The 72089-nt window shown below is 36.1% G+C and overlaps 2 protein-coding genes and 3 pseudogenes across 2 annotated transcripts; 2 read left to right on the forward strand and 3 right to left on the reverse strand.

Moving 5' to 3' along the window:
• Nucleotides 1–3994: 3994 nt before the first annotated feature.
• Nucleotides 3995–4423, forward strand: LOC138892009 (uncharacterized). Its single transcript, XM_070175700.1, has one exon. It carries the CDS (start codon nt 3995–3997, stop codon nt 4421–4423), a length of 429 nt encoding a protein of 142 aa, XP_070031801.1.
• Nucleotides 4424–4427: 4 nt separating this feature from the next.
• On the reverse strand, nt 4428–4539 carry LOC117275039 (small nucleolar RNA U3; annotated as a pseudogene).
• Nucleotides 4540–6316: 1777 nt separating this feature from the next.
• LOC117275038 (U1 spliceosomal RNA) lies at nt 6317–6452 on the reverse strand (annotated as a pseudogene).
• A 4340-nt stretch (nt 6453–10792) lies between these two features.
• Nucleotides 10793–10991, reverse strand: LOC117279214 (small nucleolar RNA U3; annotated as a pseudogene).
• Nucleotides 10992–16336: 5345 nt separating this feature from the next.
• On the forward strand, nt 16337–28967 carry LOC104087665 (uncharacterized). Its single transcript, XM_070202061.1, has 11 exons — nt 16337–16778; nt 17423–17487; nt 21963–22049; nt 23111–23530; nt 23619–23729; nt 24823–24970; nt 25200–25289; nt 26738–26792; nt 27507–27629; nt 28019–28075; nt 28417–28967. Exons 4-11 carry the CDS (start codon nt 23334–23336, stop codon nt 28539–28541), a joined length of 906 nt encoding a protein of 301 aa, XP_070058162.1. The 5' UTR covers nt 16337–16778; nt 17423–17487; nt 21963–22049; nt 23111–23333; the 3' UTR covers nt 28542–28967.
• The last annotated feature ends 43122 nt before the right edge of the window (nt 28968–72089 follow it).

Raw genomic sequence — 72089 nt, forward strand, 5'->3', positions numbered from 1 at the left:
TGAATTCTTTGAAAATATATACCCGTATAACTAGGAATGTGAGTCGATTGGTAAAGGATCCAAACGACCTCGGGAAGAAACAAAAGAAAGTATATTTAATCAGGAGGGTCCAAGACGTAGTAAACGTCAAAGAATGTCTACTTTATTTGGACCAGATTTTGTGACTTTCTTATTGGAAAATGAGCCTCGAACATTTAAAGAAGCTATATCTTCTTCGGAATCATTGTTTTGGAAAGAGGCAGTCAATAGTGAAATAGAATCCATATTGAATAACCATACATGGGAATTGGTTGATCTTACTCCTGGAAATAAACCTTTGGGTTCTGAATGAATTTTTAAGAGGAAAATGAAAGATGATGGCACTATTGATAAATATAAGGCAAGACTTGTAGTCAAAGGGTATAGACAGCGAGAAGGTCTTGATTATTTTGATACATACTCTCTGGTTACAAGAATTACGTCCATGCGAATGTTAGTAGCATTAGCTGCACTTTATGGTCTTGAAATTCATCAAATGGACGTTAAGACGGCCTTCTTAAATGGAGACTTGGAGGAAGAAATCTACATGGAACAACCTGAAGGGTTTGTGGTCCCTGGTAAAGAAAAGAAAGTATGTAGACTTGTTAAGTTTCTTTATGGACTAAAACAAGCACCAAACAATGGCATGCAAAATTTGACCAAACAATGTTGTCAAATGGTTTTAAGATAAATGAATGTGATAAATGTGTGTACATTAAAAATGTTCCAAATTACATAGTCATTGTTTGCTTATATGTGGATGATATGCTGATAATGAGTAATGACATTGCCAACATAAATGCGACTAAGCGTATGCTAACTAGCAAGTTTGATATGAAGGACTTGGGAGTTGCTGATTTAATTCGGGATTAAGATCAATAAGATTTCTCAAGGTCTAGCATTGTCACAATCTCATTATATTAAGACAGTACTTGAAAAATTCAAGCACTTAGGGTTTAAAGTTGCAAAGACTCCAATTGACGTGAATCTTGCATTAGCAAAGAACAAAGGCAAGCATATCACAATTGGATTATGCTCGTGTGTTGGGATGTTTAATGTATATCATGAATTGTACACGACCAGATATAGCTTGTGCTATAAGCAAATTGAGTCGATACACAAGCAATCCAGGTCAATCTCATTGGATGGCAATGAAACGAGTTTTGGGATATTTAGAACATACCCAGAACTTTGCTTTGCACTACAGTAAATATCCTGCGGTGATTGAGGGATATTGTGATGCAAATTGGATCACCGGTTCAACTGATTCTAAGTCCACAAGTGGATATGTATTCACTATTGGTGGAGGAGCGGTATCTTGGAAGTCGTCCAAGCAAACTTGTATTGCCCGCTCTACAATGGAAACTGAATTCATAGCCTTAGATAAAGCCGGTAAAGAAGCTGAATGGCTCCGGAATTTCTTGGAAGACATTCCATTTTGGCCAAAACCGTTGGCACCAATATGCATACATTGCGATAGTCAAGCTGCAATTCAAAGGGCTGGGAGCGTGATGTATAACGGTAAATCTCGTCATATACGACGAAGACATAAAACCGTTAGGCAATTACTCTCTAGAGGAATTTTCACAATTGACTATGTAAAGTCAAGCGATAATGTATCGGATCCACTTACAAAAGGCCTAACTAGAGAGGTAGTTGAGAAATCATCGAGGGGAATGGGACTATGGCAGAGAACAAGCCATTATGGCGGTAACTCTACCTAGAAGACTGGAGATCCCAAGATCTAGGTTCAAGGAGATTAAACAAAGTCATTAATGACGGTTCAACATTGTCAACTAAAAGTTTGGTCCATTCTCGTGATGAGATAATGTTCAGTACCAAGGATAAAGCATTAAGGCTTTTTAATGATTTCTAAATTTGATACGGGGTATATCAAATAGTGTATCTATGGGATGACACGTTTAGGAATCACCTATGCAAGTGTGAAGTGTTAGCTGCTTCAAGGAGAATTTTGTAAGGCCAATTCTCTATGCACTTATTAAACCAGGCGATGTTCTTGGCTGAAACGAACACAACAATGAGAGCCAAAGACGGTTAAGGGTTGGTTGTGTGACTTATGGTTGTCTAGGTATACACCAAAGATTGACGGTTCAAAGATATCAAATCTACTGATTGACCGAGTATATCCGACATAAGTTCACTACAGAAAGTTCAAAGGGAAACCTACTTATCCTGATACAATTAATCCTTGCTTGCGAATCACACAGTTTTTTCATGCATATTTCCATGATATAGCCATTCCCCATTCATGTGGGGGATTGTTGGATTTTTTAAGCTTAAATGTAGCTTAAAAGAGGGTGAATGGGAAATGGAGGAAAACTAAAAATATTTGAGTTTCCCTCCTTGACAAAGGGATATTATCCCATATTGGAAGAAGAAAAGATTTTGATGGGTATATATACAATTACACTTCTTCTAGCTCTTAAAGAGTTAAGAAGAAGGCAAGTCTCGCGTCGTCGTCGTCGCTCGCTTCCTCGCCTCGGCTTCGTCTTTGGATTCGGATTTGGTCAAATGATCGATTGATTGATTAATATTTTGGACCAAATTTATTTGTTAATAGTAAATATTAACAGAATTGTTATTAAATATTAATATTAAATCTAATCTATTTTTGTAAAAGACATTTACAAAACAGTTTGCACCTCTTCAGATTTGAAGAAACAGTTGGTACCTCTTCGGATTTGAAGAGTTGCACCTCTTCAGTTTGAGCTCAACATTGGCTATAAAAACCAGTCCATTCTCTCAGATTTTCCATACGAATTTCTGACTTCTCCTCCTTTCTTCTGTATTGTTTTAACTATAAACAAAGCATCAGTAAGTGTGATTTACTACCGATCTTTGTGTTCGCTGAAATATTGGTGTTTGAAGTATCGCTACACCAGTGTGTAATTCGTTCTATCCTGGGAGAAAATAATCTACAACCTTGGGTACTAGGAGGGGATTAAATTCCTTAAGGAAACACTGTGAATTCAGTGGGCTCGAATTAAATTCTGTTTCTTTTACATTTATGTTATTTTATCTTCTCCATAATTATTTTACAAATACAACTAAATAACAAGCTTAAGGAATTAAATATTTTCTGTATTTGTGTTATATTCACTGTTTCTGAGAGACTAAAACCTGTGTAGTTTTCTACTCCAGTGGAGATTAAAATCTACATGATTTTAATGTTTATTTGTGTCATTCTTTTACAGAAATGACGAATGACAACGGGAACCAGACTGTTCCTATGGTAACTGCCAACGCATCGACAAGCCGAACAACACCGGCATTGGCACCGGCAGAAAAACCCTGAAAATTTTCCGGGATTGACTTCAAGCGCTGGCAGCAGAAGATGTTCTTCTACTTGATGACTTTAAGTCTGCAGAAGTTCATTAAGGAAGATGTTCCTGTTCTGCCCGACGAAACTCCAAAAAATGAACGCTTTCTCGTGACTGAGTCGTGGAAGCATTCTAATTTTCTATACAAGAATTACATTCTTAGTGGACTAGAGGACAATCTGTATAACATCTATAGTAATATGGAGACGTCAAAACAACTGTGGATAGCGCTTGAAAGGAAATACAAAACGGAAGATGCCGGGTTAAAAAAATTCGTTGCCACTAAATTTTTGGACTATAAAATGGTAGACAGCAAGTATGTTATTACCCAAGTCCAAGAATTGCAAGTGATTATTCACGATCTCCTTGCTGAAGGTATAAGTCAAATTAATACTAATGTTGAAAATATTAATTATATTGTTTCTACTAGCAGAATTTTCACTAAAGGTCTTGTCATCAATGAAGCGTTCCAAGTTGCAGCAATGATTGAAAAGTTGCCTCCTTTGTGGAAGGACTTCAAAAACTATTTGAAACACAAATGAAAGGAGATGTCCCTTGAAGATCTCATTGTTCGGTTGAGAATCGAAGAGGACAATAAAGCTGCTGAAAAGAAAGGATGTGGAAACTCAACAATAATGGGAGCAAACATTGTTGAGGATAGAAAGAGGAAGAAGGCTTATGGACCAAAAAGCAACCCAAGCAAGAAGCGGTTCAACGGAAATTGCTACAACTGTGGAAAAGCTGGACACAGATCTGCAGATTGTCGTGCTCCAAAGAAAGACAAGAAGAAGGGTCAAGCAAACATGGTTGAAAAGCATGAAGATATCGATGACTTGTGTGCTATGCTTTCTGAATGCAACCTGGTAGGAAATTCTAAGGAGTGGTGGATTGATTCTGGAGCCACTCGCCATGTTTGTACTTTTAGAGAAGCATTTGCTACTTATGCTCTTGTTGGACCCGAAGAGACGCTTTCTATGGAAAATTCTGCAACGGCAAAAATTAAAGGATCTGGAAAGATATTTATGAAAATGGCTCCATTGCCCGAACGCCACAAGGGCTGTTAATCAAACTCTGGTCTAATGGACAGAATTCATCCACCAGACTTGGTTTTCTGTCTCTTTAGAACTCAAGGATAAGGTGGAACGAGCCTATAGAACAGATCCTGTTCAAGTAAGGTCGTGTCTGTTCGTGTTACTGCAACTTAATATAAAGACTTACCTAGCTTGTCGATGTGGGAGGCAAGGCCAAAAAAAGGAAGGAGTATTTAATTCTTCTAACGTCTTTATGAGTCAACAACTATGACCAAAATAAACTACAACTACCTTATTGTTTATTCTAACTATATTTTTAAGTTTCTTCTTAAAAGTTTTCATTGAGTAGACGAGTTTGATTAGAGTTGGACTAGATATAATGTATTTTCCACATGTATAAGCTTGTTTAATATATTTAAAAATATTTCCCCAAACAATCGTAATAACTCCAGGATTACAAAATTTAAGTTGGCATTTGAACATATGAATTGTGAAATTCCAGAAAAAAAGTGAAATCTTTTTTCAAGTGAAAATGGTATTTGAAAATTAAAGTTGTATTTAAACATGAATACAATTTAGAGGTGTTTTTGAATTTTTGTGAGTGATTTGAAGTGAAAATTTAGAAAAAATAGTTTTTGGAGTTTTTAAAATTTTCGTTCACTTCAAGTAAAATTTGAAATTTTAATGGCCAAAGTAAAAAAAAATTGAAAAAAAGTATAAAAAAAATTATGGCCAAACGGGCCCTAAGATTTTTCCAAACTATGTAAGAATTACAACTTATTTTATAGGATTTTTTATATAGGATAGGAGATTATAAGATAAGGAATCGAAACCTCACCGTCAAGGTTGTTATAGAGTTTTTTTTTTGACAGAGAGAGAAAAACACCTAGAGACAAATAGAGAAGAAATCCCTAAAGCACTTCCAAAAGTAAGAAAACAAGACATCACTGTGAGAGTGGAGTTGAGAACGTGTGCTCGAGCCAATTGATAGGTATGTTAATGACACACTTAAAAAACTAATTGGGCTTTGGATTGGTTAGGGGTTGGGCGAACGCAGGTCCCGCTATCATAAATTAGGAAAACTATCGGTTATGTTCATTTATAAGTCGTTTATTACAAAAATTGGTTAATTCATAAAATATTACTAATATTAGCCAATTAGTTATTTGTAGCAAAAAAAAAGTCAAATTTTTGCTTTCTTTAGAGTGGGTGTTATTAGAATAGATTGGGTACATCTTAAGGAGCTTGAATCTCAGTTTTGGGATGATTTGGTGGAGTTTTGAGATGATTTGAATTGAAAATTCGAGGTAGAAGATGAACATGAAAAAAAATGATATGTGTATCACATTGTGTATCATTTGTGTATCACATATGCATCATATGTGTCTCACATGTATATCCATGTATACATGTATGTGAGATACATGCCTCATACATGTTTGATACATGTGTTGGAGAAGAAGTTTTTTGAACTCGATTTTTACTACGAATTTTGATACCAAATCAATCCAAATTACCTCCAATTTTCCTCAAATTTTGTATATTGACTCATATATATGTTTCAATGAATTTCAACCATACTCATTGAAAAGGGTCCTTTTATGCTTAAATTTTTGGAATCTTGTATGTGTGTGTGTGTGTGTGTGTATATATATATATATATATATATATATATATATATATATATATATATATTTGTATTCCATCACCTTATTTGCAACCTCATCCATAAAATTTTCTTTCCGTCTTGCATCTAATGTTGCTAATCACGCTTTAAAATATGGAAGGAGATTTTTTTGTGTGGTTCTTGAAAGAACCTTATTTTTTTGGGTTTTTAATTTTTATATGTGCTTGGCTAGTTTTGGTAAGTCTATAATTAATGGCTAGAGGTTAGTAAGTTGAGACTTATTTGAGACATTTATGTAAGATTCCCCATAAATTATGACGTAGGATCGACCACTTGGGTCGATCTTAGGCGGACACCCCTCCCAAGTGCAATGGAGGTCACCAGCCTAGGCCATGGGCTTTCCTAATCACTCATTGACCCCGTCCAGGTAAGTATGTTTTTCTATGGTCCTTGGTCCTCTGTTATAGTATAGGAAAAATTACGTGATGCATCAAATATTTATACAATATTTATCATCTGTAGCTATACTTTCAGTAAATTTATCATTTGTAGCTATATTTGAATTTTATAGTAAATCTATAAAATAAGAGATTAATTGTTTTGAAATGAAACAAAAGAGCAACAAGCTCTCGTAGCTTAGTTGGTTAGAGGGCGTGCTTATTTACCGGAGGTCGATACAAGTTGTATCCTTTGTATGTGCCCTTGTATTTAGCTTTGGTTATAGTTGATACATGTTGTATTCATTGCGCAAACGAATACAGTTGATACAGGTTGTATTCGTTGCGCGAATGAATACAGTTGACATATGTTGTATTCGTTACGCGTTTGAATACAAGTGATACAAGTTAGTAACAATTGAACAGTAGCTACGAATAGTAATTAGACAAACTATAGTTATTAGACTCTAAACTAGAGTACTTTATGAAAATTCCTCTATTGTATATCCTCACTACTATTTTATCTTCTTCACTAAACGATGTGTGACAAAGTACTTTACTATTCATAACATTGTCACTTTAGTTGTTCCGAAACTTTCTGTAATTACTGTGTTATTCGCCGTTTTCACAAACATTATTCCATACTGTAGACGATGCATCTTCCTTGTGAAATCTTTTAGTCGTATTAAAAGAAGAAATTAATAACAAAATCATGAAGGGTAATATTTCTCTAAAATATTGAATCTTTCCATAGTCATTTTCAAGTTGTCCTAATTCAGTTCTGAACAACAAATGTACCAAGGGTTCATCTTCAATCAAGAAAAAAACATAGGTCAAAACTGTAACGACCCGACCGGTCGTTTTGAGTTCTAGCGTGTCGTTCGGCGGTTTGAGTCCTTGAGCAGTTTCACTTCAGGTATTATGACTTGTACGCATGGTCGAAATTTAATTTCGGGAAGTTCGGAGTTGATTTAGAAAGAAAATTCTAATTTCGGAAGCCTTAAGTTGGAGGAATTGACTAAAGTGTGATTTTTGAGTAAACGACTTCGGAATTGGGATTTGAAGGTTCCAATAGGTTCGTATGATGATTTTGGACTTGGGCGTATATCCGGATCGGATTTTGGATGACCCGGGAGTGTTTCAGCGCCTATTATGGAAGTTGGCATTTTGGAAGAATTTCATGAAAATTGGGTTGAGGTGCATTTCAATGTTATCGATGTCCGTTTAGGATTCCGAGCCTGGGAATAGCTCCGTATGGTGATTCTGGTATTGGGAGCATGTCCGAAAGTGAATTTGGAGGTCCGTAGGTCATTTCGGGGTCATTTGGGGAAAGTTAGAAATTTGAAGGTTTTAGAGAGTTTGACCTGGAGTGGACCTTTTGATATCGGGGTTGAATTTCGATTCCGGGAGTTGGAGTAGGTCTGTAATGTCAAATGTGACTTGTGTGCAAAATTTGAGGTCAATCGGACGTGATTTGATAGGTTTCGGCATCGATTGTAGAAGTTGAAGTTTCAAAGTTCACTAAGTTTGAATCGGAGGGTGATTCATGTTTTTAGCATTGTTTGATGTGATTTAAAGGCTCGACTAAGTTCGTGATGTGTTTTGGGACGTGTTGGTATATTTGGTTGAGGTCCCAAGGGCCTCGGGTGGATTCCGGATGGTTAACGGATCGAGTGTGGACTTGGATGAAATGCTGAGACAGCTGATATCTGGTGCAATCGCACCTGCGTGAAAAGGGCCGCAGGTGCGAGCCACGAGTTGCAGGTGCGAAGGAAAGGAGGCTGGTCAGTAACTGCAGGTGCGGAACATTTGGGCGCACCTGAGAAGGCGCAGGTACGAAGTGGGCAACGCAGGAACGGGCAATGGGCGTAGGTGCGGTGCATGGACCGCAGAAACGGCCGCGCAGATGCGCTACATGGAGCGCAGATGCGGGACCATTGGGCCGAGCTGGAGCCGCACCTGCGATGGAATTTCTGCAGGTGCGGAGCCGCAGAAGCATCTATTTGACCGCAGATGTAAGGATCGTTGGACAGTGAGGTTTTATAAAATGGGATTTTGGCTCATTTTCACTTCATTTCATCCATGAGAGCCGATTTTGGAGCAATTTTGGAGTGCCATCTTCATCAACTATAATGGGGTAAGTGATTCCTTCACATTGTGAGTTAAATACATGGTTTTTATATGGATTCAAGCATGAAAATTGGTAGAAATTGTGGGATTTTGATAGAAAACCTAAAAATTGGTATTTTTGGATTTTGACCACAAATTTGGACATGAAATTGGAAATAAATTATATATTTGAGTACGTGAGGTTATGGGTAATATTTATCTTCGAAACTTTTCGGAATCCGAACATGTGGGCCCGAGGGTGATTTTATATACTTTTCAAGCAGAGTTGGTAATTTGTCTAAATTGATTTGTCATGAGTGTTAAGAGTATATTCTTATTGGTTTGCATATTGTTTGACTAGTTTTGGAGCGACAGGCATCGGTTTGAGGTGTTAGAGAGGTTTTGGAGCCGGCTATGAAATTTCGGAGCGAGGTAAGTCTCATGTCTAATTTCGTGAGGGGAAAATTACCCCTAGGTGTTGTATATGGATGTGTGCTACTTGTGGTGGGGGCTACGTACGCGCGAGGTGACGAGAGCCCATACATAGCTACATTCATGTTATTGTTCGGGTAGGTTTAGATTCATATCATGCTATAGCTGTATTATTTGAGCAGTCTCTCACCTATTAAATTCCTTTATGTGTTACATTACTACTTGAAACTAGACTTGTTATTGTAGAGACTTCACGAGTTCACGATTAGTCACCGAATAACTTTACTCCTCCTACGGCATGTTTCTGTGATATATATATATATATATATATATATATATATATATATATATATATATATATATATATATATATATATATATATACACACACACACACACACATATATATATACTTCATTGAAAGGTTTTGTTAAAGAAATTACAACTCACACGTTTATTCGTGAGTGGGGTCAAGGACCTGTCAAAGCTTCTTACTCTTATGGGATCGGGTCGTTCGCCTCGGCAGAAGATTGTATTTCACTTCTAATGGGATCGGGCCGTTTGCCTCGGCAGGAAATTATATTTCACTTCTTATGGGATTGGGTCATTCGCTTCGGTAGGGTTTATGTACCACACTCTTATGGGAGCGGGCCGTTCGCCTCGGCAGGTTAATTGATTTATCATATAGTTCGGTTCGTTCGACCCTCGGCAGTGCACAATTTTATTATTATGTTGGCTCGGGTCGTACGTCTCGGTATTTCCTATATCACATTCCCATAAAACCGTGCGTAAAACTTGGCAAGAAGCCAGTGTATCTCTAAATTCCGGATTTGAATTATGGCAGCCACTTGATGAGTTTCACTATACCTATATATATGCTCCGGTTAATGAGAAAATTTCTAAAGAAGAGCTTGAGTTCCTCGTAAAGAGAGGGGATTTGTACCACGTGATCTATATTTGTCTATTTCACTTACTTACTCTGTCTCATATTTGCTATCTCTTTACTGTACCTTATGTTGTTGGACCACTAGTGAGTGTCGATGTCGACCCCTCGTCACTACTTCTCTGGGGTTAGGTTAGATACTTACTGGGTACACGTTGCTTACGTACTCATACTACACTTGCTGCACATTTTTTGTGGAGGTACATATATGTCTAGAGGCCATGTGAGAGCAGATGTGTGTATACATGCGGGACCTAGGTGAGCTGCATTCTATTTGTCGACCCGCAGCCAGCAGAGTCTCCTTCAGAGTATTTACATTTTTTTCCTGTCCAATTTGTATTCCGGACAACTGCTGTATTTTATTTTATATTCCTAGTTAATGCTCATGCACTTGTGACACCGGTTTCTGGGATGATTATGGGTTGTTCTGTATTGAATTTGTTAAAAGTATTATTATTTACTTTGTAAGTCCCCATTCTTCATTATTTAAATTGAAGGAAAATATGATTTCAAAAATAATAAAATGAGAACCCAATTAAGTAATTATTGTTGGCTTGCCTGACAGTGGTGTCCGGCGCCATCACGGCCTTTATGGATTTTGGGTCGTGACAAAAACTGATTCTGAGTGAAGTCTGTACCTACATTTTGATTCTCCATAACAAACAAAACTAAAAAAATCCGTTCGGTACATTAAGTTCTCGCTATGCGTGTACGGGGTATGGGAAAAGGGTCGAACCATAAGGTTTTATTGTACGTACTCTTACCCTGTATTTTTGCAAGAGGTTGTTTTCACGATTTGAATCCGTAACCTCCTAGTTACATGAGGACAACTTTATCGATTACGTTAAGGCTCTGTCAGACTCTGATTAAGCCATCTAGTATCATTATTGTTGAAGCTGAGAACGATCATCTACAGCACCACCATGACATGAGGGCCCTAGGGCTGTTAATTACGCTCTGGTCCATTAACTATGGCTCTCATCAACATCTCCTTAGAACTCAAGAATACAGTAGTACGAGCTTATAGAACAGATCCTGTTCAAGTAAGGCCGTCGCATCCGTCGAAGTTGCTTCACTGATATATATAAATTACTTCCTTACGTTAGTTGCTTGTCGATGTGGTGCGTTGGATCCAAAAAAGAAAAAGAAAGGACTAATTAATTATTATTTTGTTGTCTTTACAAGTTGATAATGCTGACAAAAAAGGACAACCACAAGCTATGTTTTTGTCTAACATCGAAAGATGTTTTAGTACTGACGTTTGTGGCTGCGCAGAATTCTACAACTTCCGGGTTTTTGGTTTCCAATTTCATGTGAATTCTTAGTTGAAAATTTAAGGGATTTATAAATAATCCCGAAGTTTCTTTTTAATATACTAATATCTATGAACATGTGTTGCACGTTAATAATGACACGTGATGATTTAAATATTTATTTATATGAAAGAACAATAAAATTTAATTAATAAGAGAGATTTTATGTATAATAATATAATAATCATCTAAATGCCTAAAAATATTAATACATGAATTTAAAATAAAAGGACATCATCAAAACTTACACAAATGATCAATTTGGTCATGTTAGTTAGATAATTATGTATTATAATTTAAAAGTATTTAATGTGGTGGTATCTTAACGAACACTTCTTTGTGGACAATATTTTTTTGTGTATGTTTCCTCCTAATGCTTTGGTTGCTCTGCCTTAACCAGAACTCTTGTTATCGATCTTGATATTCCCCTGAAAAGTGCAAAATACAGTTATTCGTGCAAGAAAACATATTGCGGTAAATATAATCTAATATTTAGGATGTTTATCCTTGTGTTTTATTTATTATATTTGCAAAACATAAACATACTAAAAAATATTTTCACGCAATTTTAAAAGGATATTCCTTAGTTTCGGAAGAAGAAAGTTGAATTCAAGGATAAGAATATACTTAAAAACACATTGATCAGTACCATAATTTTTGCATTTATGGCGTTATTGTCAAAATTTCTATATACCATTTGTGTGCTATTACATAAGCTATTCGGGATATTTAAGTTTTTCAGTAGCATGACGGACATATTTTTCTTCAAAATCAACCTATATGCAATGAAAGATCAACTTTGTCTATTATATATACGGTGACACTAATATAGAGAAGAAATAATAAACTTGACAATAAACATATACGGTAGAACGCCGTTTGGTATTAAAATATTTAAGTATTCTTCTTGATAATAACTATTGGTATTATATTTTGCTGAGTCAAAAATAGAAAAATATTTTGTTTTTACTATAAAATTTTGCAATCAACCTTTTATTGAATTGATCAACATATTCATTTCTGTTAGCTAAGATGGCTTTTTAATTCTATCATGTGATTTGCACAAATTACGTTTTAATCTAATGATAGAAATATTTCTCTTATTAAATGCACTATTATTACCATTGCAATTGATAATCAAGTGTTTAGGCAGAACCAAATCATCTTTTATTGAATGATCTTATTCGTTTCCGACGCGAAGCAAGAAGACACTGAATACTGGATCTGTTCTTACTTTATATTTATTGTCAGTTGAATCTTTTCATTTGAGGCCAGAAGTATAACTTTGGCAAGCTAGCTTTTACACTCTCTGCTTTTGTCGATTTTGGAACTATTGGTAGTACTTGACATAAATTACCTCTCAAACTATTAATTTTTCACCAAACGGTTAATTAGAATCCAATGTATCTCTAGAACTCCATTTGATACTTAGCCATAAGTGTTTCATCCCATATTATCAATTTTGCTTTCCTTATAAATTTAGCACCAATGCTCTGCTTTGATATATTTGTGATGATTATTTAAATTGTTTGAAGAGGTATATCAAATCTAAAGTGGGTGGCCTCACAATAAAATCGTTGTTGGTACACCGCTTGCTATTATTGCTAATAGTGACATGCCTCTTGATATGATATTTGCAAGTAATGCATGACATAGAAATATTATTTCGATTCCGCCGGAGGCATCTACAAAGAATAATCCCGTTATAACAGAGTCGACTCTTTATAATATAGTCTTGAAAGCTTGTTATTGTTTAAGATTTAATTTTGATTGTACTTTCTCAAACACTTGTATATCATTTTGATTCTTAATAATATACTAACCTTTTTACTTTGTGTTCTAATGCTCTTTTTATGAAATAAATTTATGCACCCTAAGATGTTTTTTTAACTTGAATAAGAATCTTACTCTTATGATGAATTTAAAAAATGATTCAATTAGATTCTCTAGCTAAATAAATAATTAAAAGATTTAATTATTTGATTTTAACATAAAAAATAATTTATTCTATGTTGATTCAAATCTTAATATTAGTCCATCTCTTGTTTTGAATATTTAATCTTAATTATAATTTTATCCACCATAAATTTTATTTTCAAAGAGTAAAAAACTGATATGACATTTCATTTTTAGGTCTTTATGTCTGTAGAATCATTAGTGGTATTGACTCTTACCAACTATTTTTTTTCTCTTTCTCACACATTTATATTCTTAAATATTTTATTAGTTATTGTTTAATAATTAGGTATTTTTTAATATTACACGAAAAATTAATAAAAAAATATTATTTGAGTAGGAGAATAGTTCAAATATAATATAAAAATATATTATTGTGGGAGTATTTTCCCCCCTCAATTTCAACTCTTTATGCAGTTCATTTAATATTATTTTTATTTTTTCTTGGTATTGGACATTATGGAGTGGTAATGTATTGCCAATATGGAGGGTTCTTGTGAAATTGATTTTATTAAACCTTCCTACATATTTTTAATAAGAATTTAATAGATAAAATTTTATTAATTTTAAAATCTTAAATATTAAAAATTAGCATAGAAGGTATTGTAGTCCAATACGTTATTGCAGTTATGTCCTTTCCCTATGAGTTCTTTCGTTTAATATTTTAGGGCTATTTTGGTATATTAGTATTGTATTTATACTTCTATAATAATATAGGCTCTCCTTTTTAAATGGATTTGGACAATATAATACATTCTCAAATTAAATTAGTAATAGAACATTATAATACATTTTCAAATTAAATTAGTAATAGAAATTTTTAAGAGGTATGTCCTAAAAGTAATGGGACTAAAAATATTTACTTGTTCAATTTTAAATGAATTAGACATCCTGAAAGTAATTATACTAATATGATTCCTAAAAGTAATCATGTAGGATTTCTAACGTGTAATATTATGTTCTAAAACTAATAGGATTATAAGGCTAATATCTAGAATTTCGATTATGTCCTTTTATTATGCTTAATATTATAAGGTTAATTTTGTAAAATGACATTGTATTTATAATAATATAAATATAGATATAGATAACTTCGCTTAATTAATACAATGATTGATTGCATCATAAAACTCAACGCTAATATAAACTACGGCAAAGGGCCAAATATACCCCTATACTTTTGAAAATGGTCTAAGAATACCCCTCGTTATACTATTGGGCTATATATACCCTTCTCGTCATACTTTGGAACAAATATACCCTTATTTTGGATGGAGTGCCACGTGTTAGCACCAGATGAAAACGACCCATTTCTTTTTTTTACCCGATCCGTTTTAAAAAATCCACCACCCGACCCATTTTAAAATTCAGTTTTTTTAAAGCATATATTTTGTAAAAACTAGATTTTTTTTTGTAAAAACGGAAAAGAAAAAAAAAAAAGAAATTTGCAAAATATATATTTTTAAGTCTTTTCAGTTTTTTTAAAGTATTATTTTTGTAAAAACTGATTTTTTTTAAAAAAAATGCTTTAAAAACTGAAAAAAATATATTCTGTAAAAACTGGAAAAAAAAAAAAAGAAATTTGCAAAATATATATTTTTCAGTTTTATAAAATATTTTTTTTGTAAAAACAAAAAAAAAAGATTTTGTAAAATATTTTTATTTTTTTAAAACTAATGCATATGTAGTCCACTTCTTTCGGAGAGTTTTTTTTTTCTTTAGTTTTTTTAAAAAAATATATATTTTTTCAGTTTTTACAAAAATAAATACTTTTAAAAAACTGGAAAAAACTTAAAAATATATATTTTTCAAATTCCTTTTTTTTTCAATTTTTAAAGAATATATATTTTTCAGTTTTTAAAGCATTTTTAATTAAATATTTTTTTTTAGTTTTTACAAAAATAATACTTTAAAAAAACTGAAAAGACTTAAAAATATATATTTTGCAAATTCTTTTCTTTTTTCTTCAGTTTTTACAAAAAAAAATTCCCGTTTTTACAAAATATATGTTTTAAAAAATTTGAATTTTAAAACGGGTCGGGTGGTGGGTTTTTTAAAACGGATCGGTAAAAAAAGAAAGAAATTGGTCGTTTTCATCTAGTGCTGACACGTGGCACTCTATCCAAAATAACGGTATATTTGTTCCAAAGTATGACGGGAAGGGTATATATAATCCAATAGTATAATGAAGGTCATTCTTAGACCATTTTTGAAAGTAAAAGGGTATATTTGGCGGACGTATAAAATATTCACGTATATTTATTAACTATATAATAAGTTTGTTTTTGTTGCGACAAAGGGTATTGCGGTAATTAAATCACAAATGAGAGGGCTAATAGCAGTTCTATCTTACACTATCCTGTTCACTGGGACCACTTATGGTTCCACGTGTTTTTGGCTTCTTCTTTGTAAAATTTGTTAGCAAGTTTTACTGCTCATCTTCATTTCTCTCTCTCTCTTTTAATGAGAGAGTAATTGCACGTATACCAAGTCTCTATGCCATTTTCTGGTGCAATTTGAACCATAATGAAAAAGAATTATACGAAAAAGCAGGACGAAGGGACAAACATTAAATACGAAATGTAACTATTAACGTATAAAACTGACAGGAGTACATTATATCTGTAACTAACCAAAAGATTTAAGGGAATACTTTTTTAATAATTTCACTATTTACTATATTGTTGGTAAATTGGTCAACATCTTATCATCTGCTTTCAGACTGCAACCTTAATATTTCAACAAAATGGATATATGGTATATCTGGTTAGAAAATCAGCCATGGCCAATGGAAAAGTAAACAATTAGAAAAGATTATAATACTATCGTCATTACATACCAACATGGAGCTTTTGTACGGTGCATAAGGAGGGCTGTTTTATCCAAATTGGTTTTCAGCACGTATACTTTTTGGACGACACGTGTTTTGAATCTTCTCTTCTTTCTTCGTATTCATATTTCTAGAATTGTAGTTTCCCATTGCACTCTTTCTCCCTCTCTTATATGCGGGAATTAAATTTTTAAGGCACTTCAAAACTTATATAACTTTGTAAGACAAAAGTATTAAGAATGGAGTAAAAGGTCTGTGATTAGGATTAATAATATTATTTTTAAAATTCTCAAAGTTTTCTTATTTATAAAAAAGTCTCATCCTCCTCCACTCTCTATTCCTCCTCCCACTCCTCCCCTCCTCCTCTTCCCGCCACTCCTCCTCCTCCCCTTGTTCATCCATCTCACAACGCTCCTCTCTATTTCCGTCACTCCTAATCCTCAAACATTGAGAAAAAATATTTTAATTATGTAGAGAAATATTTCAAATATCTATTCAAATGTTTCAAACATTTGCACATATCTGTGGGGACATTTGAAATATCTGTGAAAAAAAGATCAATAAGAACAACACTAGAAAAAAAAAAAAGCAGAAGAAATATTCCGATGGATGTTTCAAACAACCCGGGGATGTTTCAAACAATTTGGAGATGTTTCAAACATTACGGAAGATGTTTCAAATATCCCTGTGGATGTTTCAGCAGAATACTCATTCATGGAGATGTCTCAAAATATCTCGAGGGTATTTTACAAAATACTTACTTTATAAAATTTCATATTTTTTTTCTTTTTCTCGTATATTTTAAATCACTAGAAGAAAAGAAAAAAAATAGAAAAAGAAGAATAAGATGAAAATGAGATGAAGAGGAAAAAAATAAAATGAAGAAGAAGAAGATGGCATGGACGAACTAGCGACAACAACAATGAAAGTTGAAGAGAGAGAGAAAAAAGTAAGGAGAAGAATGAGAGAATGAGGAAGAGAAAGAAGAAAGAAGAAAGAAGGAGAAGAAGAAGTAAAGAAAGAAGAAAGAAGAAAGAAGGAGAAGAAGAAGAAGTAAATAGAAAAAGAAGAGTGAAAAGGAAATTTGAAATAATTTGAACGAGTATGATTTTTTAAAAAATTTAAAAATTTTAATATTTAACCAGAATTTTTGTTATTTTTAATGTGACCCCGAACCCCTTTAATTACCCTTTAACTCATTTTTCCATTACCCTCTTACATCCTCTTCTTCCTGGCTTCTGATTTTTTTTTTTTCCTGAAATTTTACCTCTGCCCTCTTCGAATGGTATAGAAATTTATGATGGCTATTCTAGAACTACCTGTTCTTTAGCTCTTTTCTTAATTGATTCTACTTATCCATGTTCGAATTTCTTGGTTCTCTTCAGATTGCTTCAAAGGAAATTCTTTGAGAGGTCGTGATGTTTTAGAGATCAGGGCGGTCTGCAATGAGGTATTGTTCTAGAGATTTTGCCTTTCTCCATCGTTCTCCATGACGACTGGCCCCAATAGAAAAAAATAAATTTTATTGAAGGCAAAACACAATCCATTCCTTATGAACAATGGAAAGGAAGGAAGCCCAACTTGAATTATTTTAAAGTGTGGGGGTGTTTGGCAAAAGTGCAAGTTCCTAAACCCAAAAGGGTAAAGATAGGACCGAAAACCGTTGATTGTGTTTTCATAGGATATGCGACAAATAGTAAAGCATATCGATTTCTGGTTCATAAATCAGAAAATCCCGACATTCATAATAATACGGTTATAGAATCAGATAATGCTGAGTTTTTTGAAAATATATATCCGTATAAAAAGGAATGTGAGTCGTTTGGTGAAGGATCTAAACGACCTCGGGAAGAAACAAAAGAAAGTACATGTAATCAGGAGAATCCAAGACGTAGTAAACGTCAAAGAACGTCTACTTCATTTGGACCAGATTTTGTGACTTTCTTATTGGAGAATGAGCCTCAAACATTTAAAGAAGCTATGACTTCTTCGGAATCATTGTTTTGGAAAGAGGCAGTCAATAGTGAAATAGAATCCATATTGAACAACCATACATGGGAATTGGTTGATCTTCCTCCTGGAAATAAACCTTTGGGTTCTAAATGGATTTTTAAGAGAAAAATCAAAGATGATGGCACTATTGATAAATTCAAGGCAAGACTCGTAGTCAAAGGGTATAGACAACGAGAAGGTCTAGACTACTTTGATACATACTCTCCAGTTACAAGAATTACGTCCATACGGATGTTAGTAGCATTAGCTGCAGTATATGGTCTTGAAATTCATCAAATGGATGTTAAGACGGCCTTCTTAAATGGAGAGTTGGAGGAAGAAATTTACATGGAACAACCTGAAGGGTTTGTGGTTCCAGGTAAAGAAAAGAAAGTATGTAGACTTGTTAAGTCTCTTTACGGACTAAAACAAGCACCCAAACAATGGCATGCGAAATTTGACCAAACAATGTTGTCAAATGATTTTAAGATAAATGAATATGATAAATGTGTGTACATTAAAAATATTCCAAATCACATAGTCATTGTTTGCCTATATGTGGATGATATGCTGATAATGAGTAATGACATTGCCAACATAAATGCTACTAAGCGTATGCTCAATAACAAGTTTGATATGAAAGACTTAGGAGTTGCTGATTTAATTCTGGGAATTAAGATCCATAAGATTCCTCAAGGTCTGGCATTGTCACAATCTCATTATATTAAGACAGTACTTGAAAAATTCAAACACTTGGGCTTTAAAGTTACAAAGACTCTAATTGACGTGAATCTTGCATTAGCAAAGAATAAAGGCCAAAGCATATCACAATTGGATTATACTCGTGTGTTGGGATGCTTAATGTATATCATGAATTGTACACGACCAGATATAGCTTGTGCTATAAGAAAACTGAGTCGATATACGAGCAATCCATTTATGGACTTAAACAAGCACCCAAACAATGGCATGCCAAATTCGACCAAACAATGTTGGCAAGTGGGTTTAAAATCAACGAGTGCGACAAATGTGTTTACATTAAAAACACTCCAGGTCACGAAGTCATTGTTTGTTTATATGTTGATAATGAGCAAAAACATGGCAGATATAAATGCTACTAAGCGCATGTTGGCTAGCAAATTCGATATGAAAGACTTAGGAGTTGCTGATGTGATCTTAGAAATCAGAATTCACAAGACTCCACAAGGTCTAGCATTATCACAGTCTCACTACATTGAAAAGGTACTTGACAAGTTCAAATATTTGGATTTCAAAATTGCCAAGACTCCAATTGACGTGAGTTATGCACTTCAAAAGAAGGAAGGTGAAAGTGACTCACAATTGGATTATGCAAGAGTATTGGAAAGTTTGATGTATATCATGAATTGTACACGACCAGATATAGTATGTGCTATTAATAAACTGAGTCGGTTTACAAGTAATCCCAATCACATACATTGGATGGCAATGAAACGAGTTTTGGGGTATCTCAAACATACCCAAAATTACGCTTTGCATTATAACAAATATCCTCTGTGATCGAGGGATATAGTGATGCAAATTGGATCACTGGATCATCTGAAGTTAAATCCACGAGTGGATATGTTTTCACAATTGGGGGTGGAGCAGTGTCTTGGAAATCATCCAAACAAACGTACATCGCCCGTTCTACAATGGAATCTGAATTCATAGCTTTAGATAAGGCCGGTGAAGAAGCTAAATGGCTCCGGAATTTCTTGGAAGATATTCCATTTTGGCCCAAACCTTTGGCACCTATTTGTATACATTGTGATAGTCAAGCGGCAATAGACAGGGCAGGGAGCGTTATGTATAACGAAAAATCTCGTAATATACGACGGAGACATAATACCGTTAGACAACTACTCTCTAGTGGTGTTATCACAATTGACTACATGAAGTCAAGAGATAACGTGTCGGATCCACTTACAAAAAGCCTATCTAGAGAGGCAGTTGAAAGATCATCAAAGGGAATAGGGTTAAGGTCTAGGACAAGTCATCATGACGGTAACTCTACCTAGCAGACTAGAGATCCCACGAGCTAGGTTCAAAGAGATCAAACAAAGTTATGAATGACGGTTCAACATTGTCAAATAACTCAACCCATTCTCGTGATGAAGACAATGTTCAGAAATCGAGGTAAAGTATTAAGGCTTTTTGATGAGTCAACAAAGCTTAAAGGTTTTTTAATGATTTGCTAAGTCTAGCAGGATATGATCAGATAGTGTGTCTATAGGATTACACGTTTAGAAATCACCTATGTGAGTGTGAAGTGTAAGCCGCTTCAAGGGGAATGAAAGTAAAGGCCCATTCTCTAAGCACTCATGAAATCAGGCGCTGTTCATGGCTGAAACGAACACAACCGTGAGAACCATATATGGTTAAGGATTGATTGTGTGACTTATGTTGTTTAGGTATACAACAAAGCTCGACGGTTCAAAGATATCAAATCTACCGATTGACCGAGTATATCCGATATAAGTTCACTACGGAAAGTTCAAAGGGAAACCTACTTATCCAGATGCAAATAATTCTTGCCTGTAAAACACACACGCGTCCGTGCATTCCTTTATTTTATAGCCATTCCCCATTCATGTGGGGGATTGTTGGGATTTTAAGCTTGTGTAGCTTAAAGAAGGTGAATGAGAAATTGAGGGAAAATGAAATATTTGAGTTTCCCTTGGGAAAGAGACATTGTCCCATATCGGAGAAAGAAAAGACTTTTGATGGGTATATATATAATTGCACTTCTTCTAGCTCTTAAAGAGTTAAGAAAAAGGCAAGCCTCGTGCCGTCGTCGTCGCTCGCACGGCTTCGGCTTCGGCTTCGGCTTCGGCTTCGGATTTGGTCAAAGATTGATTGATTAATCTTTTTGGACAAAATTTCTTTCAATTATTTATTTAATTAATTAAATAATTAATGAAAAATTCAATCCGGAACCCGCGACCCAGTTCGGTCAGGCCCGTTTTCTTTCCCGGATTATTTTAAATATATTTTTCCCGCAATATTTCAAACACCCCTTTTCCACCAGCCATGGCTGTTTCTGAAAGATTGCAAACCTTTTCAGAATCAATGCCAGCAACTCTATAAATAGAGTTTGAATCCCAAAATCTTTCCTTACGAAATTTTCTGAGCTTCTTCTTCTTCTTCTTCTGCACAATATTTTTCAGTGTGTTTTACAACCATTGAGTGGTTCGCAGCTCATCAGAGTTTTGATACCAATACACTGGTGAATTAAATCGTTCTATCCTGGGAGGATATATTCCAGCACCTTGAGGGGAATAATTTCCTTAAGGACACACTGTGTATTCAGTGGGCTCGATTTATTCCTATACTGTTTTTTGTTTTCCAGAATCTATTTCGTTAAACAAGTATTACTAACTTTCTGTTTTATTTTTTTTTCTTTCAGAAAATTTAATTGTTTATTACAGCAATACAGAATAATAACAGATGATGCATCGTGGTATCGAAGTGGAGAATTTTAAGGAAATTTATAAGGATATAGTCATTGCAAAAGAACATTCAATTCTACATGAACTTGGTGTTTAAAAAATTGGAAACTAAATATTTGGTAAACCTCATGTTCGTAGATATGCCGCACCAGTAGTAAAGTATAATAGCACGTCCTGTGATTTAAGATATAATTCAGTTCTCTTTCTAAATCTGTTTGTAAGAATAGGAATTACCATTGTTGATCATAAAGTATTTGACGGAGTCTTTACCTTAGTCTGCTTGAAATAATAGGGATTTATGGTCTCATAAAAAATCGTCTTATTATATCCTCCCCTCGATTAGTATTCCTTTATGTTGCTTTTACTGGGGTGTGAAATAAGGATTTAATATTTTAGCCAAGAAAGAAGGAGAACGTATGAGACTGCAACAACTTTATCTGATATTAATTCTTGTTGTTAGCAGGGAATGAAGGTACATCCATTTTACGTGATGTGCTCGTCTCTTACCAGAGTTTTTGCATCCTTCTTCCCACAACAAGACATAATGAAGGTAGAAAATATCCTGAATCAAACTACCACCATGTGTGAGCATGCCTAGGAATGGCTAAATCTTCTGTTGTCTGCCGAATGTTTTATTAAATTTGCCATTCCGAAGAGCAACATATGTAGGGGTAACACGAGAACCTACTTAAGTCTTTAAATCAATTTTTTCTTTTCTTTAACTGTATCTTTTTCTTTATAGCTCTAAAGTCGTGTAAATTATTTTCTGCCAAGCAACTAAATCATATGCATGCCTCCTGGGCCTTATTAAAAATATTTTTGGCATTTTTCTTTGCAGCAACATTTAGATAAAATGGAGGATTCATATTTTATTTATTTCAACTTACAAAACTCATATGTTTTTAGCTTTGTGATTTATGCATTCTCAGTTTGCTATTGTTATTCACCAAAAAAGAATATTCTACAATTATTGTTCTTAAGAAGAACTTATATTTGCATGAGCTTATTCAAAAGTAAAAATATTATGTAGAATGACAGATAAAAAACAGGATTATGATTGAGGCGCGAGATGCAAATAAAAGAAGAATTAATATGTATCAATATTTTGAATTAATTAGATATAGCGAAAAGTTTTAGACTATTGAGTTATTATGTCATCCTAACAGTAGTAATTCTTTTGCAAGGTAAAGTTGTAAAGTAGCTTTAGTTGATTATATGACGCAATTTTATAACTATTTGCTTATAAAGTATCATAAATACTTGGTGAACTGCTGCCTAAACCAAAACTTTGTGGGAATTGACTCATTTATTTATGAAACTGGAGATGAATGAGTGAAGCATAATTTTAATGGCAATTCTAATATGGTTTCGTGTCATTTAATATGCAAGGAACCTGCAGCGTATGAGCACGTATTATATGTTCTTATTTCTTGTTGTGAGTAATGATGTGTATTGTAGTCCTCGAAGAGATTGTCCACCCAAATCTACTACATGCTTTATAATATTAATTTATTCTATGGCTTTTAAAGGTGTTAGTGTTACAAAATCATGGAGCCTCTGCTTCTATTTTGATTTGGGGACTACATGTGTCAACTTTTTGTATACATGCAGGACCATATCTGTTAAGTGGTATATAGTAAGGACCAAAATAATCCATCCCTTATACATTAAGGACCATTTTGATCATTTTCTTGTTCTTTGAAATCACTGTTGCGTGTCTGAAAACTGTTGCGGGTCGGAAAAACGGTTAATAGAGGACCGCCATAAGAGAAATCACAGAGAGCTAATTAGAGCTTGACCCATTGACCCAATTGGCTCACCCAGCTTATTCCATATGTTCACTTCTCGACTGACTGCCTCCAGTTTGCGACTTGTACGTTGCCGCATCTTTTCTCTTCCTTCACCCCCTTTGACATCCTTTCTCTCTTCTTCTCTGCTCTGTGGTTTCCCTACTTTAACTTCTTCAATGGACAACACGGGTTTCCACAAACCTTCTTCATCCTCCTCTGCCTTTGCTCATTCCAATCGAAGGTAAAATGTTTTCTTCTTCTTTTGCTGAATAATTCTCTGTAGAGTTTCAATCTTGAATTAGAAAATTATGGTTCTGAATCAATGGCAGCGGTGGTAGAGGAAGAGGGAGAGGATGGGACAATAACGAAAGATCAGGAGCCCGTGGCGGTGCTGCTGCCAGCTCCGGCAAAGATAAAATTGATGCTCTTGGGAGACTCTTGTATGTATATCACTTTGTATTTCTTCTTTCGGGCTTTTGGTATTGATCTTTTTTATTACGTGACACCATGGTAGTCAATTAATTAACTAAGCCTTAATTCCAAATTAGTTGAGTGCGCTATATGAATCATCTGTTTACATTTCCTTCTATTGAGGTCAGATGCCAATGATTTCAGTAATTCATGTAGATACAGTATCCTTAGACAAGTTGGGTTCCTCTGATGGTAAGTGCCCTCCAATTCCAACCAAGAGGTTGTGAGTTCGAGTCACCCCAAGAGCAAGGTGGGGAGTTCTTGGAGGGAAGGATGCCGAGGGTCTATTGGAAACAGTAGGGGTAAGGTCTGCGTACACACTACCCTCCCCAGACCCCACTAGTGGGATTATACTGAGTTGTTGTTGTTGTTGTTGTTGTTGTATGTAGATACAATATTCTCCTTCTTGGGACACATGATAGTAAAATAAATTCAATCAGTCAATCAACAGAACGGTAATCCCGATTAGTTGGCTTTGTTTTCATGAATCCTCTCTACCCAATTTTGCTTTATTTGGGACCTTCATTTTTCGCCAAGGGGAGCCTTGGCGTAACTAATAAAGTTGCTTCCATGTGATTAGGAGGTCACGGGTTCGAGCCGTGGAAACAGCCTCTTGCAGAAATGCAGGGTAAGACTGCATACAATAGACCCTTGTGGTGCGGCCTTTCCCCGGACCCGCGCATAGCGGGGGTTTAGTGCACCGGGATTCCCTTATTATTCGAAGATTCATAATGATTCTTAGATAGACCATTTTACACTTCAACTTAAAGCGATCCTCTTCCTTTATCCTGGTTTGGGACCAGCAATGCTTTGCGAAACTCAGGGGGAGGGGGAGTTAATAAAAGAAAAAATAATACTTAGATAAATTTTGTCTACCCATGACGATCATTGGAAGTGATTAGTTCCAGGCTTCTAGGTATTATAATGGTATGTACATACTGTAGTGTTTGAAACTATAGTAAATACCAATTGTCACTTGCTTTAAACTTTCTAAGTTATCTTATAAAAAACAAAATTTTGTCTTAAATTAAATATGATATCTCGAATATTCTGTAATGTTAGGACACGCATTTTGCGGCACATGGCCTCTGAGCTAAACTTGAGTATGAGGAATGATGGGTATGTGAAGGTGCAGGATCTGTTAAAGCTCAACTTAAAAACATTTGCGAATGTCCCATTGAGGTCACACACAATTGATGATGTCAAAGAGGTTAGTTATGCGAAGCCTTGTGCACCTTAATTTGTTGCTTCCATTTCTTGTATGAGGTTGGCGAAAAGTCAGATTTGTCTATTCCTTGGATTGTAAATGGTTCTCGAGTCAATTTCGTTGAAAAAGATTGATACCTTCTGGTCCTAACTGGAAAACAGATGCTGGCTTTTCATTGAATGAACTTCCTTTCACTCAATTGAGTGAACTGGTTTCCATTGTTTTCTTATAGGCAGTGCGGAAGGATAATAAGCAAAGATTCGGCCTGTTGGAAGAGAATGGAGAACTTCTGATACGTGCTAACCAGGGCCACACAGTAAAGGTACGTACTCTTCTTAAAGTGGAATAATGTTATTTCTTTTTCTATTTCAAGCAGAATCATGTTGGATTAGTCTGTCAATAAATTTGGCCATTCAGAGGGTGTTCCAGTCTTCACGATAGCTGGACAAATTCGTGAACTTTTCATGAATGAAGAGGTAAAGTCTCAATATGTTTGGAGATGAGAAGAGAAAGAGAAGGAGAAAGAAAGACTGGAAAGTGAGAGATTCAAAGTGGATTTTCATTCAATTCATGCAGTTTAGAAAGTGTGTTAAGGAGTCCCTACAAGCATACTTCATTTAGTGCAAGCTATTACACCCTTATTGTTCCTAATAATAATGAAACACTATTATTAGATTCTCAGTGCATCCATATCTTACTCATAAACCACTACGCCTCAGTCCCAAAGAAGTTGGGGCCAGCTATATGATCCTCAATTACTGTGTTTCTTTATTTAATTTATCTCAGGCCAACATTATACAAAATAAAAATTAATTCTCTATATATTTTGTATTACAAATGAAACACTATCATGAAACTCTCAGTGCATCAGTATGTTACTCATGATTCTAGAAGTTCCAATTTCATCTTTTCGTTATTGAAAAGGTATCTCATGATATGCAGACCATTCCAATATGTGTTTTTCCCTTGTATGATAAACTAAAGTAATGCTGTAGCAGATATCCAATAGACTTCTGGGGCACACAAGTTAGCAGTATCATCGTTAGTAGCTGAAAATTATTTTGTTCCAATGGAGGGGACTCCAATGTTCTTTGTTGTTCGTCTTCTTTATTCTGAACATGGTTGACATCAAAATTACTCTTGTATAACTAGATCTAGCTTCTTCTCGTTTACTGAGTATGTCAAATATTTATTCTTTTTAAGTTTTGCACAACTATGTCCATGCCTTTTCTGTTCTTTTGAACATAGTTGATGCCCGGTATTTAGTTCTTTCTATTTTTATAGACTTCTGGGGCACACAAGTTAGCAGTATCATCGTTAGTAGCTGAAAATTATTTTGTTCCAATGGAGGGGACTCCAATGTTCTTTGTTGTTCTTCTTCTTTATTCTGAACAAGGTTGACATAAAAATTACTCTTGTATAACTAGATCTAGCTTCTTCTTCTCGTTTACTGTGTATGTCAAATATTTATTCTTTTTAAGTTTTGCACAACTATGTCCATGCTTTTTCTGTTCTTTTGAACATAGTTGATGTCCAGTATTTAGTTCTTTCTATTTTTTATGACTAGATCCAATCTGGCTGGCATTTATGTTTTATTCTTGTAGAAACTTCAAATGAACAACAGTTGTCTTCTTCAATGTCAACTATACTATATTCATTTACAAATTCCAACACTGCAAATGAAAATAACGTATATGTGCCCTTTACCCAATATCAATTCATAATCTTTTGAGTTGGCAATTTTTTCTAAGTTTTTATGTCTCTTAGCAGATAGTTGAAACTGAGAGCTTATTGAAACCGATCCTTTCAGCTGACGAAGTTTTAGGTATAGTGAATTTTGTGCATTTAATAACTTACAAAATACTACTAGTTGGAATATTTCTTTTTTCATAGGAAAAATCACTCTTATTTGGAGTCTGTCTGGGCTACTATTTGAACTGTTTTATACATTCTAAGCACCCTGTTCAACATCATGGGAGTGGGGGTTGATTGGTCATAGGGATAAAAGGAATAAATTTGGATCTTGCTCAATGTCAAACTGCGATGTATTCCTTCTATCACAACTTGACTCACTGTCAAATATTTAAATTGTTGATAATTTTCCTGGAAAGATCTTGCTTTTACCAATGTAGTAGCAGATACTAAAGTCTGAGTAATTTTCTTTTGTATAAAGTGCTAAAATCTGAGTATTAATGTTAATAAACGTATAATGTAAGAGTACAAAAATTCAGTGTTTCATTTTCAAATTCTCATTTTATATATTGTAATATCAACTAGAAAAGGGGTGATCCGGAACTCAATACATGTATAATGTAAGTTCAGAAAACTCTTCAAGTTTCATTTTTAGGTTCTTGTTTTCAAGATTGTAATACCAACACAAAAATGGGTGGACTTGACCTCAATTCATTAAGTGTGTCTACAAATTGAGAACACTTCCTCATCTCGTGCCGAACAACAATTTTTATATCAATGTCCCCTGGGTCTTACTTGAGAATTTTCTGTCTCTGATGTTTTGGTTTTCATTTGTGGGAATATGCAGTTTGTGTGCATGGCACTTACAAGAAGAATTTGGAATCAATTTTGGAGCATGGACTCAAACGGATGAAAAGGTTACATGTTCATTTCTCATGTGGCTTGCCAACAGATGGGGAGGTAATTAGTGGTAAGATATCTTTTAGAATCTTGTATCTGTTGCTATTTTCACAATTTAGAAATTCATTGTATTTCATGCTAATGTCATAAATCCACTTGCACTGATTACTTTCTCATGGCATGAGTAATCCCTGTAACATACAAATTTCTCAACTGTACCATCAAAGATACAGTAGTTGATCTAGTAGAATCCTGACATGGTGCATTTCCAAGAATCATTCCCTGCGATTTCTTACTTCTTGTGCTTTCGGATCCCATGTGCGAACTTATGCATCATTGTTTATCTTTGACCTTCTGTATCTTCCTTATCAGCAACGGACTCTTGCTTTTAGACAGTTCACATGAACTTCAATATACTTGGTTTTCTTGGGTAACTGAATAATCTTTTTCTCTGACCAGGAATGAGGCGAGATGTTAATGTCCTCATCTTTCTTGATGTGAGAAGAGCTCTGGAAGGTAATTGTTTTGATTATGTGACTCTAGTCAAGTTTTTCTAAAGTATTATCATAATTCCAATAAAATGGAATCAAATAAGGTATTAGGTAGAGACTGAACATATTAGAACTTATAATCGGTTCTCAAGAAATAAGTAATATCTGCAGTGAGATGACAGGAAACAATGTTCTAACTTTTTGTATACAGAGTGAAGTCTTAGCTTCTTTTATATATTCTTTCTAGATTCAAACACTAACCTCGAAATCACAAAGAGAACATATTCATAATTTGATAGTTGTGAAAGTGATGAAAATTCAAAAATCCTACTTTTCCCTGTTTCTCACTGTTATGCATTGTTTCAGATGGGATGAAGCTTTATATCTCAGACAACAGAGTTATCTTGACGGTGGGATTTGATGGTGCGGTGCCTGTGAAGTATTTTGAGAAAGTAGAATCATGGCCAGATAGAAAACCTTTGCCATTATAAATTGGAATATGTCACTTTTTTCCTTCATTCCCTTTTGCATCCTTCTTTCTTCTTACTCCCTTGCACTGCACCTACCCTTCCACTCCCTGGAGAAAAAAGAAGGAAAAGAAATTTGTAGCAGGTCATAATGCTCTTTGTTTTTTGCTGTTTTCCTTAGTATTACCCCCTTTTCCACCATGAGTTTTAATCTGACTATCATTGTGATTTGATTACTAATTTTATTGTATTTTTCCTCAAAAAGGAAAAGAATATTAGTGAAATGGAGGACTTGAGGTCTGAGCAAACGAAGGCTAACATCCCTTTTGAAAAATGAAATGAAAGATGATTTGTTGCACGTATATTCTTTTCAATGTATTTCTGGAAGAACAGACAAGTAGATCCTTTTGAATCAGATATGAGACTTAACTATGACTAGTTTGGTGAACAGACGCATCTGCACTGAAGCTTTGATATACAGTTAAACTTTTCTATAATAGTCTAGTTTGTTCCTGATATTTTTGGAATTATAATACAGCATGAAATTTGGTTCCGAAAAAAATTTGGTTTTTATATTGAAGTGTTGTTATATAATGACATGTTATAGAGAGGAGAGGTTTGACTTTATTGTTATCAAATTCTTTTGGTTAACAATGAACACCTGTTCAAATGGTTTCTCGAAAATTAAGTAATATCTGCAGTGCCTAACGTTCAAATGCATGTAAACATTGTGATAGAAGATTGCAGAAAAGAATAACTGGCAAAAGCATCCTAGAAGTTGGTTCATTTATTAATATTTTGGACAACGGAGATGTCCCTTGTTTAGAATTTCGAAAGTCGATGAACAATGGGCCTGTTTCTCTCTATTTAATAGGAGTACTCGAGTTTGATCATAATAAAATTCTAACACCAGAACTTGTTCAAAATAAATATTCTAACTCGCGATTTGCATCTACGACAAACCTTGTGTTGTATAACCTTTACTACTGCACCAAAGTCCAGGGACACAAAGTTGGTTTATTGTGCATTGAGGGCACAAAGGAAAGGGCTAATAGGAGTATAATAGAGCAGCCCGATATACAAAGCATTTCACATTCACGCAAGGTACTGAAAAGGGTCGCCGCACTCCAAGGAATATAATGTAGGCAACCTACCCAGATGCAAGCATCAATGACTGATTCCACAACTCGAACATGTAACCTATAAGTCACTCGCAAAGTGTCAACAAAATGTGGCTACCAAGACACTAAAGCAGGGTTACGAGGGAATAATTCCTAAAGGGAACTCCATCTGTCAAAGGGAGAAGGTGTTAGGAGTGTCAAGTTGCACCTAGTAGATAACACCGCAAAAAGAATTGTTACATATTGTCGGTTAACAATTTTGCAGCTATCTTACAAGCAACTCGAGAGTAAAAACAGGATCTACCATTTTATCATTTACTTTGAACTTACAAGGTTAGACTTAATACCAATCTACTAAACGAAATCTTACATCACATAGACATGATGTGTAAACTAAAAATAACAAGATCGATGACAATGTAAAAGATGGCCAAACTTTTAATTGCTACAGATGCCAAAAATGCTATTCCAAATGTCTGAAAATCAGTAGAAAGGGAATGAAATCCAAGGAAAGCTCTCGCTACAGACTCCAATAGAGTCCCAATTTTGTAAATGGTCAGAGAAGAATGAAATCTGGGGAGAGCTTTCACTATGGTACTCAAATTTATGGCACTGTGACAGCTTCTTGATCCAACTGTTACAGAGACCAAGGTTGCAACTTTTTTGTCTTCTTGATACTGTACTAACTAGTTTTCTGGTAGAGCGTTAGGGAGTTGCAACCTCAAAGGGAAGTTGAGCGCTAGGGAGTTGCATACTCAAATAGAAAGGAAAAACAGAAGCTGGATGTGGGAGTTCTCTTCTAGCTTCTTAACTGCATGACATATCATTCTTCGTCTTCTAATTTCCCTACTTCAGGGGCGGAGCTACAATAGTGGGTTTCGGGCGAACCCAGTCACTTTTTCCGGAACCCTGTATTTGTATTGAAATATTTACTAAATCTATATAAATATACACTGCCGAACCCAGTAACAAAAGGAGGCTTGGTTCAATAGTAAGAGTCGTGGGTTTGCTGGGAAAGATGGTGTTTTCATATCTTGGACCGAAATATACTACTTTTTAGTTTTAAATGGTGGTTCCTATTCCCTGCCCCCCTTTTTCCATAAAGAAACTCTCTAACCAACAGGGAAAAGAACAATGGAAATAATCTATTCTAATGAATCTAAATAATCAGCTTCCAATAATAAACCACGAGATATAGAATCACAAAGTACATAATCCTATTTAACTGCCAAAATAAGAAATATACAACCTCAGCATTCATGTAAAAGCATGATCTCAGAAATGTCCTAACCAAATAAATCTATGGAAGAACACAAATGTGGAACTATCGTGTGCTACATTTATTAGAATTTAACAAAAGATGATACATGTCCGCTGTCCATCAATCAGCAGTGGTCTATCAGTCATGAATCCTAAATTGATAAAACTACAACAATTACATTCCAAAAGTAACAAAAGTTTGTTTCAGTTCCATTTTGAAGCAAAACATTGTGCATCCACCACAAAATTTCATCATCAGGGGATCTGATGTGCTTCATCATCAAGATATAGAAAGCAAGAAAGTAGAGCAGCAATCGGTATAAGAATCAAAATGAACAAGAATTGAATGGTAGGATCCTACCGCACAATCGAAAGAATGTATCACTGGGCACTCTTCTTTCCATTACCATAGTAATTGAGGTACCATCGAACAAATTTCTTCAATCCTGTCTGCAGATCTGTACTAGGCTTATATCCAAGCTCCCTCTGGGCCGAACTTATATTTGCACTAGTAAACTGCACATCCCCATTCCTTGGCAACTTCATCACCAATCTCTTAGCCTTAACGACTTCGGGCATGACCAACTCCCATAGTGTGACGGGCGGTGTGTACAAGGCCCGGGAACGAATTCATTGCCGTATGGCTGACCGGCTATTACTAGCGATTCCGGCTTCATGCAGACGAGTTGCAGCCTGCAATCCGAACTGAGGACGGGTTTTTGGGGTTAGCTCATCCTCGCGGGATCGCGGCCCTTTGTCCCGGCCATTGTAGCACGTGTGTCGCGCAGGGCATAAGGGGCATGGATCATGATGACTTGATGTTATCCTCACCTTCCTCCGGTTTATCACCGGCAGTCTGTTCAGGGTTCCAAACTCATCGATGGCAACTAAACACGAGGGTTGCGCTCGTTGCGAGACTTAACCCAACACCTTACGGCACGAGCTGACGACAGCCATGCACCACCTGTGTTCACCTTTAGCAACCTCACCAAAATGCTGACAAGATCAGAAACCGGGACAGGGGATGTGTTCCCCAAATTAAACACCCGCAATTGAGCAGGGCCTTTCTTCTTCCCACCACTTCCAGTACTCTTCTCCACAGTATCCAATGCTGCCAAACAACCCTTCACTATATCATCTACGTAGGTGAAATCCCTAGCTACCGTGCCATGGTTAGCTTCCTCAAATATGGGCATCGATTTTCCCTTCAAGATATCCCTTGTGAAAAAGAAGTAAGCCATGTCCGGCCTACCCCATGGTCAGTAAACGGTGAAAAATCTCAATCCAGTTAATGAAAGCCCATAGATATGATTATAGGTATGAGCAATTTCTTCACCAGCCTTTTTAGTAGCAGCATAAAGACTAGCAGGCTGATCTGTCTTATCCCTCTCTGAAAAGGGTACTTTAGTATTCAATCCATATACGGAACTAGATGATGCCCATATGATTATGGGAATCTTCTGGCTTCTTGGAGGGACTGGTTGTTGTTGTTGGAACAAAATGGTAGTAGTAATTATTTTCTTTTTACCTTTTTAAAACTTTTGTGGGGGGTTTCTTTGGCTTTGGTTTAGACAGAAGAAAAATTAATGATTGATTAAGATATGTGTGTGTGAGAGAGAGATTTGTGGGGGTATGTGTGGGAAGTGTGGACTAAAAGCTTGTTTGGATGGTTGTTAAGTATCGTATTGTATTATATTGTATTGTATTATTATTCTAAAACAATGTTTGTTTTGATTGTTTATTTAAAATTGAGTGTATCGTATTGTTAAATTCATTATTTCGAAATAACAAAAAATCTCATTTTATGAAACAACCGATTTGGTGTGGTGATATTGTTTTCTATTTTCTTTTTCAATTATGCCCTTATTTATACTCCATAATTCTTTTTTATTCTTTACCTTTTTCTATTTTAACTCTAAATCTCCAACCTATTGACCTACTTTGTCTTCGTCCATCCTTTTCAGAGTTGGTTGCCGTTCTTTTCATCCAAATCTCCGTTCGTTTCTTTGTCTCTTTTCATCATTTTAGATTTTTACTTTGTTGATAATGATAGTTAACCTTTTTCTTCAGGTTTTTGCTCTTGTTTTCAAATTATATAATTGGTGATAAATTAGTAGAAAAAGATTTTATTAAATTATTTTTATGTGTAATTTTTGATACATTTTATTTAAAATAATTGAGGGTATTTTAGTAAATTTATCAGCAATAGTACAGTACGATACGATCAAACCAAATAATAAAAATATTATTTAACAACATCAAACGATACAATCTATCCAAACGTTGTATCCATAAAATAATACGACACAATACAATATAGTACAATACAATACATCATTAAACGATGGGTAACAATGATCCAAATATAATGTAATTAAGGAGGGAGAAAGAGAATATGGTTTGAACAATTTAAAAGGGAATAATAAAGATTGGAACTGGACTAATAGAGAAGAGGTTGAGTTTTAGGAGGGTGGAGCTGCTCAAACTGAAACCGCAACTCTTCCCTCTGGGAGGGTGGAATATACATGTCCAAGAAAAGGCGTGTAAACTGATCCCAAGTCAGGGGAGGAACCTGTTGGTCTGCCAAGAAGATGAGACGACTGCCACCATCTACGGGCCCTGCCCTCCAGCTGGGAAGTAGTTAAATCCTCCCCGTGGGACTCTAATATCCTCATGTTGTGCAGTCTGTCCGTACAACGATCGATGAAGTCCTGGGGATCCTCATGCCGCTCACCCCCGAAGACAGAAGGGTGTAGCCTAGTCCATCTGTCCAATAGCTTCTGCGGCTCGCCGGCCGCAGCTGGTCTGGGCTCAGGTACGACTGCTTCTACTGGCTGGGCCCCGCCTACATGTAGTGTGCCCGAAGTCTGATATACAACAGCTGCATGCCTAGGAGCCTAAGCAGTAGGGGTTTGTGCTCTCCCTCCCTCATGAGATGTTATTCACATGCCCATAATAACATCCTCGATAACAATAGTCGAGATATCTACGAATATGATGTCCACAACACATCTCATGATACATATAAGTCTTGTTCCAACTCTTGTAATGGTTCCACGAGGGAAGAAATGTGTATAAATTCATAACCAACTGTCGAGTCAACAAATTATTGAGTTTCTCCTTCTGACAAGGACCATTACCTCATTCTGAACTGAACGTCGATATTTATTCTTTAATATACCTTATATAAATCTGATTGTACTGATCCTAGGTCCAATAATCTTGTCTCACCCCAGTACAAGCTGCCCAAGCAATAAGCCACCTCAGACATGGCAAAAAGCCTCATATGACACCACAATGAGCTAATAAGCTACGGACTCGATTGCGATACATAAGGAAGACAAACTCTGGAAAGGATTACTCAACCCACGTGACTAATTAGACAACTAAAAAGGTGTCATGAACCTTCCTCAGAAATTGGGACATAAAACACACAAAATAGAATATAGAGGACTTTACTCAATATCACACTGTTGCGGCATGCAACCCGATCCAATCAACATACCCGTGGCGGCGTGCCACCCGATCCGCAAAAAAAGAATCTATAAGGAAATACTTACCGAGCTAGAATGCTCATTACTACAAAATATCCGAATATCGGACACAAGTAGGCTAAGTGCATAATACCATCCCTGGGAGAACCAACAACGCCATGCGCTACAAAACTCAAGTACAACTAAGGTGTGATATATGATCTGAATCTCGAGAGCCATCCTGCTCACATAACACCATCGCTACGCGGAACCTCAACACATAGGAAATTTATCAAGCCGTTTCACAACTCACACGGCACAATATAGTATTACATGAAATAACCGACGACGAATCGACATCCAACGTCTGAATACTCCCCCATAAGGAGCGCTATGCTGAAATGAACACATCCGGCCTGATATAGAGCCCATATTCATATTTAAATCCATCCACAGACCTCAAGCCGATTCTGATCGCACTGTACTAGGCTAATAACCTTTCAAGGATCCATAATAACCCTTTTCCCCATAACACACAAGAACAACCATCATAACCGAAACAAACTTTCTCAGTCCACAACCAAATGAACCGAGTGCCCTCCAGGCATAAATTCTCGAATCAGCGATATTACCATAATCTTCATACTTGGTTTCAATCTTCACTCAATAAAGTGACTACATGCCACTCTTACACAATCTTTCTGTGGGACACGCTCCCATGACATACTGCACCAGGTAACAAGTCTGCACATCCATGCCACCGGTTACACTAATGCTGTAAAGCATATCAAGAATCCACAAATCAATACACAAGGTCTCTTACACCTGACATCGACCTTAGGTGATGCCGAAAATAATACCATATTACTTTAAACATCTAAATCCTTTTCCTGCTCATCCGAGCTCATGACATACTTGTCAACACCGAACCGAAATCTTGAATCCTCAACTTTCGAATCTCATGCTACTTAATGCACTTAATCACGCAAATGTGTAGGAGTACAAGAATTCCATTATAACTCCCGAACCACTAATAGGGTAAACACTTCATCATATAGAAACCTTCTACTTAACTCATTTCACGAGAACCATTACAACACGTGACTGAATTCCCATATCCTCAAAAAATACCGGCCTCAAGTAGTGGTCTAAACCACCATAACTCTTCCGGGATCCCTTTACACATAACATGCCATAATACTTGAATTCCTCCAAATAAAATCAATTACGGCGGCCGTCAAGCCTCGCACGTACCGCCACAAATCACATGCATAACTCAATGAGCTAAAGGAACTGATCATTGACACCATCATGCCAATTCAACCATTGTTAGCCGACCCATCTTTTTCTCAATTTATTCTCAACTTTCCTTAGAAATAATAATAGCTCCATTTATTACATCACGAACTCAAATCCGCACTCATCCCGAGTGACCTTATTTTATAAGACCACACTGTTTCAAAACCCACGAATCATCTCATACTCCTCCTTATGCGCACTTTTACATCTTCAACTGATACGCCCATTCCGATATTTCCTTGATGAATCCGTAGTCATTTTTATCCCATTCCTCCAATGCTACACCGCAGACCGAAGATAACATAGAACACCCTAAACCCTTTTCAAAACCTGTTGTAAAAGCTCGATACTTAACCATACTACAGGCTCGAAATCCTTATGCACCACACTTTAACGTTTTGAATCCACTAGGACCATTATTGAGAGTCATCCATTCCGACCTGGTCCCGAATAAAATCAACTCCAAGGCTCTGTTAGCAGTTGAACACTCTGTCGAAGAAGCACCCGGCCGAATCACCTTCCTCGTACATCACATCAATACGAAGCATAGACTCTGAGTCTTCCCAAAACCTGAATATGAATCGATAAGGCCAAATATGGCACACATTCCCCAAATCCTTTGCTCAAATTACCACTGATGTTTTCTTTCCTTAGTTGAAATGACCCACCAATACACCGATAACCAGAAACCTCACAAATAGACAACCATGCAATCCAATTGTAGACGGTGGGGCTCTCCCGATTAGCTTTAATATACTATCACATAATATTGAGCCCACAACTATTCCTCCTCCTCATTTACCATGATCCCGCGCCGTTAACTGCCAACTTCTAAAAATCCTTTTGTTAAGCATTTCCCCGAACATTCTGAACCATTAGCCACAATCACTTATTCGATCTCTTACCGGGTAACAAGTAAAATTCTTCGTAGAAGCTCCATCAACACCATGCAACCGCTAACCTGCTCACAGGAGATATCCCTGTGGAAATTCCATGCTTACATCCTCCAACAATGCTGCACTGAGTATTATTACTACGAAATCAGTAGATCATCCTGAGTCTGAGCTCATTCACCAGCTGCACCAGTACGTTCACTCCTCATGGATGTCAACTAAAGGTGCGACAATACATTCCAATCCAAAGTCATGTTGTATCCTTCTTCATATCAAGCAACTCGCTCCTGTTGCATCCAATCTTCCTCAATATAGCAGCTAATATTACAACTTAAGTCCGTAGACCTAGTCACTGTCCATCCTAAATCCCAAATCACTTCAAACGTTCCTCAAGCAGTGTAGTTATCCTACCACGTAACTCATATGCTATCTTGCCACTCTTTTTTAAGCAACTATACAACTTCTGTTTCTCACACTTGGCCTCCTAGGAACTTAACCACCACAAGACACCTTCCACATGTCCTTTCTCATCCTTCGCTGCCCAGTTGTTTCCTTACTAAAAATCCGTCTCTGTAGCACTTGAACCAATAGCTCGTTACCAGCTTTAAACCTTTCTGACGATCATCCTTCTCGAGACATCAATACTAAATCCCAAATCACTCCAAACTTTCCTCAAGACGTGTAATCATCCTACCACGTAACCCATGTGCTACCGTGCCACTCTCTCACTTTGGTCAACCATCTCCTTTAAGCAACAACTTGACTTCTGTCTTCTTACACTTGGCCTTCTCAGAACCTAACCACCACAAGACACCTTCCACATGTCCTTCCTCATCCTTCACTGCCCAGTTGTTGCCTTAACTAAAATTCCGTCTCTGTAGCACTCGAATCAATAGGTCGTTACGAGCTTTAAACCTTTCCGAGGATCATCTTTCTCGAGCCATCAATACTAGGAACACTGCTTCGATCCTGAACCACTGCACACCGCGATCTCTAACAACTGCTTCCCCTACACCAATTCCTATTACCCCGCCGTGAAGGAGAGTTGAAGAAAACCATAACACCGGCGAACCTTATCGCATTTAATATGGCGATGACACCATGTCACAATTGAGAACTCTACCACGCTCGAAAATATCAAGCTTCGTTACTCCATCAACCCTAAACCTGAACATTCCTAGTCCGATTACACTTTTCTCTGCTGGAAATAAAATATGGAACCTCTAAATCATGTACTGAGAAAAACTTTATTTCAAGTCGTTTACTGCCCTGACACATAGACATGCATTCTACCATTACATAAACAATGTGCGATAACAATGCACGAATCATCATAACAATCAATGCCAAATCTCAAAATCTTAGGTAGTACCGATACTTAACTTGAAATGACAGAGCGGCCTTCCGCAATGTGACGACAATAACGCAATTAATTACACAGGGAGAAGCATCATGCACTACATCTGTAGTACCATTAAATATTTCCTCTATCCCCAATTTATAACAAGCGCTTCACGTCACATAAGATCGAATATGAAGGAAATAAAGGCATAAGCCTCAAAGGAATCAAATCGCACGATGATGAATCAAGAAGGGAAGTGCTCCTAACAACCTTGTAGCCTCTCGAAGATAAGTAGAGACGTCTCCGTACCGATCCGCAAGACTCTACTAGACTCGCTCATGACTCGTGAGACCTAACTGAACCTAGTGCTCTGATACCATATTGTCACGACCCAAAATCCATTAAAGGTCGTGATGGTGTCGGACACCGCTGTCAGGCAAGCCAACACTATATAGTTAATTAAATCCTCTTTTAGTATTTTTGAAATCAAAATTTTTTCAATGAAATAATAAAGATAGAACTCATAGAGTAAATAATAAATATTTTTAGCAACTAAATTTCTAAACAATTCACAACCATTCCCAAAATCCGGTGTCACAAGTGCATGAGCATTTACTAGGGAATTAAGAATAAAATACAGCATCTGTCCAGAATACAAATTAAATAGGAAAATATAATAACTCTGAAGGAGACTGTATTAGCTGCGGATCGTAATACAAAATGCAGCTCACCTATGTTCCCACAATTTTTAACCACACCTCTGCGCCCACAAGGCCGCTAGACATATACGTACCTATGCAATAAAATATGCAGCATGAGTACGAAAAACAACGTGTACCCAGTAAGTATCAAGCCTAATCTTGAAGAGGTAGAGACGGGATGGCTGACTTTGACACTCACTAAGAGTCAATAATAATAAATAAAAAACAAATAGCAATATCTAGATCGACATGATTTATAGAATTTACAATGATTTTCTTTAACCAGCAGAAATAATTAAATTCCTTAAATTCCAATAAATTTCTAATTTATCAATTAGCCTCATTTACAGGAATAACAATAATTTTCTTAACAAGCAGAGATAATTAAATTCTTTCAAATTCCAATAAGTTCCAATTTATCAATTAAATTCCTTCAAATGCGACAATTCTCAATCTATTAATTAAATTCACAAGCTGCAATTAAAATAGCAAAGTATCGAGTAATTATTATTATTATTAGGCACGATTTCTGTCGAGGTCATACGACCCGATCCAGAGTGTCGTGTACACTGTCGAGAGATGTGCGGCGCGATCCATAGATGCATCTATCCTGCTGAGGTATTCGGCCCGCTCTACAAGAAAGGAGGACATTTTCTTATGTACCTCGAGAAGGATTCATTATAAGATTAATTCGAGGGGATGAACAATTTCTTTTAACAATTAATTAATTTAAACAGAAAATTAAGTATAAGAGATTTCCATCTTTATTATATTTTCTAACAATTCACAATATATATCAAATAATATTAATTAAACAAAGAATACAATTTGCACAAGTAATTCATGTTTTGAGTCCTAAACTACCCAGACATTAGCATTAATAGTAGCTACGCATGGACTCTCGTCACCTCATGCGTACGTAGCCCCCACAATTAGCAACAATTATTAATTTAGTTACCTATGGGGTACTTTACCCCTCACAAGATTAGACAAGATACTTACCTTGTCTCAAAGTCCACTTTCCGATTACCACATCGCGTAAATTTCTCAATTCGATGCCGAAAAATCCAAAGCTATCCAAATATTATACAAATAATTAATACATGTTCAATAATTCAAATTTAGGCTATTAAATAAATTACCTTAACCAAAACAGTAAAATTCCTAACATTCATCCCGGGCCCACGTGCCCGGATTCCGGAAATTTTTGGATGAAAACGTTACCCATACTCTCAAGAACTCAAATATATAATTTCTACCCAATTCTATAAGCATTTTTGTGGTGAAAAATCAAAAATACTAATTTCTAGATTTTTCTTCAAAATTCCAAATTTCTACAAATTTTTATGTCTAAATTCATGTATAAACCTTGTATTTAACTCACAACTAGTAGGAATCACTTACCTCATGATTGATAGTGAAATCCCCTCTTCAAAAGCTCCAAAAATCGCCTAAGCCATGTGAAAAATGGGTGAAATGAACTCAAACCCCGTTTTAAAAATGTTCTGCCCAGCACAGTCACGCGTTCGCGACCAAAGTCTCGCGTTCGCGAAGGCCAAAACGCCACTGCCCAAAAGTTCTTCTTCACGTTCGCGATGGCCAGCTAACCTGTCCCTTCGCGTTCGCGTTCCACTCTTCGCGTTCGCGAAGGGCAACGACCTTAGGCCCATCTCCTCCATTCCCTTCTACGCGTTCGCGACTGGCCCCTCACGTTCGCGTAAGTCCATCACGCATCTCTCCGCGTTCACGAGCCCGCCTTCGCGTTCGTGAAGGCCAAATCAACAGCCCCTCAAAGACCTCTTCGCGAATGCGGGACTCCCTTCGCGTTCGCGAAGATGGAAACTAGACACCAGCAACAGCAGTTCCAAAACAGCCCGAAATGATCCGAAACACACCCGAAGCCCCCGGGACCTCATTCAATCATACCAACCAGTCCCACAACATAACACAAACTTACTCGAGACCTCAAATCATATCAAATAACATCGAAATCATGAATCACACCCCAATTCAAACTTAACGAACTTTGAAACTTCAACTTTTAAAATCGATGCCGAAACCTATCAAATCACGTCCGATTGTCCTAAAATTTTGCACACAAGTCATAATTGACATTACGGACCTACTCCAACTTTCAGAATTGGATTCCGACCCCGATATCAAAAAGTCAACTCCCCGGTCAAACTTCCAAACTTAAATTCTTGTTTTAGCCATTTCAAGTCTAATTTAACTATGGACTTCCAAATAAAATTTTGAATACGCTCCTAAGACTAGAATCACCATACGAAACTATTGGAACCGTCAAATCTCGATTCCGGGGTCGTTTTCTAAAAATGTTGACCGAAGTCAAATTTGCCCTTTTTAAAAGCCAAACTAAGGAACCAATTGTTCCGATTTCGACCCGATCACTTTCAAATTCCGAACCAACCATTCCCGCAAGTCATAAATTAATAAAAATACATGTAGGGAGTTTTATTAAGGGTAACAGGGTTCTAACAATTAAAACGACCGGTTGGGTCGTTATAATAGAAGTTTTGACAACGTCATACATGCAAAAATTATGATATTGATTAATGTACTTCTAAGTATATTCTTATCCCTGGATTCAACTTTCATCTTTCGAAACTAAGGAATATCCTTTTAAATTTGTGTGAAAATAATTTTTAGTATGTTTATGTTTTGCAAATATAATAAATAAAGCATAAGGATAAATATCTTAAATATTGGACTATATTTACCGCAATATGTTTTATTGCACGAATAACTGTATGTTGCACTTTTAAGAGGGATATCAAGATTGACAACAAGAGTTCTGGTTAAGGCAGAGCAATCAATGCATTAGGAGGAAACATACAAAGAAAAATATTGTCCACAAAGAAGTGTTCGTTAAGATACCATCACATTAAATACTTTTAAACTATAATATATAATTATCTAACTAACATGACAAAATTGCTCATTTGTGTAAGTTTTGATGATGTCCTTTTATTTTAAATTCATGTATTATGCTAATGTAATAATATTTTTCGGCATTTAGATGATTGTTGTATTATTATACATAAATTTCTCTCATTAGTTAAATTTTATTGTTCTTTCATATAAATAAATATTTAAATCATCACGTGCCATTATTAAAGTGCAACTCACGTTCATAAATACTACTTAGTAAATAAAAAAGTTTCACAATTTTGGCTCAAAGTATTTTAAACGTTAGGCAAAGTAGTAGCATGTTTTTCACCATTCACGACTTTCTTATCTTCCCTTTTTTTGTTTCTTTTTTACTTTTGTTCTAGATTGATTTTCAGAAAATTATCTTGTTTCATGCATTTAGATTATGCAATGAATATATACATTTCTTCATCCTTTTTTCTTCTTGTTTGTTTATTTATTTGTTTATTTATTCGTTTATTTATTTTGGTTTGGCAATAAGCATGTACTGATGTACTGCTCTAGTAAATGAGATATGCCCATAGATGCTATTCCAACAATCAATTATAGAAAAAAAAAAACTTTTCATTTTTTTTGTCTAAATATAAAAAAGGTTTTCGTTCTCTATCCGATTTATAAAAGAATATAGCAAATGAGTGACTAGAATATGCTTCCCCCTAGTGCATTTTTCGGGACCTATTGATAAGGACAAATAAAGGCTTCTTGTCAAATATTGATTTCTCACTTCCTTCCACATGACTTTTGTTACTCTAGAAATGCAAGGGAAAAAAAAAGGAAGAAAAAAGATAGAGGCAATAGCTCTCCAATTTTGCACGAGTACAATCCAAAAAAAAAAAAGGTTCCTCTCAACAACAATTTTATAAAGTTGTTTAAAGGGAGGGGTAAGCCACTAAATAGGGGAAGGGAAGTCTTTTGATGAGATTGAAACAACTAGTTTAAATAATGAATATTAGAACATCACAAACTCAAAATTCAAAAATTGTTTACATCCAAAAGAAAAAAGTTAGCTTTATAAAACTGATCAACTCCTCATTTTTCTTATATATTTTATTTCTTTTCTTCTTTTTTTCCTCTTAATTTATGGTGAGATAGATAAAAATAGACCAAGAATTTAAGTCAATAATTGGTCTAAACTATCTAATGCACATCGAGCGGATCACATCGAATCTATTATATATATATGCAATCTTATGATACATTCTGCTATAAATTATTTACACTGTTCGAACTTATAACCTCTTGTTCATAAAACTCCTCTGTAATATTACACCAAACCTCTCCCTTATACGGTTAAAAGTGATAGTATTACACCAAAACTCCCCCAAATACCGATACAAACACTCCCAAAATCTGGTGTCACTGAGTACATGAGCATCTATACATTACAAATCTGAAAAATACGGTCTATAATGATCTAAGACCAAATACAATAAACAAGAGGATAGGGAAGGAGAGACAAGGTCTGCGAAACGTGGCAGCTACCTCTGAATCTCCGAAAAATCAACTGTGTAAAAGAATCAACACCCCCCGTGTCCGGGATCACCTAGATCTGCACACGAAGCGCAGGGTGTATTATGAGTACAACCAACTCAGTAAGTAACAATAATATATAAGAACTGAGAGTAATGACGAGCTTCACAGCTAAGTCCAAGTACAATAATTTTCAACATAAAAGGATAAGCATGCTCTCAAGCTCAGCATTTAAAATTTCACAGTAATTTCATATCAATTTCGACTGAAATAGAAGATAATGTCTTTCAGAAATTTCCAAAACAGTTATATATGACAGCTGAAATGCAACAATAATGAAATCAACCTCACAGTCACTATTTTCTCACAGTCACTCATTCCTCTCAATCACTCAGCACTCGGCACTCAGTAGGTACCTGCGCTCACTGGAGGTGTGTACAGACTACGGATGGGCTCCTTTCGCCCAAGCGCTATAACAAGCCAATCATGGCATAAATCAATGAAACATGCTGCGGCGTGCAGCCCGATCCCATAAATATTCTCACAATTAGGCCATTGGCCTCACTCAGTCATCAACCTCTCTAGTCTCTCGGGCTCTCAGAAATCATGATAAGCAGCCCAACAACAATGATATGATGCATCAATAATGAACAAGAGAGACTGAGATGGAATATGCAAGTAAAACCATGACTGAGTACAAAATAGTAATTTAACAGATAATTCAACATGTACACTACCTGTGTGGGTCCCAACAGTGTGGTTTAAACTTGATTTATAGTTCGATTTCTCTAATACGTAGAAAAATGTACGGATAACAATAATTTATTCAACTACACAGATCCATAGAATTGACCAAGTCATAATTTTTACGGTGCACACCCACACACCCGTCACCTAGAATGTGCGTCACCTCAAAACCAATCACATAACACATAATCCGGGGTTTCATACCCCTAGGACCAAATTTAGAACTGTTACTTACCTCAAACCGTGAAATTCTTTACTCTGCTATGTCTTTGACTCGCAAATTAGCCTCTGAATGCATCGAATATAGTCACAAATAATTCGTTTCAGTCAATACAAATTACAGGAATTAATTCCATATAAAATTACTAATTTTTCAATAAAAATCCGAAATTACACCCAAAAGTCGTCCGTGGGACCCACGTATCAGAATCTGACGAAACTCATAAAATCCGACAACCCATTCAATTACGAGTCCAACCATACTAATTTCATTCAAATCCGACTTCGAATCGATATTCAAATCCCAAAAATTTATTTTATGAAATTTCTATAATTTTTCCTAAATTTCCATCTCAAACTACTAATTGAATGATGAAAAAAATGATATATTCATGTATATTAACCAAATCTGAGTTAGAATCACTTACCCCGATGAATTTTTTGAAAATCCCACGAACAATCGCCACAAATCGAGCTCCCAAAGTCCAAAAATGAAAAATGAGATGAAACCCTCGTTCGTATAGTACAAAATCTGATCTCCATTGTGCTGACCGCATATTTTCTTGTGCGGTCGCACATCCCAGGTGATGCGGTCGCATATCCAGGTGTTGCGGTCGCACTCCAAATTCATCCACTCTGCTCAAATCTAATTTGCTCCTCCCCAAACGGGCCGAAAGACATGTGCTCCTTTAGCACAATCAATACTCAAATAAGTAACCGTTCCTTAACATCACCAATCAAATTCATACTTCGTGCGCACTACATTCCTCAAAATAACCACTTAATCGTTCCATGATTTTCAAATTTTCATAAAGTATAATGTAACCCGTATTCAGGAATTTCCTTACTCGAGCCATCCTCGATCCCAACCTCTGCAAGTCATAACTAATCCACAAGTATGTCTCAAACTAAAACTAAAATTTAACTTGTCACCATGAAATTAGACCGTCAACAACAGGCTCCCACACTTGGCTCAAAGCCATAGATTAAAACACTCGATAATTCACAATACCCATACCGTATTACTGCTATGATACTGTAGTCGGTCCAACAAAAATTCTTTTCAAGCTCATGCAACACCAACCATAAAATACCTCAATCATCTGCTAAGTTCGCATTTATTCTCGTGACAGTCAAGTCAACTTTCTCAACTAGATTCAAATTCAAATCTCAATACATACGCCCCGCTGGTAGAAAAGAAACTCTCCACTCAATATTATAAGGAACACACCTACGTAGATTACTCTGTAGGAGATAACCCACCTGCTTAGCCTCAAATTGGCATCTTGCTATACCCTTTCGCAACCACAATTACCACAGACAGATCCCTCAACGCACTCACAACTCAAGACTGTACGTCACATAAAACGGAATCAAGTACCAATAGCAGACTCTTGAGTCACAAGTAAACTTTATTCGTCTCATTTAACCCACCTGACTCATCCCGTATTCACATCATACTCATCATGTAGTCATTCAACCGCCCATTGAGCCACAAATTCTACTCATAAGGATACTACCAATGCATAAGTCCAAACGCACAAGTTCTCACATCCAAAACTACCGAGCTTAAGTTGTGGTCTAACCCTGGCCTCAAGTCCTCCAGATTGGCCCATCACCAAAACACAAAATACTCATCTCGAATCTCGTTCATGGAATCACAAGCCGGTGATGAACAATTGATATCGAGTGCTCACATGCGCACACGAATGCGTGGAAGGAATTCAAAGAGTTATGTTTCAAGCTAAATCAATTCCGCACGATAGAATACAAGAAAGGCAAATTTTCCTAAGGGTTCGACAACCTCTTGGCGATAAGTACAGACGTCTCTGTACCGATCCACAAGACTACTAAACCTGCTCATGACTCGTGAGACCTATGTAACCTAGGCTCTGATACCAACTTGTTAAGACCCAAAATCTTAACCTGTCATGATGACGCCTATCTCATTACTAGGCAAGCCGACACCATCAATAACCCAAAATTTCCTTTAAGTTTGAAAATATAATATTTAAACACAATCCAAAAATCTCACAAATACCGATACAAACACTCCCAAAACCTGGTGTCACTGAGTACATGAGCATCTATACATTACAAGTCTGGAAAACACGGTCTATAATGATCTGAGACCAAATACAATAAACAACAGGATAGGAAAGGAGAGACAAAGTCTGCGAAATACGGCAGCTACCTCTGAATCTCCCAAAAATCAATCGTGTGAAAGAATCAACACCCCCTGTGTCCGGGATCACCTGGATCTGCACACGAAGTGCAGGGTGTAGTATGAGTACAACCAACTCACTAAGTAACAATAATATATAAGAACTGAGAGTAGTGACGAGCTTCACAGCTAAGTCCAAGTACAATAATTTTCAACATAAAAGGGCAAGCATGCTCTCAAGCTCAACATTTAAAATTCCACAGTAATTTCATATCAACTTCGACTGAAACAAAAGATAATGTCTTTCAAAAATTTCTAAAATAGTGATATATGACAGCTGAAATACAGCAATAATGAAATCAATGCATGCTCTCAGACTAACAGTCCCTTAGTTCTCCCATTCACTCCAACGTCATAGTTACTCTTTCATCACAGTCACTCATTCCTCACAGTCACTCATTCTTCTCAATCACTCAGCACTCGGCACTAGGCACTCAGCACTCGCACTCAGTAGGTACCTGCGCTCACTGGGGGTGTGTACAGACTCCAGAGGGGCTCCTTCAGCCCAAACGCTATAGCAAGCCAATCATGGCATAAATCAATGAAACATGCTGCGGCGTGCAGCCCGATCCCATAAATATCCTGACAATTAGGCCCTCGGCCTCACTCAGTCATCAACCTCTCTAGTCTATCGGGCTTTCAGAAATCATGATAAGCAGCCCAACAACAATGATATGATGCATCAATAATGAACAAGAGAGACTGAGATGTAATATGCAAGTAAAATCGTGAGTGAGTACAAAATAGTAATTCAACATGTACACGACCTATGTGGGTCCCAACAGTGTCAACACATGGTTTAAACATAATTTATAGTTTGATTTCTCTAATATGTAGAAAAATGTACGGATAACAATAACTTATTCAACTACACATATCCATAGAATTGACCAAGTCACAATTTCTACGGTGCACGCTCACACGCCCATCACCTAGCATGTGCGTCACCTCAAAACCAATCACACAACATATAATCCGGGGTTTCATACCCTCAGGACTAAATTTAGAACTGTTACTTACCTCAAACCATAAAATTCTTTACTCTACTATGCCTTTGCCTCGCAAATCGGCCTACGAATGCCTCGAATCTAGTCACAAATAATTTGTTATACTCAAAACAAATTACATGAATTAATTCCATATGAAAATACTAAATTTCCAATAAAAATCTGAAATTGCACCCAAAAGTCGCCCGTGGGACCCACGTCTTGGAATCTGATGAAACTCATAAAATTCGACAAAACATTCAATTACGAGTCCAACCATACTAATTTCACTCAAATCCGACTTCGAATCGACATTCAAATCCCAAAAATTTATTTTATGAAATTTCTACAATTTTCCCAAATTTCCATCTGAACCTACTAATTAAATAATTAAAAAAATTATATATTCATGTATATTAACTAAATTCGAGTTAGAATCACTTACCCCGATGAATTTCTTGAAAATCCCACGAAAAATCGCCACAAACCGAGCTCCCAAAGTCCAAAAAATAAAAAATGAAATGAAACCCTCGTTCATATAGTACAAAATTTGATCCCCATTGTGCTGACCACACATTTGCTTGTGCGGTCGCATATCCCAGGTGATGCGGTCGCATATCCAGGTGTTGCGGTCGCACTCCAAATTGGGCGGCTGCACTTCAGCAGCTCTGCACTACCAGGCTTCAGTAACTTGCCTATAACATTCTGTACAAATGTCCAAATTTTTAATGATATACCTTTATGGAAACTAGATTCAAAGGACTACAACTTTTGTTTTTGAAGCATCTCCAAATTCCTTGTATATTAAAAGATATAAGCTTCTGAAGTCGGACCATCGAATCTGCGAAATCACCTTTCTGCGGCCGCGAGAAGAATTCTGCGGACCGCACAATTTCAACTGCGGTCCGCATATCTTCAAGTGCGGTCTGCGCAATTCCTGCTGCTACAGCACTTTGGGAGTTTGCAGCCACACTTCTGTACTCTAAAATATTCCCTCCGCACTTCAACTGTCCCATAACATCGTCAGGGTGCCGAAATATCCGGACTCGCTCAAAACTCACCCTGAAACACACCCGAGCCACTCGGGACTCCGTCCGAATATACCAACAAGTCCTATAACACGATACGAACTTAGTCGGGCCCTCAAATCATATCAAACAACATCAAAAACACGAATCGCACTCCAATTCAAGCCTATTAAAACTAAGAAAATTTCAACTTCTCCGACCGATGCCGAAACTTACCAAATCAAGTCTTATTGACCTCAAATTTTGCACACAAGTCATAAATGACATAACAGACCTATTTCAATTTCCAGAATTGGATTCCGACCCCGATATCAAAAAGTCAACTCCCCGGTCAAACTTCCAAACATAACTTTCTATTTTAGCCATTTCAAGTCAAATTCAACTACGGACTTTCAAATAATTTTTCGGACACGCTCCTAAGTCCAAAATCACCTTACGGAGCTGTTGGAATTATCAAAATTCTATTCCGGGGTCATTTGTACATAAGTCGACATCCGGTCACTATTTTAATTTAAGCTTTAAACCTTGGAACTAAGTATTCCAATTCATTCCAATACCTCACCGGACCCGAATCAATTACCCCGGCAAGTCACACAACAACTGTAAAGTATAAATTAAGCAGTAAATGAGGGAATGTGACTGAAATACTCAAAACGACCAGTCGGGTCGTTACAGTTTGCTGGTAATAAGGCAACCTTGAAAGAAAGGCAAGAAACATAACATGGCTTTCCCTTATATCCAGTGGCTTATGTTCTAAAGTTTGTTAGGCCAGCTATCATGTGAATTTGTATGTCCATTATTATTAGCCTCACTAAATTACCAAGACCTAACTCTACTCTTCCTTCAACTTAAAGCTTTATTTGCCTAAAAAGTAAGAACAGCGACATTGACGGAAGAAAACCTACAAGACTAGTAATTAAATACTACAGTACTTCTTTGACTCTCTTAAGTTTACCATAATAGTGAAAACAATCATCATATGATGCGTATATTTCCTTCACTTTCGTAACGATGGATTGAGGCGTCAAAGAAAATATAACACCATAGAAGAGTTTGTTTCATCGCATAAGAGTTTCAAATCAACTACAATTATTATCTATGGTCCATTTTCATTCTCTTTCCTGTTCGAGAAAGGAAATCAAAGAAAAGTAACTTGCTTCACATCATAACAATATATCCCTTTTCTATATGTACATGAAGTCGTTCGTGATTTTTTGTCCCTCCTACTCTTTACCATCCTTTCTTTTTCTCATGACGCTAGAATTATCATGATACAATATCATATATTCGATAAATTTTTAGCCCGAATTCCAAAAAATTAATTAATAATGACTTCCTATGTATATCTCTAAACGTGATTGAACTCCAAATTCATGAATTTCAAGGTAAGTCGCTTATCATTTAATTCAATCACTCTGGTAATAAAATTCTCTAAATTACATGGATTAATCAATAGAAGTTATTATAACACCATTGACATTCGGATGTATATCCTCGTGAAGTTTATAAAATAACTCTGTCATACAATCGAACTATGACTTTAATGTATTTTGTCGAGAAAATATTGTCCTAATTGGGCACCTTAATTTGAGATCATATATAGAACGGCAGAGGGTCAAATATACTCCTGTACTTTCGAAAATGGTCTAAAAATACCTTTTGTTATACTATTGGGTATATACCCTTCCTGTCATACTTTGGAACAAATATACCCTTATTTGGGATGGAGTGCCACGTGTCAACACCAGATGAAAATGATCCATTTCATTTTTTTACCTGATCCATTTTAAAAAACCCACCACCCGACCCGTTTTAAAATTCAGTTTTTTTAAAGCATATATTTTGTAAAAACTGAAAAAAAAAGGAATTTGCAAAATATATATTTTAATTATTTTCAGTTTTTTTAAAGTATTTTTTTTGTAAAAACTAAAATAAAATATTTTTTTAAAAAAGTTTTAAAAACTGAAAAATATATATTCTGTAAAAAATTGGAAAAAAAATAATTTGCAATATATATATTTTTCAGTTTTTTAATTTTTTTTTATTTTTGTAAAAATTGAAAAAAAAAAGATTTTGACAGTCCACTGCTTTAGGAGAGTCTTTTTTTTAGTTTTTTTTTAAAAAATATTTTTTTTTCAGTTTTTACAAAACAAATACTTTAAAAAAACTGAAAAGACTTAAAAATATATATTTTGCAAATTATTTTTTCCAGGTTTTACAGAATATATATTTTTCAGTTTTTAAAACTTTTTAAAAAAAATATTTTAATTCAGTTTTTACAAAAAATTAATACTTTAAAAAAACTGAAAAGATTTAAAAATATATATTTTGCAAATTCCTTTTTTTCCAGTTTTTGCAAAAAATAATTCTATTTTTTACAAAATATATGCTTTAAAAAAATTGAATTTTAAAACGGGTCGGGTGGTAGATTTTTTAAAACGGATCGGGTAAAAAAATAAAATGGGTCGTTTTCATCTGGTGCTGACACATGGCACTCCATCCAAAATAAGGGTATATTTGTTCCAAAGTATGATGAGAAGGGTATATATAGCCCAATAGTATAACGAGGGGTATTCTTAGACCATTTTCAAAAGTACAAGGGTATATTTGTGATGCTATGAGCGGTGGGAAGAAGGAAAAAACACAAAGAGAGAGGTGATTAGTTTAATAATTTTTCAAAGTTTATTATTTTATTTAAAGTGTACTGAGAATAATAAGTAGGAAAGCATGGAACATGATGCCAGGTTATAAAGAAACAACGGAAAATGGTCAAAATTGTCCTCGAACTATCGAAAATAGCTCAAATATACCCTCCGTTTGTTTTTGGTACTAAATTTGTCCTCGCCGTCTAAAAATTGGACCATTATTGCCCTAAAAACTAACGGTTGCCACATCATCTTTTGGACATACTTAAATATTACGGAAAAAGGGTCAAAATTGCCCTCAAACTATCGAAAATAGCTCAATTATATCGTCTATTTTGTGTTTGGTACCAAATATGTCCTTGGCGTCTAAAAACTGGATCATTACTGCCCTAAAAACTAACGGTCGTCACATAAGCTCATGCGAACAACAAAAGTCTATCTCCAACAGACGGTCCTCCATCTTGACAAAAGCCCCCACGGATAAAAAAATTTTCTCCATTTTCTGCGAGGGGTTGCTGTATTTCTCGTGAATGCGCAGTGAAACAATTTAGCTGGCCTGCTAGCTAGGCCAGTGAGGAGGGGAATGATTAGGTGGTATCTAAAAAATGTATCTTTTTATGAGGTTTTGGGTCTAGGTCTTATTTGCGGTCGGTCTTCTTTTCTTGGTCGGTTTTCTTTTCTTTTCTGTTGATAAAGGCTGGAAGTGGAAGAGTATAGTATTTTAGAAGATGGTTTCATTCTAATGGTTTTCGAATTTTTTTATGAGAGTTATTTTTAAAAGGATATTTCTCTACAACTAATTTGTGACCTTTTTGAGATATGAGCTTGGATAGCTAGCCATAGGATTACTGCAATATACAGCTTTTTTTGTTCTCCACTATTTTTGTGATAAGATTTATGATTTTAAGTGATAAAAGTTGGTATTTTATTTCTTGTATAGTATATTAAATTTTTTTTTATAGATTTGTGAATCTTAATAATAGCCCAACTAAATTTCTTATAATAAGATTGGTGTAGCTTTAATTATTTGGAAGGAGCAACACTTCGATGAGTCAACGAATGAAAATGGAGAAAGAAATTTTATCCGTGGGGGCTTTTGCCAAGATGGAGGACCGTCTGTTGGATATAGACTTTTCTTGTTCACATGAGCTTATGTGACGACCGTTAGCTTTTAGGGCAGTAATGGTCCAATTTTTAGACTTCAAGGACATATTTGGTACCAAACACAAAACGGAGAATATAATTGAGCTATTTTCGATAGTTTGAGGGCAATTTTGACCCTTTTCCGATAATATTTAAGTATGTCCAAAAGATGATGTGGCAGCCGTTAGTTTTTAGGGCAATAATGGTCCAATTTTTAGACAGCGAGGACAAATTTGGTACCAAAAATAAATGGAGGGTATATTTGAGCTATTTTCGATAGTTCGAGGACAATTTTGACCCTTTCCCGAAGAAATAACGGGAAAGGGCCAAATATACCCCTCTACTTTCGAAAATGGTCTAAAAATACCCCTCGTTATACTATTGGGTTATCTATACCCATGCAGTCATACTTTGGGTTCAAATATACCCCTCATTTAAACTGAGGGACACGTGTCATCGTCATGTTGGTCAATTCTAAATATCTTCTAATTAATTAAAAAGACCCATTAATCATACCCGAAAAGCAATTTTTTAAAGCATTTCTTTTTTGTAAAAATTAAAAAAAACTGAAATTATTTTTACTAAAAATTGAAAAAAACGAAAATATTTTTTTTTACTGAAAAATATTTTTTAAAACAATGTTTTTGAAAAAACTGAAAATCAATTTTCTAAAGCAATATTTTTTGTAAAAACTGAATTTTTTTTATTAAAAACTGAAAAAAAACGAAAATATTTTTTTTTCAGTTTTTAGTAAAAATATGTTTTTAGTTTTTACAAACAAAAAAAAAATTCGGGTATGGATAATGGATCTTTTTAATTAATTAGGAGATATTTAGAATTGACCAACAGGACGATGACACGTATCCCTCCGTTTAAATGAGGGGTATATTTGAACCCAAAGTATGACTGCATGAGTATAGATAACCCAATAGTATAACGAGGAGTATTCTTAGACCATTTTCGAAAATAGAGGGGTATATTTGGCCCCGAAGAAACAATAGTTGGGACATGGTTGCCTTACTTCTTTGGCAACTTGTTCACATGGACTTGGCGGTTCTTTCTGCTTATACTTATTTTATTTATTTTTTCCCATTATTTATTAGCTTATTACAAGTACAGCTCTTAATCTTGGAGTTCTTGAGATTCAGAGTTGCCATTGGTGGTTCTAATTTCGTGCCTTACCACTCTTATTTAGGATATGATTCTAATCAAAAGTAAATATATGTTTTGTTTATTTAGACTATTTTACCGTAAAAGTATTCAATTCTACTCTATGATTCTTCTTCTTTTATGAAATTTTTAATTCATTAATACGTTATGATTTTCTATCTACCCTTGAGCAAACCACATTTATATAGCTGTTGCGATTTGAAAAAGCAGAATATAATTAGAGAAATAAAATTGAGAAAACTCTATGAATTGTCAATTCAAATAGCTATCATGTGCTACCTTATTATTGTTCTCTTGAACATATTTGGATCTCACCTCGACTCATGTAATTAACGAAAAATCTTGAGTTTCATGCTACTATATATTATTTTGAAATATTTCAATGTCTAACCACAATTCTGTTTTTATACAACTTTTAAGAATTGAAATTCATCTACTTATATTATCATGCTATAACTATGATGTATTATTTTCTTCTGTTTCAACCATTACTTTAATATTTTCTTTTATCATTACAAATGTATTATATAAGTCAAATTAATATCTTACACTTTATGTCTAGTCAAACAACATCCAAAAAATTAAAGGAAAGGAGTATTAGATAATAGATATAACTAATTAAACAAGTTGTTGTCAGAATTTGGAAGAGATCCTAGATTGTCTCAAGCCATATTAACATCTAAATGGACAACAGCGAAAAGTCAAAATTAAGTGTCTTGGTTTGATAAGATCCTAGATTTCCTTTGCCAGAAAAACGAAGAGCACCTTCTAATTTCTTTAGGAGTTGCCTCTTCCCTTAAAAAATACGAAAAGAAGAAATCCATTAGAATATTATATGTCAATTTTTCACTTTCTTAATATGCATCAGAAATCAAGAATTTAAGCTTATAGCAATTCAAGTGTAATAGTACAAGTTAAGAACATATACTACTTTGATTAAAAGCTTCTCTACATCTCTCGTTTCTCTCTCTTATGTTGTTCAACTTTATTTTACGATATGTTACCGTCTCTAGAATTCATTCTTCATCAATCGTCTTCTAGTTGTGTATTCTTTATTCTCGTAAGGTCTTCAAACAATTTAATACTTAATGTTGTTGTTTCGGATTTCATATAAATCAATGAGAGACTATATATATACACCTACTTTGCACTAGAAAGATCTTCCGACTAGACGAACACTACACCTAATTTATCTCAATTCGTAGAGCTATAAATCAAGTTTTGATTTATTAGATCTCATATCTTACAAGAATTCACGTTATCCCACTTCCTACCATCACTGCCTTATATAGTCTGTTCGAAACTCTTCATTTGCTTTGACACAGCAAATGGGTAACACATGGTTTTGGGTACTCTGTATGGATCCTTCAAAATATTTTTTTGAGAATGGTAACATGTTATGGACGAAAATGTGAAGAAACTTGATACAAAATGGGTACTTCTGACCTCCACGAACCAAGAATCTATCCCAGCTACTAGTGACTAGTGTGCTCCACAAAAATACCAAATCGCTCCATCAACTTCAGTGTCATTTCAACATAAGGTACAGAAATTAGTTTGTCAATTATTTCAATCTCCACATCTCCTAGAGCCAGGTATTGGCTGCTAATACATCCAGAGAGCTTTACCTGATAGATATAAAGGGAGTGTAAGTTAGCAAGAACTCAAAAATGCTGATATCATATTTTTCAAGTTTCAAGACTAGGAAAGGAGCTGAGTAGTGAACCACAGACAACATATGAATTATGATTCGTCAATATGATGTTAAGAAAAGATTGCAGAATCAAATTTATCTTTAATTTAGTAGCAGCAGCAAGGAATGTCGAAGAGATCAAATAGAGTGACGAGACACTTTTGGAGGAAAAAAAGCCAAAATAAAGGGGGGCAGTAAGTTACTTGAATATTTTTTAAACTCTGCCTTTCGCATTTAGGACTTCTTGTTAAGTGGATAGAAACTAGAGTTGACTTGTTTGTTATCATACACGCTTGATACATGCAAGAAGAATATGTCGACTATAAATTAATCTACTCTATGGCAAGAGGGAGAGAGTGCATGCTTGTTCCTAGAGTTTAATGTCAAAAAGTATGCCATATGCTTGGCCCAAGAAATAAATGACGTTGTACGTGAGAAAGCGTGTTAAGACAATTAAATATTTTAAAAATAAAAGTGTCCCCCTCTGTCAATTTAAGTTTTTAGATGAGATGTCAGCATAATTCAAACGAATAAATAAGAGTGTTCACACCGTATTAATTCATGTCATTGAGCTTAAAATTAAAGCCTTGAGCCGAGGGTCCGTCAGAAATACCTTCACAAGGTAGGGGTAAGTTTTGCGTACATACTACCCTCCCCAGACCCAACTTGTGGGATTACACTGGGTATGTTGTTATAATTGAGCTTAAAGACTCCTATTTACTTCATAATATGATACTATTTGGATCTATTTTTGTTATCGGAACACCATAAATATGAGATACAACTTAAAAGGACTAAATGTGCAGCAACAAAGGAATTAGACACGGACAGTGATATTTAAGGCATGAAAAATTAGTTGCTACAATGGAATCATTCCTAACTTGCTACTTGAAAAATGGATATTCAGCTCGGCTCAAGAAAGAACCCTTAATTCCGAACAACCGAGGTGCTCCATACAACTTAAAAGGACTAAATGTGCAGTAACAAAGGAATTAGACACGGACAGTGATATTTAAGACATGAAAAATTAGTTGCTACAATGTAATCATTCCTAACTTGCTACTTGAAAAATGGATTTTCAGATTTTATATAAATGGGACACATAGAGGGTGTTTAGATTAGCTTAAAAGCTGATCAAACTAGCTTAAAAGCACTTTTTGGCTTATTTGAGTGTTTGGATATACTATAAAAGTGTTTTAAGTTAAATACTTTTAAGCTAAAATACCCAAAATAAGTCAAAAGCAATAAGTTGGTGTTGCCCAACTTATAGCTTTTTGGCTTATAATATGTTTGACCAAATAATTTACCCTACTATCCCTTTCACTTTTTTTAAACCCCAAAACTACCCTTCCCTAACTAATGAAAGTGTGAGTTCTCATCACCAATTTTAATTTTATCGTTGCTGCTATGTTCACCAAAATTAGTCAACGTTTTTGAAGTTCTAAAAGGGAAGCCAACTGTAGCTTTTTAAATAAATGCTTGATATATTCCAATAGTTTATAAATATTATTCTTTAGCTTCTTTTTTGGTTCCATAACAGTTAATTTTCTTTTTCTCATTGAATCTATCCTTTGTTTAATTGCTGAAACTATATTCTAAATCAAATATTTCAATGAGTTTACATGTTACCCTAGAATCTGAAGGTATGAACGGAAAAATTATTTTTTTTTGTCAAATAATTAATTATTGCATATTATTTAAAGAAATAATTTATATTTAGATAATTAATTAAAATTGAAAGTGATTTAATTATAAATTATTTGTATATGCATTAATTTAGAATAAAATATTATAATAACATCTTTATAATGTTAACAACTTTAAGGATATTTCAGTCATTTTAACAGAAAAAGTGCTTACTAGCATTTGTTTACCAAACACTCCAACAACTTTTTTTCAGTTTCAACACTTTTATCCAAACATGTAACTGCTTATTTATAAAATAAGCTATAATACTTAAAAATATTTTTAAGCACTTGTGCTTAAAAGTCACTTTTTTAAGCCAATCCAAACGGGCTCATTGTCCCTAAGTTAAAAGTTTAAGTTGTAAGAATTAACCGTAATTTGACTTTTATGTGGACGACCCCGAAATTGAATTTTGATGATTCAACTAGCTCTGTATGATGATTTTAGACCTAGGAGCGCGACTGGATGTTGATTTGCAGGTCCGTAGGTCGTTTCTGCGTAAATTGGTGAAAGTAGAAAAAAGGAAGATTTTTAGAAAGTTCGACCGGGAGTAGACTTTATTGATATCGGGGTCGGAATCTGATTCTGGAAGTTGAAATAGGTCCGTTGTGTCATTTATGACTTGTGTCCAAAATTTGAGGTCAATCGGACTTGATTTGATAAGTTTCAGCATCGTATGTAGAAGTTAGAAGTTTATAAGTTCATAGGTTGAAATTTGGGTTGCGATTCGTAGAATCGATGTTGCTTGATATGAGTTTTGGCCTCGAGTAGGTTCGTTATGTGTTTTGAAACTAGTTGGTATATTCGGACGGGGTTCCGAGGACCCCGGGTATGATTCGGATCGAATTTGGATCAATTTTTGGACTTATGCAAATTCTGAAATTTCTAGCTTCTGGTGTCATCGCACCTGCGGAGTGACTGACCGCAGGTGCGGACTCGCATGTGCGAGCAGTGGAGTGCATAAACGGAGAGGGAAGTCCAGGTCTGGGCTCGCAGGTGCGGAAAATGCTCTGCAGAAGCGGCTTCGCTTCTACGATGAAGAGGAACGCAGGTGTGACTAGAAGCGCATGTGCGACTTGTGAGCTGCAGGTGCGCATGCACGGGTGCGTGCCATTTTTTGCAGAAGTGGATGCTTTGGACTTAAGTGAAGCTCGCACCTGTGATGATATTTTCGCAGGTGCGGAGCCGCAGATGCGGCAGTAAGGTAGGAGGTGCGACATAACTGGGCAGAAAATGGCCAAGTCGGGGGGTTCAATGTTCATTCCTCCATTTGTTTTTTATTTTGAGAGCTCGGGTGAAGCAATTTTCGGGAGATTTACAAGAAAAATTTTGGGGTAAGAATTTTTAACTCAATTTTGGTTAGAGTATCTGAATCTATTGTTATTTTTAGCATTTAATTGGTGTTTTAATTTGAAAAAATATTGAAAACCCTTTTGGTTAAATTTAAGGATTTTAGGGCTGAATTGTGGTCGGAATTTAGTAATTTTGGTGTGGTTGGACTCGTCGTTGAATAGGGGTTCGAATTTCATAATATTGTAATTCGAGATGTGGGCCCTGCATTGACTTTCCGAGTTAGACTTTTTAATTTCTTCATAAATATCGTAAATTTTATCGTTCGAATTAGTTTCCTATGGTTATAATTATAGTGTGAAATTATTTTGTCTAGATTCGAGCCATTCGGAGTTGGATAATCGAGGAAAAGACCTACTAGTGGATTGAAATAGCCTGATTTGAGGTAAGTGACTTGTCTAACTTTGTGTGGGGGGAGATTTCCCTTAGGATTAGTGTTGTTATGATAATTATGATGTATTGAAAGCTATGTACGCAAGGTGACGAGTTAGTACATGGGCAAAATGTGGAAAATTCTGGCTTTAATTGTGTACCTGTCACGTATTAATTGAGTTATTTTATCATGTTATATTCATCATCATTAGCTTATTTTTACATGTTCTATTTGCCTTACCTTTTTTTCTTGCTAATTGTTTTACCTGTTTAGTTGAAGTTTTGTTTCCTTTTATTCCGTGTTCATTATTTGAAAGTTGAATTCCTTACTTGAATTGTTAAAATATAAAATATCTGATTGTTAAAATTGGCATTGAGATATAATGGTCGTGAATCATAATGAGACAAAGTGTTAAATTGTGAAATATTGTTCTGTTGAGTTGTTCACTCCCGGATATTTTGTTGAGATTTTGTGTACATTATGGTTGAGTCGCGGGCTCCTTATTGTGAAAAAAATATTATTGTTGATTTCCTTGGAAAGTTATAATATTTGGGCACTTGAAGTGCAAATTGTGATATGTTGTGGTATTGATACGCATGTGGTGGTATAAGGTCTAGGTGTTGAAACGCGTGCGGTGAGATAAGGTGGGCTTGTTACTAGAAGTCATGCGGTGTGATAAGGTGGGATAAAACGCGGGATGCTATTTCGAAAAAATAATTTTAAAACTAAATGTAAAGGCTTCAGCGGTGATATAAGGAAAGATTGTGAATTTATTTATGATTTGAGACTACGAGGTGATACCTCGGTAGTGACTCTTGTTGGTACTTTTTATTTCTTCACTTGTGTTTTTGGTGACTTTATTTCGGGTCATAATATTCTTGTTTTCTTCTGTGATGTATTAGTTACCTTTATTCTGTGTATCCAAATTGTGACATGCTCCTTACTTTTTTCTTTTTCCATTGTCATTATTAATATATTGTTTAATCTTTCGTCTTGTTTCTTATTATTTCTAGTAGGGCCCTGACCTGGCCTCGTCACTACTCTATCGAGGTTAGGCTTGGCACTTACTAGATACTGTTGTGGTGTACTCATGCTATGCTTCTGCACATCTTTTTATTCAGATCCAGGTACCTCCTACCAGACCAGACATCAGTGAGTTGAGTCCGTACGTGGAGACTTCAAGGTATACCTGCCGGCGTCCGCAGTCCTCGGAGTCCCCCTCTACCTATGTTATATTATTTCCTCCACCTTATTAGACTCTGATATATAAAGATATTCAGTGTTATTTCTTAGAGCTTGTGACTTACATTTCGCTGGATTTTCGGAAAATTTTCAAACGTACTGAGTTGATGAGATTTAAGACTTTAAATTGTTAATTCAATTATTTTCACATGTTTGATAGGCTTACCTAGTCTTAGAGACTAGGTGCCGTCACGATATCCCACAAAGGGAAATTGGGGTCGTGATAAGTTGGTATCAGAGCTCTAGGTTCATAGGTGATATGAGACACAAGCAAGTTTAGTAGAGTCTCGCGGATCGGTATAGAGACGTCTGTACTTATCTTTGGGAGGCAATGGAACTGTTAGGAAAAGTTTTGCTTCTTTGATTCCTTGTCATACGAATTTGTTGACTTCGAAAATTCTAAATCATTGTCTTTCTATTCTCTCACAGATGGTGAGGACACGCACAACTGGATCAGATGATCAAACACCCGCGCCCCCTGTTAGAGCCGCGAGAGGCCGGGGCCGGGGCAGAGGCCAAGGACGGCACGTGGTGGAGCCAAGGCATCTGCACGAGTTGCTGCAGAGGAGCCACCAGTAGCTCCAGTTGGGGAGGAGGCACCTTAGACGTCTGATACTACCCATACACTCCAAGAGACTATTGCCTAGTTTTTTAGCATGTTTGGCACTTTAGCTCAGGCGGGGTTAATTCCACTTGCTCCTGCCACATCTCAGGCCGGGGGAGGAGCATAGACTCCCGCCACCCGTACCCCAGAGCCACGGGTCCAGATTGACCATGTCCTAGAGGACGTACCCGTGCAGCCGATTGTCCCAGTTCAGCCCGAGATTATGACAGCTGCTTCTGAGGGGGAGCAGCTCAGGCTCGAGAGGTACAAGAAATACCACCCTCCTACTTTCAGCGATTTGGCGTCAGAGGATGCCCAAGGTTTTCCTAAGAAATGCCACCGTATCCTTGGTACTATGGGTATTGTGGAGTCTAGTGGGGTTGCTTACGAGGTGGTACCTCGGTAGTGACTCGTGTTGATACTTTCTATTTCTTCACTTGTGTTTTTGGTGAATTTATTCTGGGTCATAATATTTTTATTTTATTCCGTGATGTATTACTTGCCTTTATTCTGTGTAGCTAAATTGTGGTATATTCCTTACTTGTTTCTTTTTCCATTGTCATTATTAATATATTGTTAAATCTTTCCTCCTGTTTCTTATTATTTTCAGTAGGGATATGACCTGACCTCGTCACTACTCTACCAAAGTTAGACTTGGCACTTACTGGGTACTACTATGGTATAATCATGCTACGCTTCTGCACATTGTGTAGATCCAGGTACTTACTACCAGATCAGGCATCAGTGAGCTGAGTCCGTACGTGGAGACTTCAAGGTATACCTGCTGATGTCCGCAGGCCTCAAGAGTCCCCCTTTACCTATGTTATGTTGTTTCCTTCTCCTTATTAGACTCTGATGTATAGAGATATTCAGTGTTACTTCTTAGAGCTTATGACTTATATTTCGCCGGATTTTTGGGAAATTTGAAAATTTACTGAGTTGTTGAGATTTAAGACTTTAAATTATTAATTCAGTTATTAATAGGCTTACCTAGTCTTAGAGACTAGGTGCTATCATGATATACCACAGAGGAAAATTGGGATCGTGACAAGTTGGTATCAGAGCTCTAGGTTCATAGGTGTTATGTGTCAAAGCAAGTGTAATAGAGTCTCGCTGATCGATACGGAAACGTTTGTACTTATCTTCGTGTGATGACCCAAAACGTCATCTTATATTTTAGAACTAGAATCTGTGCTCTTAAATCTTAAAATTTTCATTTTTACCCTCCTTGATTTGCGTGCGCAGTCCGGGCATGTTTCCAGAAAGCTTTTATGTTGAAAATTGATGAAAATAAAAATTTATGCCTTAAAAGTTAATTTTAGTTGACTTCGGTCAATATTTTTGGTAAACGAGCCCGGATCCGTGTTTTGACGGTCCCGATGGGTCCGTATCGAATTATGGAACCTAGGCGTATGCTCGGAATCGAATTCAGAGGTCCCTAGCTTGAGTTATGAATTTTTGAAAAATATAATTTAAAGTCTGAAAATTATTTATTTTTAAGAATTGATTGATGTTTGGCATTGTTAGTACCGGGTCTGTATTTTGGTTTCGGAACCCGGTACAGGTTCATTATGATATTTAAGACTTGTCTGTGAAATTTGGTGAGAAACGGAGTTAATTTGACGTGATTCGTACGTCCAATTGAGAAGATAGAAATTTTAAAGTGTTCTTGAAAATTTCATTTGATTTGGTGCTAAATTCGGAGTTCTAGGTGTTATTTTGGCGATTTGATCATGCGAGCAGGTCTGTATGATATTTTTAGACTTATGTGCATGTTTGATTTGGAGTCCCGAGGGCTCGGGTGAGTTTCGGATAGGGCACATGATGTTTTGGACTTGGAAAAAATCTGGTTTTCTGCAGATTCTGATGTCTGGCATATCTTTCTTCACGTTCGCGAAGGTCCTCTCGCGAACGCGAAGTGTAAACTGGTGAGGCCAAGACTTCTGCTTCGCAAACGCGAAGGCCTGGTCGCGAACGTGAAGTGATGGGGGATTTACCCTTCACAAACGCGACCGGCTCATCGCGAACATAAAGCACTTGGGGACCTGGGGGGTTGGTCGTTCCTTCATCGCGAACGCGAGCAATGTCTCTCAAACGCAAAGGCCAGGGGGGAGTAACCATCGCGAACGCGAGCAGCGTCTCGTGAACACGAAGGCTTGGTAGCCAGTACCCTTCGCGAATGCGACAGTGTCCTCGTGAACGCGATGCACACTGTCGCCCAGTGCATAAAACAGAATCAAACACGGGTTTAAGCCATTTCTTCAACATTTTTCAAGAACCAAACGGGTAGAGGCGATTTTCAAGAGTCATTTTCTTCCCCAAAGTGTTGGTAAGTGCTTCTAAACCATTTTCTTTCAATTACCCATTACATTTGTTGAATTATCAACCAAAAATCTAGAGTTTTCATGATAGAATTGGGGGTTAGGGTAGAAACTAGGGATTTCGGAAATTTGAGGATTTAGACCTCAATTTGAGGTTGGATTCCAAAACCAATTATATATTCGGGCTCGGAGGTGAATGGGTAAATATATTTTGGTCCGAACCTCGGGTTTTGACCAAGCGGGCCCGAGGTTGATTTTTCGACTTTTTGGAGGAAATTTTGGGAAATTTAATTTATACAATATAATGGATTCCTTTAGCAATATTTGATATTATTGAGTAATTTTTGAATAGATACGAGTGGTTTGGAGGTGAATTCCAAAGGAAAAGCTGTGATTGAGAATTAAGTGGCCTTCGTAGCGAAGTAAGTGTCGTGTCTAACTTTGGCTTGAGGGAATAGGTATTATGTGTTTATTTGCTACGTGTTTGGTTGTTAAATACGATGTCTAGGTGAGGTGACAGACATCTATGCGTCGTTGTCGAGCCATAGCCTGCGAGTGAATTTCTATTCTTGTCTATTTTGTAGCCTTAAATTCTACTATCCATGCTTAGCGGGTTATTTGAAATGTTGGGTGACTTATATCTGGTTTCACTCAGATTTGGTAACTTTCGAATATTGATTCAAGGTTAAGGTTACATTGTGCTATTGATTATGGGTAAAATACTGGTTTCTTTGTGATACTCATATATATCAGTTGTTATTGATTCTGTGATTTGTGAGGAGGAGTGTAAAGCACGAAGGGTGATGCCGTGCATGCATTAATTATATTGTGAGGAAGAGTGTAAAGCAGGAAGGGTGATGCCGTGTATATTATGAGAGGTTTAATGCACAAAGTGTTATGTCGTGCCGTTCTATTTATTTATTTGGTGAGGTTGAGAATAAAAGCACGAATGGTGATGCCGTGCCGTTTTATTTATTTATTTGGTGAGGTTGAGAGTAAAAGCATGAAGGGTGATGTCGTGCCGTTCTATTTATTTATTTGGTGAGGTTGAGAGTAAAAGCACGGGGGTGATGCCGTGCAGTTTTTTCTTGCTGTTTTATTTGCTCAATTCGTGTAAGGATTTTCAGTTTAATTATGTCTTTTCATTATTCTCACTCTTTATATTGTATCCCCCCCCCCCCCCACTGTATGTCCCATTTTCCATTATTTCTTTATTTACTGTTGTTGCCACTAGCATGATTATACTGTTCAGGTTATATATGGGTGTCTTGTCCTAGCCTCGTCACTACTTCGTCGAGGTTAGGCTCGACACTTATCAGTACATGGGGTCGGTTGTACTGATACTGCACTCTGCACTTTCTGTGCAGATTGTGATACCGGCTCGGGTTGATCGAGATTTTGCTATTGGTCCGTTGTCCGGAGACTCAAGGTAGATCTGCCGGCGTTCACAGACCTTGAAGTCCCCATCTATCTTTTTTGTTCAACTGTTTCTTTCATTCAGACAGTTGTATTTCTTTCAGACTATTACTTGTAGTAAATTCTAGAATGCTTGTGAAATGTGACTCCAGATCCGTGTGGTAGTAATTAATACAGTTTTATGATATTTCGCACTTATTATATTTCATCTTAGTTAATTATTGTTAATTACTGAATGGGAATAAGGAATTGGTTTAATTATTCTCTAACGTTGGCTTGCCTAGCAAGTGAAATGTTAGGCGCCGTTACGGTCCCGTCAGTGGAAAATTTCGGGTCGTGACACTTCAGGAGACTATGAAAGTGTTAGTATATCGAGAACTGTTGCTACTGCTTTTGGTATTAAATGAGTAGTTATATTCTGACAGTAGTTTTTGTTATCTATCTGTATTTGTAAAATAATTACGGAGAAGATAAAATAACATAAATGTAAAAGAAACAGAATTTAATCCGAGCCCACTAAATTCACAGTATTTTCTTAAAGAATTTAATCCCCTCATAGTACCCAAGGTTGTGGATTATTTCCTCCCAGGATAGAACGAATTACACACTGGTGTAGCGATACTTCAAACACCAATGTTTCAGCGAATACAAAGATCGGTAGCAAATCACACTTACTGATGCTTTGTTTGTAGTTAAAACAATGCAGAAGAAAGGAGGAGAAATCAGAAATTCGTATGAAAAATCTGAGAGAATGGACTGGTATTTATAGCCAATGTTGAGCTCAATCTGAAGAGGTGCAACTCTTCAAATCCGAAGAGGTGCCAACTGTTTCTTCAAATCTGAAGAGGTGCAAATTGTTCTTCAACTCTTCAGATTTGAAGAGGTGCAAACTGTTATGTAAATGTCTTTTACAAAAAGCGAAGGGCATATACTATTACGTTTGGATTTAATATTAATATTCTGTTTACAAAAATCGGATATTTAATAACAATTTTATTAATATTTACTATTAACAAATAAATTTGGTCCAAAAGATCAATCAATCAATCGATCATTTGACCGAATCTAAATCCGAATCCGAATCCGAATCCGAAGCCGTAGCCGTAGCCGTAGCCAAAGCCGAGCGAGCGAGCGACGACGACGGCGCGGGGCTTGCCTTCTTCTTAACTCTTTAAGAGCTATAAGAAGTGCAATTGTATATATACCCATCAAAATCTTTTCCTCTTCCAATATGGGACAATATCCCTTTGTCAAGGAGGGAAACTCAAATATTTTCAATTTCCTTCCATTTCCCATTCACCCTCTTTTAAGCTACATTAAAGCTTAAAAAAAACCCAACAATCCCCCACATGAATGGGGAATGGCTATATCACGAAAATATGCGTGAAAAACTGTGTGATTCGTAAGCAAGGATTAATTGTATCAGGATAAGTAGGTTTCCCTTTGAACTTTCTGTAGTGAACTTATGTCGGATATACTCGGTCAATCGGTAGATTTGATATCTTTAAACCGTCGAACTTTGGTGTATACCTAGACAACCATAAGTCACACAACCAACCCTTAACCGTCTTTGGCTCTCATTGTTGTGTTCGTTTCAGCCATGAACACCGCCTGGTTTAATAAGTGCGTAGAGAATTGGCCTTACAAAATTCTCCTTGAAGCGGCTAACACTTCACACTTATATAGGTGATTCCTAAACGTGTCATCCCGTAGATACACTATTTGATATACCCCGTATCAAATTTAAAAATCATTAAAAGGCCTTAATGCTTTATCCTTGGTACTGAACATTATCTCATCACGAGAATGGACCAAACTTTTAGTTGATAATGTTGAATCGTCATTAATGACTTTGTTTGATCTCCTTGAACCTAGATCTTGGGATCTCCAGTCTTCTAGGTAGAGTTACCGCCACAATGGCTTGTTCTCAGCCATAATCCCATTCTCCTCGATGATTTCTCAACTACCTCTCTAGTTAGGCCTTTTGTAAGTAGATCCGATACATTATCGCTTGACTTTACATAGTCAATCGTGATAATTCCTCTAGAGAGTATATGCCTAACGGTTTTATGTCTTCGTCGTATATGACGAGATTTACCGTTATACATCACGCTCCCAGCCCTTCCTATTGCAGCTTGACTATCGCAATGTATGCATATTGGTGCCAACGGTTTGGGCCAAAATGGAATGTCTTCTAAGAAATTCCGGAGCCATTCAGCTTCTTCACCGACTTTATCTAAGGCTATGAATTCAGCTTCCATTGTAGAGCGGGCAATATAAGTTTGCTTGGATGACTTCCAAGATACCGCTCCTCCACCAATAGTGAATACATATCCACTTGTGGACTTAGAATCAGTTGAACCGGTGATCCAATTTGCATCACAATATCCCTCAATTACCGCAGGATATTTACTGTAGTGCAAAGCAAAGTCCTGGGTATGTTCTAAATATTCCAAAACTCGTTTCATTGCCATCCAATGAGATTGACCTGGATTGCTCGTGTATCGACTCAATTTGCTTATAGCACAAGCTATATCTGGTCGTGTACAATTCATGATATACATTAAGCATCCCAACACACGAGCATAATCCAATTGTGATATGCTTTGGCCTTTGTTCTTTGCTAATGCAAGATTCACGTCAATTGGAGTTTTTGCAACTTTAAACCCTAAGTGCTTGAATTTTCCAAGTACTGTCTTAATATAATGAGATTGTGACAATGCCAGATCTTGAGGAGTCTTATTGATCTTAATCCCCAGAATTAAATCAGCAACTCCCAAGTCCTTCATATCAAACTTGCTAGTTAGCATACGCTTAGTCGCATTTATGTTGGCAATGTCATTACTCATTATCAGCATATCATCCACATATAAGAAAATAATAACTATGTGATTTGGAACATTTTTAATGTACACACATTTATTACATTCATTTATCTTAAAACCATTTGACAACATTGTTTGGTCAAATTTCACATGCCATTGTTTGAGTGCTTGTTTTAGTCCGTAAAGAGACTTAACAAGTCTACATACCTTCTTTTCTTTATCAGGAACCACAAACCCTTCAGGTTGTTCCATGTAGATTTTTTTCTCCAAGTCTCCATTTAAGAAGGCTGTCTTAACGTCCATTTGATGAATTTCAAGACCATAAACTATAGCTAATGCCACTAACATTCGTATAGACGTAATTCTTGTAACCGGAGAGTATGTATCATAATAATCAAGAACTTCTCGCTGTCTATACCCTTTGACTACAAGTCTTGCCTTATATTTATCAATAGTGCCATCATCTTTCATTTTCCTCTTAAAAATCCATTTAGAACCCAAAGGTTTATTTTCAGGAGGAAGATCAACCAATTTCCATGTATGGTTATTCAATATGGATTCTATTTCACTATTGACTGCCTCTTTCCAAAACAATGATTCCGAAGAAGACATAGCTTCTTTAAATGTTTGAGGCTCATTTTCCAATAAGAAAGTCACAAAATCTGGTCCAAATGAAGTAGACGTTCTTTTACGTTTACTACGTCTTGGATCCTCCTGATTAAATATACTTTCTTTTATTTCTTCCCGAGGTCGTTTAGATCTTTCACCAATCGACTCACATTTCTTGTTATACGGGTATATATTTTTAAAGAATGCAGCATTATCTGATTCTATAAGCGTATTATTATGAATGTTGGGATTTTTTGATTTATGAACCAGAAATCGATATGCTTTACTATTGGTCGCATATCCTATGAAAATACAATCAACGGTTTTCGGTCCTATTTTTACTCTTTTGGATTTAGGAATTTGTACTTTTGTCAAACACCCCCACACTTTAAAATAATTTAAGTTGAGTTTATTTTCTTTCCATTTTTCATATGGAATGGATTGTATTTTGCTATGGGGTACTGGATTTAGTGTCCGGTTAGCCGTAAGAACGGCTTCCCCCCACAAGTTCTGTGGAAAACCAGAACTTATTAACAATGCATTCATCATCTCCTTTAATGAGCGATTCTTTCTTTCCGCAATCCCATTGGATTGGGGCATGTAAGGGGCAGTTGTTTGATGAATTATTCCATATTCTAGACATATTTCTTCAAAAGGAGATTCATATTCGCCACCCCTATCACTTCTTATCATTTTAATTTTCTTGTTAAGTTGCGTTTCAACTTTATTTTTGTATTGCCTGAATGCATCTATTGCTTCATCTTTACTATTAAATAAGTAAACATAGCAATATCGAGTACTGTCGTCAATAAAAGTTATGAAATACTTCTTTCCACCGCGAGATGGTATTGACTTCATGTTGCAAATATCTGTGTGAATTAAGTCTAAAGGATTTGAATTCCTTTCAACTGACTTATAAGGATGTTTAACATACTTAGATTCCACACATATTTGACATTTTGATTTGTCGCATTCAAACATAGGCAATACTTCCAAATTAATCATTTTTCGCAAGGTTTTGTAATTGACATGACCCAAACGTATATGCCATAATTCATTTGACTCAAGTAAGTAAGAAGAAACTGAAATTTTATTATTATTCTCAATAACCATTACATTCAGCTTGAAAAGGCCCTCAGTGAGGTAACCTTTTCCTACAAACATTTTATTCTTACTTATTACAACCTTATCAGATACAAAGACACACTTAAATCCATTCTTAACAAGAAGTCCAGCAGAGACTAAGTTCTTTCTAATCTCGGGAACATGAAGGACTTTGTTCAAGGTCACCACCTTACCAGAAGTCATTTTCATAAATATCTTTCCAGATCCTTCAATTTTTGCCGTTGCAGAATTTCCCATAGAAAGCGTCTCTTCGGGTCCAACAAGAGCATATGTAGCAAATGCTTCTCTAACAGCATAAACATGGCGAGTGGCTCCAGAATCAATCCACCACTCCTTAGGATTTCCTACCAGGTTGCATTCAGAAAGCATAGCACACAAGTCATCGATATCTTCGTGCTTTTCAACCATGTTTGCTTGACCCTTCTTCTTGTCTTTCTTTGGAGCACGACAATCTGCAGATCTGTGTCCAGCTTTTCCACAGTTGTAGCAATTTCTGTTGAACCGCTTCTTGCTTGGGTTGCTTTTCGGTCCATAAGCCTTCTTTCTCTTTCTATCCTCAACAATGTTTGCTCCCATTATTGTTGAGTTTCCACGTCCTTTCTTTTCAGCAGCTTTATTGTCCTCTTCGATTCTCAACCGAACAATGAGATCTTCAAGGAACATCTCCTTTCGTTTGTGTTTCAAGTAGTTTTTGAAGTCCTTCCACAAAGGAGGCAACTTTTCAATCATTGCTGCAACTTGAAACGCTTCATTGATGACAAGACCTTCAGCAAGGAGATCGTGAATAATCACTTGCAATTCTTGGACTTGGGTAATAACAGACTTGCTATCTACCATTTTATAGTCTAAAAATTTAGCGGCAACGAATTTCTATAACACGGCATCTTCCGTTTTGTATTTCCTTTCAAGCGCTATCCACAGTTGTTTTGACGTCTCCATATTACTATAGACGTTATACAGATTGTCCTCTAGTCCACTAAGAATGTAATTCTTGCATAGAAAATCATAATGCTTCCACGACTCAGTCACGAGAAAGCGTTCATTTTCTGGAGTTTCGTCGGGCAGAACAGGAACATCTTCCGTAATGAACTTCTGCAGACTTAAAGTCGTCAAGTAGAAGAACATCTTCTGCTGCTAGCACTTGAAGTCAATCCCGGAAAATTTTTCGGGTTTTTCTGCCGGTGCTAGTGCCGGTGTTGTTCGGCTTGTCGATGCGTTGGCAGTTACTATAGGAACAGTCTGGTTCCCGTTGTCGTTCGTCATTTCTGTAAAAGAATGACACAAACAAACGTTAAAATCACGTAGATTTTAATCTCCACTGGAGTAGAAAACCTCAAAGGTTTTAATCTCCAAAAAACAGTGAATATAACACAAATACAGAAAATATTAAATTCCTTAAGCTTGTTATCTATCTGTATTTGTAAAATAATTACGGAGAAGATAAAATAACATAAATGTAAAAGAAACAGAATTTAATCCGTGCCCACTGAATTTATAGTATTTCCTTAAGGAATTTAATCCCCTCCTAGTACCCAAGGTTGTGGATTATTTTCTCCCAGGATAGAATGAATTACATACTGGTGTAGCGATACTTCAAACACCAATGTTTCAGCGAACACAAAGATCGGTAGCAAATCACACTTACTGATGCTTTGTTTGTAGTTTCAAATCACACTTACTGATGCTTTGTTTGTAGTTAAAACAATGCAAAAGAAAGGAGGAGAAATCAAAATTTCGTATGGAAAATCTGAGAGAATGGACTGGTATTTATAGCCAATGTTGAGCTCAATCTGAAGAGGTGCAACTCTTCAAATCCGAAGAGGTGCCAACTGTTTCTTCAAATCTGAAGTGGTGCAAACTGTTCTTCAATTCTTCAGATTTGAAGAGGTAAAAACTGTTCTTCTAAAGAGGTACAAACTGTTTTGTAAATGTCTTTTACAAAAAGTGAAGGGCATATACTATTACGTTTGGATTTAATATTAATATTTCGTTTTTAAAAAATGGATATTTAATAATAATTCTGTTAATATTTACTATTAACAAATAAATTTGGTCCAAAAAATTAATCAATCAATCATTTGACCTATCCGAATCCGTAGCCGTAGCCGTAGCCGTAGCCGTAGCCGTAGCCGAGCCGAGCGAGCGAGCGACGACGACGGCGCGAGGCTTGCCTTCTTCTTAACTCTTTAAGAGGTATAAGAAGTGCAATTGTATATATACCCATCAAAATCTTTTCCTCTTCCAATATGGGACAATATCCCTTTGTCAAGGAGGGAAACTCAAATATTTTCAATTTCCCTCCATTTCCCATTCACCCTCTTTTAAGCTACATTTAAGCTTTAAAAAAAATCCAACAATCTCCCACATGAATGGGGAATGGCTACATCACGGAAATATGCATGAAAAACTGTGTGATTCGCAAGCAAGGATTAATTGTATCAGGATAAGTAGGTGTCCTTTTGAACTTTCTGTAGTGAACTTATGTCGGATATACTCGGTCAATCGGTAGATTTGATATCTTTAAACCGTCAAACTTTGGTGTATACCTAGACAACCATAAGTCACACAACCAATCCTTAACCGCCTTTGGCTCTCATTGTTGTGTTATTTTCAGCCATGAACACCGCCTGATTTAATAAGTGCGTAGAGAATTGACCTTACAAAATTCTTCTGCATTGTTTTAACTACAAACAAAGCATCAGTAAGTGTGATTTGAAACTACAAACAAAGTATCAGTAAGTGTGATTTGCTACCGATCGCTGTGTTCGCTGAAACATTGGTGTTTGAAGTATCGCTACACCAGTGTGTAATTCGTTCTATCCTGGGAGAAAATAATCCACAACCTTGGGTACTAGGAGGGGATTAAATTCCTTAAGGAAACACTGTGAATTCAGTGGGCTCGGATTAAATTCTGTTTCTTTTACATTTATGTTATTTTATCTTCTCCGTAATTATTTTACAAATACAGATAGATAACAAGCTTAAGGAATTTAATATTTTTTGTATTTGTATTATATTCGCTGTTTTTGGAGACTAAAACCTCTGTGGTTTTCTACTCCAGTGGAGATTAAAATCTACGTAATTTTAACGTTTGTTTGTGTCATTCTTTTACAGAAATAACGAACGACAACAGGATGACACGGTGTGGGGAACGACAACGGGATGACACCGTAATTATTTGATATCTTCTCGAGTTGGAATGCTAGTTCAGCATTGATTACTTTGTGAGTATAAATTACTTTGTGATATCTTCAATCTTCAAAGAATTTTGGTGTAAGTATAGAATTGATTACTTTGTGAAATATGATCATTGCTTTCAGATGGACTCATGGGTTTTACAGTTTGTTTGGAATAACCTTCATAACTTTATTTCTGCAACAAAGGAAGAGAAGGATATACGCTATATGAAGTACAACTAATTTCCAACCCAACACTATAGATTGTGAGTAATTTTGCAACTGTGGGTATAGCCTATTGCTATAGAAGGTTCATTCTGCCATATCAATATCTAGATACTTCTTCAATATTGCATTTTACATTATTGAATCTATAGGAGTATAGAATAATGGAAATTAAAGCCCCACATGGTGCCACATTGTATGAGACCTGCTTTTGTTTACCACTGCAGATATGTAAATTTTTGAAGATGTGGTTCCCT

Source organism: Nicotiana tomentosiformis, chromosome 5 (assembly GCF_000390325.3).
Source record: "Nicotiana tomentosiformis chromosome 5, ASM39032v3, whole genome shotgun sequence".
Classification (NCBI taxonomy): domain Eukaryota; kingdom Viridiplantae; phylum Streptophyta; class Magnoliopsida; order Solanales; family Solanaceae; genus Nicotiana; species Nicotiana tomentosiformis.

Coding starts and splice junctions, on each gene's coding strand:
- LOC138892009 (XM_070175700.1), top strand. CDS start 3,995: ATGGGAGCAAACATTGTTGAGGATAGAAAGAGGAAGAAGGCTTATGGA.
- LOC104087665 (XM_070202061.1), top strand. CDS start 23,334: ATGTTCACTTCTCGACTGACTGCCTCCAGTTTGCGACTTGTACGTTGC. Junction 23,531..23,618: donor TTTGCTCATTCCAATCGAAG/GTAAAATGTTTT, acceptor AATCAATGGCAG/CGGTGGTAGAGGAAGAGGGA. Junction 27,630..28,018: donor AGATGGGGAGGTAATTAGTG/GTAAGATATCTT, acceptor TTCTCTGACCAG/GAATGAGGCGAGATGTTAAT.